Source organism: Acipenser ruthenus, chromosome 5 (genome assembly GCF_902713425.1).
Source record: "Acipenser ruthenus chromosome 5, fAciRut3.2 maternal haplotype, whole genome shotgun sequence".
In the NCBI taxonomy this organism is placed as follows: Eukaryota; Metazoa; Chordata; class Actinopteri; order Acipenseriformes; family Acipenseridae; genus Acipenser; species Acipenser ruthenus.
The window spans coordinates 67,069,723-67,141,811 of record NC_081193.1 but is presented as its reverse complement, the minus strand read 5'-3'; the positions used below and the strand labels follow the sequence as shown (position 1 = coordinate 67,141,811).

The window sequence follows — 72,089 nt, the reverse complement described above, 5'->3', positions numbered from 1 at the left end:
TTAAACATTCTGTGCCAGAATCTGATTCATCCTATTCCTTCAAATCAAACCAGATCATGGCTTTCATCGTCCAGCTAGGGATTTTTTCTTCCCACCATTCTCTCCATACCAGTAGTTTGTCTGACTCTTTCCGGAATCTTCAAAGTCTCTGAATACACAGAATACACAGTTTCTTCAGCTTCAAGCTTCCCTGCAGCGACGAAAATCTCCTAATCAGCCCAGCTCTCCTCCCTCCTTTCTAGAACAGGCCTCCCTCCTCAGCTGTATTCTCCCCATTCATTTCGTATAGGTGCAGCTACCTCCGCTGCAAGAGCCAGCATCAATCACAGTCTGATCAAGACCATGGGCCGCTGGTCCTCTTCCGCAGTAGACTATTACGTCCATTCATCTCCCTTCGTTCTAGCAGCAGCCCATTTTAAAATTGCTAGCATGCCCGGAGTGGGGGCTACCTGTTCGCCGGGGCCACCTGAGGTTTTCCCCTAAATTCGCTTCGAGGGGTTTTTTCCTCTCCACTGAGCGGCAGGTATACACATAGTCAAGTATACACAGTCACATCCCATTAACAAATTTACTAATCCCCCTTTGTTCGTCCTTCTGGTCTTTTGTTTGTTTGTTTATGTTATGCGTTGGCATGTTCTGTCTTGTTTGTCTCACGGTGTGGGAATTTTCGTAGGTGCCGGGGGTCCATCCTTTGGGGGGCAAGTGAGGCTCACTTCCCCGACCTCAGGGCTAGGCAGCCGCCTCCCTTACCTTCAGGGGTTCTCACCGCGTGAGTCAGAGCGGACCCCCGGCCAAACTCTGTCCTGTCGCAGCTCCTGCGCTCATCTCACTCGAGGCTCTCTTCTATTCTGCCTCTCTTCAGGACGTGGTCACTCGTGCCGAGTCCTATACTAACCTCAATGCTCTGTCCTTATTTTCAGGTCCCAGGCAGCGTGATGTCTCGGCCAATCAGGGGTTTTACGAGCGCCCCTTACATAAGCCTCAAATGCTGGGTACCTCTCTCATCTCCTCCCGAGGGGTGGCTTTTCAAGTCTAACCCTCATATGTGTTTTCAGGTTGCCGGGTCTTCCGCCCCTGGGATGTCGACAGCGTCGGCCCCAGTCGACGACCTCTTTTCTATCCCGTTTCCGGTTGCCGGGTCCTCCGCCCCTGGGATGTCGACAGCGTCGGCCCCAGTCGACGACCTCTTTTCTATCCTTTCCGGTTGCCGGGTCCTCCGCCCCTGGGATGTCGACAGCGTCGGCCCCAGTCGGTGACCACATTCTGTCCTACTAACTGCTCCTTGCTGCTTCTTCTGCCTTATCTTTCCCCCCAGCTCACGCCCAGTGAAATAGGAATGTAAATCAAATTTGAAATTGAAGCATTAATGACTGAAACTAAGAAACTAAGACTACCATACCAATTAAAAATGAAAGTGCAAAAGCATCTGCAATATTTCTCCAAATAAAAAGGTATCAATACAGAATCAGGGTCTGCTGAAAAAAATAAATTCTTCAAAATAAGTAGTTTGTGCGCTCATGAAAAATAAACACTGAAGACAATGAGTTTATTTTGTGTTTTACTGTATATGTTTTTTTGTACATATTATACTAACACTCCAATGTGGTAATGCCTGTCAAGCAACATTACCATAATTTACAGCTATTTACATGTGTATTGTTAATAAGACTCATTGTCTTCAGTGTTTATTTTTCATGAGCGCACAAACTACTTATTTTGAAGAATTTATTTTTTTCAGCAGACCCTGATTCTGTATTGATACCTTTTTTTATTTGGAGAAATGTTGCAGATGCTTTTGCACTTTCATTTTTAATTGGTATGGTAGTCTTAGTTTCTGAGCTACTGAATTACTGCCTGATTTGAGTATTTCCAGGGCAGATATATCAAAAGTACACTGGATGTCAGTTCTAACACCCACCTTGTTTAATGTAGTTATATTGAACTAGCTGGGGAGGGGCTGATTCACTGTATTGAAGTGAAATTGTGCCAAAATAAGGTGTGTGTAACATGATATAAAAGTACAGTAGATGTAATTCTGAAGTAATAAACTTCACATTTTACATGTACATGTTTCAGACATTAATGCTTCAATTTCAAATTCGATTTCCATTCCGATTTACTGATATTAGACAATTACATACTATAAAAGTTAAGAGTATGAAATGTCCGTATGATTTACTGATAACACACGTCACTATAAATTGGTAATGTCATTTTTAGACAGGCAGCCTTTTTAAAGTCCTTCTTTTTTTGTGGGTTATGTGAGAAGGTATTTTAAAGTTCTGTTAAACCTGCTCCTAACACCCCACTCCATAGGTCAGGACCTTGACGTGGTGAGGGGGCTTTTTACCAAAGCTGACCTGCAGTATAGTGGTTTTATTTTTCACTAATGCTTACGCATTAAGTACTGGATAGCACGTTACAATGGAAATATGCAATCTGATCATGTACTTGTTTTATTGTGAAGAATACAGAAAATAAAGTTTGCTACATTTTTCAACATGTGCCTTTTTTGTGAATGTCTTTCTGGTTTGGACAACTACACCTGATACACAACTCACTAAAATGATTGAGTGCAGATTTCTGCTCGCCATGCAGTGCTCTGTTAAGGGTTCACCAGCACTAAGACTGGACAACTCGGATCTACATTGACTTCTACTCTAGCATTTACACAAATCTGACATCCTGTATGCTTCATTAGTTAAGAGCCTGAATTATAGAAGCTAAAGTCAGGGACAATATGTAGTGGTTAACAATCATATTGCTTCTAGTTCCAAATTTGTACTTTTGAGTGTTTGAAGTTATGGAAGACACATTCTTATTTTATGGCATATGATATAATTTGGCTACATACATATTTAACAAATGCATATACAGTATTACCGATAACAAAGGAACAACAACCAATCTGCAGACCTGCCAATGATCTGACAAACAGTGTAGGAAGTGGCAACACATACCATGAGGGTGTATTACTTCATTTTTTAATGACAAGTTATGTGGTTAAACTAAGAGAAATGTGTTTGCAGATTTAGTGCAAGACCATGCATGAAGAATGCTAAAGATTAAATCTTTTGACCTGTTCATTCCTTTAATGTTTGACATTCCCTAAATATTTCTCACAATATACACTGAAGCTACTGTATAACCTATATTAATCATACTGCCTTATTGGTGTAAATAACAATATTTGTTGATCACAAACTTATTGGCACATTTTCAATTAAAGTCTGTGTAAGTTAAGGTTAGTCTTAATTGAGCTAGTCACTATTAACACTATTCATCAATCAGAAACCACTACTTATCAATTTAGCAATATTATATATATATATAAAAAAAAAACATTAGCTGTAAAACACGCACAGAAACTGAAGCAAAGTAGTTTGTGCACTTAGCACAGCATGGTCAAAACACAGGACTTGGATCCAGATGTGAGAAAAGCACTTGTTACAGTAACTACTACAGTAGCAGGGGAATCGATAAAGAGCGTTGTGGGGATAAAAATCATAATACAAAAATCCACAATAATCAGGAAGTATTTGAAGACTAATTCAACTGAAAGGATGGAAAGAAATGGACGTCCCAGGAAAGGTACGACTATAGCATAAAGAATTGTTTGAGCTGCTCACAAAAATCCACCATTAACAGCCAAGGATTTAAAGAAACATCTGGTATAGCAGTGTATGAAATAACTATACAAAGTCATCTAAACACAAAAGGCTTATACGCGACCTTAATGGTAACCACATTTGACAACAATTTTTTAAAAAAAGCGTCTTGAATGATCTTTAGTTAAGGGTGTCAATAATTTTGTCTGCAACTGTACGTGTAATCATGACAACTCCCTGATTGTGATAAGTATAGCAAGACTATAAACATCAACATGACTACCCACAAATGTGTAGAAATTATTACCAGACTATACTTCTAACTTATTGTTTGTTATAAACATTTTTTTTTATTTGAAAAGTTACAATTGTAATATAACGTTTGCGTTACAGTTGTAATCATTTAAGCTGTTCAGCTTTATTATTATTATTATTTATTTCTTAGCATATATGTGTGTGTGTGTGTATATATATATATATATATATATATATATATATATATATATATATATATATATATATATATATATATATAATTAAACTATATTTTATGTATTTTATATTTACTGTAAAAGCTCTTATGTAATCACGTGAAGAGCAATCAAATAAAATACAACCATTTATGATACAAAAAACATTGACAAATATAAAAAAATAAACATAAAACGAATAAATGCCAATAAAAAAGCAAACGTAACTTTCAGTAAGTAAAATGCCGAGATGTTTTACCCTATCCTCTCTTTGCATCACGAAACCTAATCGTCACGTGACTCGTACGCTAATATGTCACATGACTCGGGTAGGTGGGGCGGGGGCAATTTGGCATGAGGTCGAAATTTGCCATGACAGGGGCACTGAATTCGTCGTAACAGCGGTCCTATGTTGGTCCTGGTCCGACATCGCAATTTTCCCTTTCCGGTCCAATGTCAGACCATGTCCGACATCTTCAAAAAGACGCAAAAAACAGGTCTCTAGTCGTTTTTTTCTCCGGAAAAAGCCAAGAAAACCATTCAATGGCCGAGTGAGGCCGAAAAAAAAGGGCGTATCTCATGAATACCGATAGCCCCGATACCACATAGATAACACGGACATAAACAAACAAGATAGCTGCTTCCGCATCCAGCGCTCAGAGAATATCACAGACATTTGCAGAGCTTTTTTTTAGATGTTATAGTAATAAAATAATGACTTGGATCACATTATTGAGGAGTTTGGTGATAAAACGAGTGATCAAGAGATTATTTATCTGTATGTACTATTATTAAGAGTTTTTTGAAAAATATAGCGAACAAGGGGTGGGTGGTGCTGGAGATGCAGTACTGAGTGTACTGATGATATGCAGTACCTTTTATCCCTGTTTTACTGTGAAAAAAATACTTTTAAACAGCGCGTCTAAAATAAACTGCACATGTGAAAATAAATTGGACCTGACGCGCCTGAGACGCGCTGAATAAATGGACCGCAAAGTGTTTTTAAGATGTGCAATATAACTGGGCTACTATTGATGTGCAATAATTACTGTTTATGTGCAAACTGTAATGAGTTTATCAAGTGTGCAATATGATGTTTTTGATTCAGCCAGAGATATAATGTTTGTGGGCCAGATGGTTAACTATTCAGTGCTATCATATAAGAGGTAGGAGGCTGTGTGGTCCAGTGGTTAAAGAAAAGGGCTTGTAACCAGAAGGTCCCCAGTTCAAATCCCGGCTCAGCCACTGACTCATTGTGTGACCCTGAGCAAGTCACTTAACCTCCTTGTGCTCCGTCTTTCGGGTGAGACGTAATTGTAAGTGACTCTGCAGCTGATGCATAGTTCACACACCGAGTCTCTGTAAGTCGCCTTGGATAAAGGCGTCTGCTAAATAAACAAATAATAATAATAATAATATAAATGAAATAATTTGTTCTGTATTTGAGCCAACTCTCCAAAAGGTCAATTACCTGCAGAGCACAATAAATGCTCCATTTCTACTGTCTCTCTGGGTTCTGTTCCAGCTTCTTCTCTCCTCTGTCCTGTTTATAATTCCTCGGCATAGGATTCAAGTGGTGTTACTCATGAATCAAGTGGTGTTACTCATGAATCGTGCACATGTTGTTTGCTGACAATTACATATGGTGAATTGTGTATTTGTCAAGCACCCTTGATAGTCAATCGTTACACTATTATCACTTTCTATTGCTTTAATAAAATGCACATTAAATGATAGTGCCATTAAAATATACAAAAACCAATACATGCTGTAGACTTTATTTTACATTGCAAAATTAAGAATAGGGCACAACACGCTCACACACACATGCACACAAACTCAAACAAAGAGCGATCTAGAATTTAGAACAATGTGTGTGAGCGTGTTGTGCTTATATGCAATATTTTCAAAGTCTATATGACTGCATACTATTTAGAATTTTGTGTGCATTCAAATAAAATTTAAATTGCCTACTAACCAATAATTCCAATATGTGTGTGAAAATTGACACAGTTATCACAGTTGTGATAACGCTTCATTTATAATAACCAAGCTGCTTAAATTTCACGATAACTGCTTGGAAGCCGTAAAGTTGCTTGCAACTCTAGTTATTATTATTATTATTTTTCTGCCAAAACATGCTCAAAAACTCACGAAATTCGGTACACTGGTAGATGCCTATGGATGATAGTCGGTGATATTCAGCAAATTTGCACAAGTCACGTGGTTCGGCAGCCATATTGGATTTTGCGGAATCTGTTAAAACGCCTATGTATCGGAAACCGCTTGCTGCAGAGTTCTGAAAATTGCTATACATGTTGAGGGATAGTCCATGATTAACTGTTGTTAATATGAAGCTGATTGGTTCTGTGGTTTGGCAACCACATTGATTAATGTCATAAAATTACCATAAAAATATAAAATCATCAGAATTCAAACATCTTCTTCTCTGAAACCGCTTATCCGATTGAAACAAAAATTGGAATAAAACATCTCAGTATGGTCATCTGTTACGCTTGTTCAAGGGAAGCTGCTACTGTGAAAATCATGGCGTCCACGCTGCATGACATCATCAACATACGCAACTGGCTATAAAACTGCGTATAACTTCTTATCGGCTGCACCAAAATGCACAAAATTTGACATTGATGTAGCAGACTATGGGATGTTGTGTCGTGGTCAATATGGCGGCCTTTGGTCACATGGTGTGGCAGCCATCTTGGATTTAATGAAAAGTTTGGACAATATTCAAAAGTCTTCTTCTCATGAACGGTAAATAGTACAGCTGTGAAACATTTTGTACATAGTGCGCTCATGTCCACGATTGATTCTACTTAAGGAAAAATGGATTGGTCACATGGTGTGGCAGCTATGTTGGATTTTGCGTAAAACACTTAAATAACAACTCCTCATGAGCCCTTTGCTTGATTGACATGAATCTTGGGTATACGTTATCTTTGTACTGTCCTCTAAAAAAAAATTAGTCAGGAAAAGTTCCTACATCAACAAACATGACCGCCATGAGCCAATCAATATGGGTAACATGCCAGTTTTGTCAATTTTTCACCCTGAAATGACACATTTCCACCACTGGGGACAGCTGTTAACATGGACAAGTCTGCAAGGTATAGAAAAAATATAGCAAGGTATAGCAAGGTATAGAAAAAAGTATGTTTGTAATTTATTAGATGTGACTTTTGTTGTTTTACAAAACTGGTGTGTTTATATGAACACTGTAGGTAATGCAAGTAGTGTAATGTGTAATGCATAAATAGTTTTATATGGTATGGTTAAGTTCTGCTAGTTAAATTTAAAGCTGGCTGTAAAACTTCCCATAATTTCTTATTGCCTGCAGATGGTTGTTATATAACATGCAGAGTTCTGATTGAAGCCAAAATGAGCATGAATGATGTAAGTATGATTATCTTTTACGATTGTTCAAGGGAAGTTGATACAGTACAAAACATGGCTGCTGTGGGCCAATGAAATTTCAGCATTGATCATCTAACCAGTGATTCCAATATTTTGGCCAAAATTGACACAGTCAGCTGTGTCCAAAATTATTTGTGATAACGTTTCATCTATAACAACAAATGTGCTTAAATTTCACACTAACTGCTTGGAAGCCGTAAAGTTGCTCGCAACTCTAGTTTTAATTCTCTTTTACCTAAAAGAAAATATAAAATGATCAAGAAACACTTCTGAACAAACTGCTTTTGTGTTCATAGTTTAGCAGTATAAACATTACTTTAACCAGCTGTGTCTTCAAGTCTAACCTCTCCTTCATTTTACAAAATCTAGGAATCTACAGTTCATTACAACAATTTGGCTAAACGCGACTTTATTAACAGCATACAAATACAGAATATATCTACTCCGGAGAGCCATGCCTGCAGTATTAATTTCATTCTTCCTGCTACAACAAAGAGCTCTAAATAAGCCTGTTTTATACCTAACTTGAGTTACATCAGTCTTTAACAAGCTGTTGTTTCACTCAATAGTACACATTGTTCTGCACTAGTCAATACGTTTCATAATACTTTCTTGGCTTTAAAATCTGCTTATCTTTAACTTTCCCCTACACCAGGGGTGAAATTCTGCCGGTACTCAAGGGTACTTCGTACCGGGTCTTATTTATTTTTTGTCTTTTAAAAAGCTTACCCGACTGGCGTCTGGTCGGAGGGGGTTCCCAGCTGCGCTACGGTTTACATTCTCTTCAGTGTTCAATGAGCATAAATACATTTGTTATGTAGTAAAGAAGATTCTGTCTGACATTGTATTCATAGTTGCGGGTTTGTTAATAAAAACACTGCTTTTAACTACACTACTGTCTCTGGTATATCCTTCATTTATTTGAGGGGGATCTGAAGATTTCATTCTCTCTTTCAGCCTCTTAGTGAGGCTCTAAAAAAAACAAAAAAAATGATGTCTACTTTTAAACTGTTTCTGTCTGATATACTTTTTCAGGAATAGATCATGGAAAATTTAATCTATACAGAAACACAGAAGCACACATAATATATTTTAAGTAATCAATAGTAATATTTAAAAAAAACTAATAATAACAGGGATATACAGTGCCTTGCAAAAGTATTCAGACCCCTGACCAATTCTCTCATATTACTGAATTACAAATGGTACATTGAAATTTCGTTCTGTTTGATATTTTATTTTAAAACACTGAAACACAAAATCAATTATTGTAAGGTGACATTGGTTTTATGTTGGGAAATATTTTTAAGAAAAATAAAAAACTGAAATATCTTGCTTGCATAAGTATTCAACCCCTGTGCTGTGGAAGCTCCCAGTTTATACCGATAAAAGAAATTGCCCTAACGAGGACACAATTACCTTACCATTGGCCTCCACCTGTGAACCATTAAAGTTGCTGTCACATTTTTTGGATAAAAACCCCACTGTTGAAGGATCATTGGTCAGGCTGTGAATCTGAAGGAAAATGAAGACCAAAGAGCATTCTACAGAAGTTAGAGATAAGTAATACAAATGCATAGATTAGGGAAAGGGTACAAAATAATATCCAAGTGTTTGGATATCCCAGTGAGCACAGTTGGATCAATAATCAGGAAGTGGAAGCTGCATCACACCACCCAGGCACTGCCAAGAAAAGGCCGTACCTCAAAACTCAGCGCTCAAACAAGAAGGAGACTTGTGAGAGAAGCCACGGAGAGGCCAACAATCACTTTGAAGGAGCTACAGAGTTCAGTGGCTGGGAGTGGAGTAATGGTGCACCAGTCAACCATATCAAGAGCTCTGCATAACACTGGCCTGTATGGGAGGGTGGCAAGAAAGAAGCAGTTACTCAAAAAGTACCATCTGAAAGCACGTCTGGAGTTTGCCAGAAATCATGAGAGTGACCCAGCTGCGATGTGGGAAAAGGTTTTGTAGTCAGATGAGACCAAGATAGAGCTTTTTGGCCAAAACTCAAAGCGCTATGTGTGGTGCATACCTAACACTGCCCATGCCTCAAGACACACCATCCCTACAGTGAAGTATGGTGGTGCCATGTGGCAAAGTTTTAACTACGTGCAGGTGAGTGCAGTGCAGAGCGGAATAATCACACAGAAACGTATGGTACAGGTGCAAGGGTGTTTATTATTGTTTATAATGTCCAGAGCCTTATGGCAACAACCTGTAAATAATAATACTGTTGGAAGTGGTACAGCGGCGTGTATCACTCCGTTTATACAGATCCTACGGGTTTGACCCGCAACCAAAAAGTCCCGTTTTTCCTCACCCACACAAAACACAAACACAGACACAGTTTCTACAGTGCGTGAATTAGGTGCTCGTGGTGAAAAGACCGTCCTGAAGTGAAAGAAGTGAGTGCTGAAGTCCGGGGTAATGCTGGCCGACGGCTACAGCTCCGGATTGTGCTAGTACTCTTAAACGACAAACAACACAAAACAGACAGTGTTACAAGACAGACGAATACAGCGAACACTCACAGTTTCTTAGTTTCAAGTTCACGGGCTCCTTCTAGGTTTATTTGCTTAACCATCTACAAAGGAACAGATCACTCAAGCCATGCCCCCTATTTATACCCTCGCCCATGACCCCGAGGTTAACGAGCGCATCCGCTTCTCCAGAACTCGGATGCCACGCCGCTTACCGTCCGGGTCAATGAGCTTGGGTGCCGTAGCTCTGCCCCCTTCCTAAATGACCGACTTCCACCAACCCTACGGAATAAATTGTCGTGCCATTTAATTAAGGGTACTCTGTTCCTCTTGCACCGTGCCCTCACAGGTCGAGAGGGAGATCTAAAACCAAGAGTCATTCGATCTCTGTCACATGGCAGCATCATGTTGTGGGGATGCTTCTCATCAGCAGGGACTGGGCATCTTGTTAAAATTGAAGGAAGAATGGATGGAGCAAAATACAGGGAAATACTGCAAGAGAACCTGCTTCAGTCCGCTAAAAAACTGAAGCTTGGGAGGAAATTCACCTTTCAGCAGGACAATGATCCCAAGCACAAGGCCAAAGCAACATTGGAGTGGCTCAAGAACAAAAAGGTGAATGTCCTACAGTGGCCCAGTCAAAGTCCTGATCTCAATCCCATTGAGAATCTGTGGCACTATTTGAAAATTGCGGTCCACAAGTGTCGTCCAACCAACCTGAACAACCTGGAGCAAATCTGCCAAGAAGAATGGGCCAAAATCACTCCAACAATGTGTGCAAAGCTGGTACATACTTACCCCAAAAGAGTTAAAGCTGTTATTGCAGCGAAAGGTGGCTCTACTAAATATTAACCCTTTGCGGTCCATTGTCGGACCTGGTCCGACATTGCAATTATTCCTACCAGATCCATTGTCGGACCCTGTCCGACATCATTATAGAAACCCAAAAACGGGTTTTAGTCGTTTTTTTTCCGGAAAAAGCCGAGAAAACCATTCAATGGCCGAGTGGGAACGACAGGAGCCGAGACAAGTCGAGAAAAAAATAGGCGTATCTCATGAATTGTCATACATGGCCCTGGTATCAGATAACAGGGCGGTCATAAGTAAACAAGCTGGCTGCCTGTGAATCAGCGCACAGAGAACACGGACATTTGCAGAGCTTTTTTGAGATGTTATAGTAATAAAATAATGACTCGGATCGCATTATTGAGGAGTTTGGTGATAAAACGAGCGATCAGGAGATGATTGATCGGCATGTACGACTATTATTATTATTATTATTATTTATTTCTTACATAGGTGAAAGCTATAGCGAACGAAAGGGTGGGACGGGGCTGGAGATGCCAAGTGAGTGCTTTGTTATTATGCAGGGCCTTTTAAACCCGTTTGACTGTGAAAAAAAATACTTTTAAACAGCGCGTCTAAAATTAACTGCGTGTGAAAATAAATTAGACCTGGCGTGCCTGACGCGCATTTAATAAATGGACCACAAAGGGTTAATGTGTGGGGGTTGAATACTTATGCAAGCAAGATATTTCAGTTTTTTATTTTTCTTAAAAATATTTCCCAACATAAAACCAATGTCACCTTACAATAATTGATTTTGAGTTTCAGTGTTTTAAAATAAAATATCAAACAGAACAAAATTTCAATGTACCATTTGTAATTCAGTAATATGAGAGAATTGGTCAGGGGTCTGAATACTTTTGCAAGGCACTGTATGTTCTAATCCAAGGCTTTCAATGTAGCATGGCCAGGTCCTGTTGTAGGTGAGCACCCAGGGTCTGGAAAGTATGGGGATGATTTTAGAGAATACAATGGAGATTGAAATGGCCAAGTCATTTTTTAAGAGTAGAACCTGGTAAATTAAAAAATAGAGGGGCATTTCAGCCCGTATTGTGCATTGTTTGATCTAGACCTTTTTGTATCGTTTGTTCATAGCAAAGTTGTTTTCTTTATACACATTTTGTATAACATCCCCCCTTTTTTAGGATATCTTGAAACAAAACTCCCTCTCTACAGCAGTTACTGCATAGTAACATTTCTTAATGCCTGTCATTTTAGGTTTAACTCAAGTGTTATATTATTATTATTTGTTTATTTAGCAGACGCCTTTATCCAAGGCGACTTACAGAGACTAGGGTGTGTGAACTATGCATCAGCTGCAGAGTCACTTACAATTACGTCTCACCCGAAAGACGGAGCACAAGGAGGTTAAGTGACTTGCTCAGGGTCACACAATGAGTCAGTGGCTGAGGTGGGATTTGAACCGGGGACCTCCTGGTTACAAGCCCTTTTCTTTAACCACTGGACCACACAGCCTCCTTTATGTCCCGTGTTTATTTTCAATAGTACATGACTGAGTGGTACATGCAGAAAGGTACAAAGCTGTGAAACGTTTTTATTTTATTTTTGTTCTTAAAAATAAATGGCGCCACAGCACCTTTTGCACCCAACCTAGCTGTGTGTATCAGTTCCAGCTTCTGGCCTGACGTCACCACCTCAGCCACCCCTTTCACAGTCCCTTACATTTTAATCGCTGGTATCACTGCCAAAAAGTAGCGCTTAAATATATATAGGGCTCTTTGTTTTAGTTTTTTATTTTTGGTCACGTGATGTGAAAGTTATATTTAGCTGACGCCGTTTCTTAATTCAACTCTTGGAAAGGTGTTCATTGTGAAACAAGAGCACTTTTGTTTTTTTTACTCCCTTAACTTCAATGAGACTATGATTCTGTTTCATTAATAATGTAAACAAAAAAAAGGCAGCTCCTTATTTTTAATTCAAACCGAACACAAAAAACGAGTTTGGTTAAATTGCTTTTTCCTGGATTTAAAATCTTAAATAAAATAAACAGTGTTGTTGTAGATTAACCACAGGTCTAGTTCATTGTGCTGCGTACTATAGTACTATGTTTATGCACCACTCACTTATGGTAACACCAAGCACGACATAACTATGGGAGGTGAAAGTAACAATTAAATAAATGACAATTCATTAAATGTTAAATTTAAGCAAGTATCGAATATTGAATTTTAGCATTGAATAATACATACTAGCATTAAATATTAATGTATCAAATGTTAAAGTTTAACATCACATAATACATTCAACATTGAATTTTAAATGCAAGTATTGAATGTTAAATGCAACAGTCAAAGGTTAAAAATAACCTCCTGGTTACAAGCCCTTTTCTTTAACCACTGGACCTCACAGCCTCCTGATAAAAACCATATCGAATGACAAAGTGCACACAGAATGGATAAAAGGCACATTGAATGGATAAAGCACACAGAATGGGTAAAAGGCACATTGAATGTAAAAAGTTCATATTTAATGTTTGATGCTAGTTTTTAACATTCAATACTTGCATTTAATATCCAATGTTGAATTTATTATTTGATGTTAAAATTTAACATTTGATGTTAAACTTTAACATTTGATACATGAATTTGATATTTAATGCTAGTATTTATTATTTGATGCTAAAATTCAATATTCGATACTTGCTTAAATTTAACATTTAATGAACTGTCATTCAATATTTAATTTTTGTTACTTTCACCTCCCATACAACATCAGGCAATATGTAACCCAGCAACCACAGCATTGCAAACACAACAGTCAAAACGTTATGCACAATACCAACTAATAGAACATAACATACGCATATGGAGATTACTCACACCTGTTTTTTATCCCAATTTGTGAACTGTGGTACTGCTTGGCATGTTGTAAAATACAGGGGTCAGCATTTCCGATCTGTGGTACTGTTTGTTAGAAACGCTGAAATTGTAAAAGTGAATCTTTGAATTCCTCAGGAAGCTACGATGCTTCTTTGAAAATGGCTGCCTGTATGTCATGGATGATTCGAGATCAGGCAGTAACGTTTTGGTTCGTCTTTTCTTAGCAGTAAGTCATGTTGCTGCTTGGTATTCGGGCAGACGTTTTTGTTGACGATTTTTAATACATGCATCACCAGTGTCTAGTGTGGCATCCACATGTCTGATGTGCCGTCAGTTTTTTGGGTGGGAGTGGAGAGCTGCATGCAGGGAAACATGACAGGAATGGATATGTATGGCATGGTGAGACACAGCTGCATGACACTTTAAAAACAGGACACTCATGTGACCTGCATTTCCAGTTATGCTTTCCCACCAGAGCTTTTCAGTGGGTTATTTTAACTCAGGGATCAAACATTACCGCAGTCTCATACTGGCAGCACATTGTGTGGACAGCTGCACCATATTACCTTTAAAAGTAGTTGGCAGTTGTATTATAACACTGAAAGCACACCAGTAAGAGATTACTTGAGCATACTTGTTAACTTTCTTTCTTGTAATCTTGTACTTCCTTAGACATTTTCCATGGAAAACAAAATAGTCCCCCATCCCATCAACATCTTCTTCCTGTAATTAACCAACTGGCTGATTTACCTATTGAGCAAGGAAGTCAAACCTGAAAGGCAAACAAACTGAGTCTTTAACCATATATAATATCAGATTAAGATTTTTAAAATGAAGATATCAAATATGATTTTCTTTATATAATTGTATTTTTTTTAATATATTTTCTTTGTGAGTCCGGTGTAGTTTTGCTGACATGAGAGACAAAAGACTTGTTGAGAGAATGGTGATAATCTTTAAACCCAACAAAAATTGGGTTTTATTCAACACACTGTGAATTTCACAATATTGAAAATTACTAAATGAAAGGTATATTTTAGTGTATGGATAATGTTACAGACCCAAGTAGGGCTGATATTCTTCTTTAAACATGATACTGTACAATACCGTAAAAATACAATCCCTCATAAGGTCTAGAAACAACAAACAGTTTTAGAAAACAAACAAACAAACAAAACAAAAAAGACTGCTACATGGAAAACATCCCATAACATGATTCCTATGACTATAAGGCAACTTTGCATGCTAGAACAGAGCCCTGTCAGGGACCACTTGGCAGGGTTCCCCAGAAATCTGGCAAAAATATCTCAAGTGATTTGGCAGTGTGACTTCTAACATTTTCAGTCTTTTGAAAGCTACAGGGAGGATAAAAAAATATATAATTTTTTTTTTTCCACTGAAAAATGGGCACTAAAGCATTATTATCTTGGTACCAAATCTAGTGGTTTAGCCTGTAGTGTTACTTAATATTTCTGAATTCACATTGAAATAACAAGGGCACATTGTTGAAAACATCTGTAAGTACTTTGTTCTGACTGCTTTAAATGCTGCCAGTAATTGACATTACAGAAAAGATTTGAAAGCATTGGTTAGCGCTCTCTTAATACCTTATTGAGAGTGTCGTGTAGTGAGCAAAAAAAATGAAGATAAGATGTGCAATGTGCAAGGAAAGACATATCTTTACTCACAAATTGATTTTTGTTTTGTTACCCACAAAGAACTATTGTGTTTTCTGTATATGATTAACTATTTAATTACTAATGAACTAGATTTAATTAAGTACTGCTGTGGGAGGCATGGCGAAGCTGCTATTGTGACATTACTGTTACAAGCTGGTCATTGACATGTGAAAAATAAATATTCTTTTGGACATCCTCATGCATTGTATAAACATTATTCACCTGACCGCTAACAGCCTGCCGATGAGTACAGGATGTGAAGATTGTTCACATTGCTTCGATAGGCACTAGTGGCAATCCTGCATATTTGTTCTTGTTTATTTCTCACTGCATGTATTCAGTGTCATTGTGCAAAGTGTTTGTTAATTTCCTGACTGCAGTTGCAATTTATGATACAGATGCTCCCAGGCATTATATATATATAATCCAGTCCATCAAGTGACATTTTGAGATGTTTTTAAATATCTTAACAGTGGCAGATCCAAATAGCCCTTTATAATTAATACATAATAATACAACAAAGAATTTTAAAAAATGTGGTTGAACTAGGTTACTGACTGGAATCTTGTGTTGTATCAGTTTTATGCCACTCGTGACATTGTATAACTTTTCCACAAGGATTCTTTATAAAAATGTGTTGTAATTGCTCTTATTATTCCATTTAGGACTTTCATCTATGCTCTGTTGACCAGAGGCCGGCCCTCTCCCCTTCAAATCGTGATATTTGCAATGATCTTTTGCACGATCAATGGCTTCTTTCAGGGAAACTACATGGTCTACTGTGCCGAGTATGATGACGCCTGGCTCACTGACATCAGGTTAATCCTAGGTAAGGTGGAGGGGGTGGCCTTGGGTTTTAATAATATTACATCCATAAACCTTAAATATGAACATTCAAAATACATTTAACTAATTGTATGGTATAAAAATTCCTAAAACATTTCTTCTTTTTCAGTCTGAGGCTCAAGATATTTCAAAGGAACTCTCAATCCCCTCTGTGATGGGGTGCCAGCTCGCCCCTATAATTTGTGTTATTATTATCATTTTTACTGTTGTTTTCATTATACATGTGAGAATGAGGCTGCCACAGAACATAAAAGCCAGGTGAAATACTAATGTCTGGTGGAGTGGTTTGGTTTGGTTTGGCTTGGTTTGGTTTGGAGAGACAGTAAGTGTTACCTGTAGAAGTGTGTGTATATAGATATAAATACTTGTTTAATTTGATGTATTTTGTTCCATGTTTTGTTGGGGACCTTTGTTTAGTGCTTATACCTTTTGTTTGGCCCTTGTGCCTTTTTATTTTGTGTTTTTTGTCAATTAAAGTATTTTGTTTCACTGCATTCTCTGACTCTGAGTCTTCCCTCTGCGGCTATCCTGCCACAAGTGGTAGTGGAAAGTGCCCCCTGGAGACTCAGAGCGGGAGTGTAGTTTTTTTGTTTTGTTTTTGGGAATAAAAATGGGCAAGAAGAGCAGGCAGCAGCAGAAGCTGCAACAGCAACAACTGGAGGACCCAGCCAGCTTGTTCCCATGGTGCTTCTGGTGTGGGAAGGAGGACCACCACTGGCGGGCATGTCCAGAGGGGCCACCGGCTGACTGGTGTGGTCGCTGCGAGGAGGATGGGTACAACTAGGCGGGATGCCCCTATGCACCGGCCCAGGCATCAGCAGCAACACCGGTAGCTCCAGTGCCACCGGGTTTACCCTCGTCCCGAGAAATCTGGGATTGGCTGATGGACGTGGTGGGGACCTCTGCAGCAACCTCCCGCTGGCTATCAATGCACTGTGGTGTCGAGAGGGGGAGCAATGGGAGGCCTGGGAGAGACAGCACCACCCAGTGTCTCTTCATGAGACTACAGCCATGGTGCTCCGTTACCTCGCTCATGACATGGCAGAGATACCAGCATTCCAGGTACCGGAGTGGGTGGAGCTGCCATCCTGCGGGCGAGAGGGGGTGGAGTTGCTGTCTACAGAGCCGGAAGGGGAGGAGCCGACGCTGCAGTCTCCAGAGCTGGAAGAGGAGGAGCCGCCATCTCCAGATCTGGAAGGGGAGGAGTTACAGGCTCAACCCCCTGTCGAAGGAACTGGCAGCCTTTCCCCTGCTGTCGGAGGAACCGGCAGCCTTTCCCCTGTTGTCGGAGGAACCGGCAGCCTTTCCTCTGTTGTTGGAGGAACCGGTAGCCTTTCTTCTGCTGTTGGCAGCACTACCCACACCCGGGGATTCCTGTATTGGATCATCTGGGGAAGCTGGTGCACCATCACTTGGGGGTCATTTGTTGTTGACCTCTGGGGAGTTGTTGGGGCTGGAGGAGCCAACCTTGAAGTTGCCAGCCTTTTCACCGCTGCCGGAGGAACTGGCAGCAACACTAGGCCCACCAGCACTGCCGGAGAAGCCGGCAGCACCACCGTCCAAGGATGCCTGCCTTGCACCGCCCAAGGATGCCATGGCCGCTCCGCTCAGGGGTCGCCGAGGGTCCCGCTTCGCCTGGGGTTTCCGAGGGTCCCGCGTCACCTGGGGTCGCCGAGGGTCCCGCTACGCCTGGGGTCGCCGAGGTTCCCGCTTCGCCTGGGGTCTCCGAGGGTCCCGCTTTGCCTGGGGTCTCTGAGGGTCCCGCTTTGCCTGGGATCGCCAAGGGTCCTGCTTCGCCTGGGGTTGCCTGCTGCTCCACATCGCCTGGAGAGCCATTGGTTAAAAAGTATGAGGGAGAAGTGGAACTCCCTCTGCCGTCTTCATGGCCAGGGGCTCTCCTCCCGCCATTGCCTCCCGAGGGTCCGCTGCCGCCGTCGCCTCCCGAGGGTCCGCTGCCGCCGTTGCCTGGGCTCGCTGAGAGCTCTGCTTTGCCTGGGGTCATTGCCGGCTCTGCTTTGCCTGGGGTTGCTGCCAGCTCTGCTTCGCCTGGGGTCGCTGCCAGCTCTGCTTTGCCTGGGGTTGCTGCCAGCTCTGCTTCGCCTGGGGTCGCTGCCAGCTCTGCTTTGCCTGGGGTCGCTGCCAGCTCTGCTTCGCCTGGGGTCGCTGCCAGCTCTGCTTCGCCTGGGGTCGCTGCCTGCTCTGCTTCGCCTAGGGTCGCTGCTGGCTCTGCTTCGCCTGGGGTCGCTGCCGGCTCTGCTTCGCCTGGGGTCGCTGCCGGCTCTGCTTCGCCTGGGGTCGCTGTCGGTCTTGCATGGCATTAGGAAGTACGGTGGCCGGAGCCCCACAAAGGGCAGCTGCCGGCCATGAAGAAGGGGGGGAAGGTCAGGAGACCAGCTCCCCTCGCAGCAATTTTGCTGCAGGAGAACGGGTGGCCGGAGCCCCACGGAGGGGAGCTGCTAGCCACGGAGAAGGGGGAGGAGGTCTGGAAACCAGCTCCCCCAGCCTGTATATTGATTTGGTTATTTATTTTTAGAACTGGGTCTCCCCCTCCGCCCCTGTGTCTTATTTGTGTGTTATAATTTATTTATGTATAAATTTGACGGCGTAGCTGTGTGTTTTGTTATTGTTTATTTAAAACGTGTTCTGGCAGAGGCAAGGTTAGTGCTCGTCCTCTGCCAGGAGTAATTAATAAACTCATGCAGATTGTGGCAGAGGGGTAATACAATAATTACTAGCCAGTTAAACCCCTCGGCCATGATATATAAACTTGCAGCTCTCTGCACTCCAGGTGGTGGCTGTTCTAGAGGAGAGAATGGGAGAGCAGTTGGAAAATGAAAACGAAACTGAAATGAAAGAGTAAGGAACAGTGAAGGCAACTGCCCAGCCTGACCTTAGGTCTGTTTTGGTTTGTGTTTGTGATTATTTTGTTTAAATTTTCTGGGATACTGCCGGCACCTTGCAAAGGAGCATACGGACAGCTGGAAATACATAATCAAAATGCATGGCTGAAGTCGTGGTGCACACAGGAAGGCTTCACCTTCCTTGAACATTGGAGCACATTCTACAACAAGGACTATCTATATAGGCGGGATGGACTGCACTTAAAAAAAAAGGGAACCAATCTACTCAGAGAAAGGATCCTTGAATAGGTTCAGAAGCATTTAAACTAGAAAGGAAGGGGGGAGAGAACAAAAAAAACAGAAGGGAGACCACATCAAAACAAGGGCAACAACTCAGGTAAGACAGCCATTAAATGTATTTATCTAAATGTTAGAAGTCTCAGAAACAAAATGTTAGAACTTGAAGCTACTGCACTAACAAGTAACTACGATGTGATAGGTGTTACAGAAACTTGGTTGTCTGAGAGTGATGGAGACGAATATAATATTAGTGGGTATACACTGTATAGGAAAGACAGGCAGGACAGAAGAGACGGAGGGCTAGTGCTATACATAAGAAATAGTCTTGAAGCCCAGGCGTTAAATCTGGACGAAGAAAACAATGCTGAATCAATATGGGTTAGAATAGTGGACAAAAATTCAAAGGGCATAATAGCGCCAAATTCAGACGCCGAGCAAAATAATCTGTTATACAATGACATTAGAAATGCGTGTAGCAAAGGAGAAGCCATACTAATGAGGGATTTCATCTTCCCCCATATAAAATGGGAAAATCTGGTGGGGAGCACAACGGACGAAATTGAAATGGTGGAAATGACAAATGACTGCTTCCTAACGCAATTTGTCAAGGCACTGACTAGATTGGAGGCATGCCTTGATTTAGTCTTTTCAAATAACCAAGACAGAATAACTAAAACAGAGGTCAGAGAACCATTGGCAAAGTCAGACCACAACATGGTCTCATTTGAAGTGATTTTTAAAAACCAAAAAGTAATGACTAAAGCTAAGGTTTATAATTTTAGAAAAGCAAACTATGAAGGTATGAAACAGAGACTAACAGAAGTAAAAAAGAGAAAACATCCACAGAAAAAGGATGGCTGTTTTTTAAAAATGTAGTACTAGAGGCACAAAACAATTACATCCCAAAGGTAGACAAATCTAAATCTAAAATAAAATGGCCAAAATGGTTCAATAGATCAATTAAAATAAATATTCAGCGAAAAAAGGCACTTTACAGAGCGTTTAAAATGGACCAAAAACAAAGTACACAGAAAGAGTACTTGGAACCGCAAACGCAAGTCAAAAAGGAAGTTAGAAAGGCCAAGAGAGAGATATAAATGAACATTGCTAAGGGGGCTAAAACCAATTCCAAAATGTTTTTCCACTATTATAACGACAAGAGAACATTCAAACAGGAGGTTAAATGTCTAAGAGATACAAATGGCAAAATCATAGACAAAGAAAAAAAATAGCGAATATATTAAATGATTACTTTTCACAAGTTTTTACAAAGGAGGACATGGACAACATGCCCCACATGTTGACCTGTTCCTATCCAGTTTTAAATAACTTTAGCAAAACAGAGGCAGAAGTGTTAAAGGGACTAGGAGCTCTTAAAACAAACAAATCCCCAGGGCTGGATGAGATCCTCCCAATAGTACTCAAAGAAATGAAAGAAGTTATTTACAAACCGCTAACCAAGATCACAGTCTCTTGACATGGGGTTGTACCGACAGACTGGAGAATTGCAAACGTAATACTGATCCACAAAAAAGGAGACAAAACCGAACCAGGTAACTACAGACCAATAAGCCTGACTTCTATTATATGTAAACTTATGGAAACTATAATATGATACAAAATGGAAAATTACCTATATGGTAACAGTATCCTGGGAGATAGTCAGCATGGTTTTAGGGAAGGGAGATTGTGTCTAACTACCCTGCTTGATTTTTTTGAGGATGCAACATCGACAATGGATAATTGCAAAGCATATGACATGGTTTATTTAGATTTCCAGAAAGCTTTTGACAAAGTCCCGCATAAAAGATTAATTCTCAAACTGAACGCAGTAGGGATTCAAGGAAATGCATGCACATGGATTAGGGAGTGGTTAACATGTAGAAAACCGAAAGTAGTGATTAGAGGAGAAACCTCAAAATGGAGCAAGGTAACCGGTGGTTTATCACAGGGATCAGTGTTAGGTCCTCTGCTATTCCTAATCTACATTAATGATTTAGATTCTGGTATAGTAAGCAAACTTGTTAAATTTGCAGACATCACAAAAATAGGAGTGGCAAACACTGTTGCAGCAGCAAAGGTCATTCAAAATAATCTAGACAGCATTCAGAACTGGGCAGACACATGGCAAATGACATTTAATAGAGAAAAGTATAAGGTACTGCACGCAGGCAATAAAAATGTGCGTTATAAATATCATATGGGAGATACTGAAATTGAAGAAGGAATCTATGAAAAAGACCTAGGAGTTTATGTTGACTCAGAAATGTCTTCATCTAGACAATGTGGGGAAGCTATAAAAAAAAGGCCAACAAGATGCTTGGATATATTGTGAGAAGTGTTGAATTTAAATCAAGGGAAGTAATGTTAAAACTTTACAATGCATTAGTAAGACCTCATCTAGAATATTGTGTTCACTTCTGGTCACCTCATTACAAAAAGGATATTGCTGCTTTAGAAAGAGTGCAAAGAAGAGTAACCAGAATTATCCCGGGTTTAAAAGGCATGTCGTATGCAGACTGGGGGCTAAATCAATGACACTACACACTAAAGGTCAAAGCCTAAAGATGAGTGAATTAGCCACTGTGACACCTTAGAACATAATTATTAGGATTAATATCTGAGCAATATGCGGTTACAGAAAAAAAGATCTGTTAACATTGTACGAACAAAGTACAATGTTTGGTCAGCTGTTATGAAATACCTTATTGTGACAACTGCAAACTAATTTGACCAAGATTAGACTTAATGGTTTCAGGGTTACAAGTTTTCAGTTTGCTTCTTCGCTGATTAAAGTACCTATCTCTGATTGCTTATTTGTTAATTAGTAAAATATGTCTCAATTCTGGCTCTGAATTAATCACAGTCCCTCTGAATGTCCTGATGTTATTTTGCTGTTAGCTGTAGACGCAAGTAAACAATGCACGTATCAATGCCCCGGAAGCAGCTTGTTACAGACGCTTCCATCCAAGTTTCTCTGGATTGAACCGTTGGCCCAAATGTTGATTAGAGCAAATGGTTCTTCATCCCTGGTGCAATCTGGCTCACGGTGTGTTTCAAGCAACAAAAATATGGCTAAACAGAATAAGCAAAAGTGTTCCTTGCGGAAGTGAAACCTTCACGCAGGCGTGGCTGTTTGTTATTTCGTCGGCCATCATGTATTTTGTCTTGCTCAACTCAGGTCAAAGCATGTCAACCCACATCCTGAGGTGGGTCGCTGGGACCTGGGTTAACCTAGGTACAAACCAGGTACGTGGTTTCACCCTACGCGGGATTGTGACCCGTGTAGCCAGAACTCGGGTAGAAGTGCCAGTGTGAAAGGGGCTTTGATTAAACGCACTGAGCCATACATCAAAACACCCAGACTTGTTTCCTTCAGACCTAAGCTAGATTCCAAACCAGGCTCCCAGACATAGTGTAGTGGTTCTCACATTCAATCAACTGCAGTCCTTGTTTCAACCATGTCCTTTTTTAATTAACAGCCCAGAGCTTTGATCCAGCCAGGTCTTCTGTTATTTTACTGAACATATGTGCTCAATAAAATAATTAAGGACCTGGTTGAAAGAAGTTCCTGGTTTAGAATGGGCTGAGCCACAACAGTGTAACAGTGGGCTAGGGCATTAGCTTATGTCACAAGTGACAGTCCGCGGTGGGTTTGGGCTGCGAGGGAAGCGGACATCAGAGAGAGGGGTCTCTTGGGACCCCCCGGAGCTATCGGAGACTGATTCCTTCTTTTTGGCTTATCCGTCATTTTGGACAGTAACCTTTCCTTTTTTTCTTAGATAACTACCAACAGGAGGGGACTGCCTGGTGGGTTTTTATTTTGTAAGTGACACTTATGTGGCACCTTCCAAGCTTGCCCTAACTTCAGGTAAGGTGTTACTAAACTAGATATTAAACTCTATTAGTAATTTAATGAAGACCGGAGAAAAAAGTCAGTAGACAAAATATACATATTATATATAAGAACATAAGAAAGTTTACAAACGAGAGGAGGCCATTCAGCCCATCTTGCTCGTTTGGTTGTTAGTAGCTTATTGATCCCAGAATCTCATCAAGCAGCTTTCTGAAGGATCCCAGGGTGTCGGCTTCAACAACATTACTGGGGAGTTGGTTCCAGACCCTCGCAATTCTCTGTGTAAAAAACTGCCTCCTATTTTCTGTTCTGAATGCCCCTTTATCTAATCTCCATTTGTGATCCCTGGTCCTTGTTTCTTTTCAGGTAAAAAAAGTCCCCTGGGTCGACATTGTCAATACCTTTTAGGATTTTGAATGCGTGAATCAGATCACCGCTTAATCTTCTTTGTTCAAGACTGAATAGATTCAATTCTTTTAGCCTGTCTGCATACAACATGCCTTTTAAACCCGGGATAATTCTGGTTGCTCTTCTTTGCACTCTTTCTAGAGCAGCAATATCCTTTTTGTAATGAGGTGACCAGAACTGAACACAATATTCTAGGTGAGGTCTTACTAATGCATTGTAAAGTTTTAACATTACAACTGTAGTGAAGAAATTAAGCTGACAAATGTTTTTTGATTCAAAAACACTTTTATGTACAAGAAAAGTATACCTCCAATACAATCATATAAGCACAAGATTTAAACTGACTTTGGACAAGGCCTCGGTACAGCTCAGTGCATATGTTTGTATTAGAAAGCACGGATATCCATGGAGTCAATTCGAAAGAGATGAAAAGACTGATGAAACTTTACAATGTTAGGCATTTATACCTTTGTAAACACTTGTTGACTCCACTCCCATTTGTTTTACTTCTGTCCAATGATAGGGGTTACCACTCTATCATTGCACATTCCTGCTGCGGGGGAAAAGGGGGGGTTGAATACCACATTGTACCTAGCATGGCGTATCCATCTTGTCTTTCAGTTCCCTTCCCCCATCTCACACTATCTCTGTTAATATCCTGCCTTTGGCATTTAGCTCCAACACTTATCTGTGACTTCCAGTCATGTTAGGCTGTGCCAAACTGCACGTAGCTGGTTTCGCCGACTGGAAATGAAAGAACTCGAAACTTACACAATACTGCATATTAAAACAAGAAACAAAACACATACACACTCAATTTAAACATAATGATTAAAAACAACTCAACTATAAAAGAAAAACACACACCTAATGTAAAACTTATAATTAATAACATAATTAATACCTCATGCAGAAAGCCATCACTACACTTCCCTTGATTTAAATTCAACACTTCTCACAATATATCCGAGCATCTTGTTGGCTTTTTTATAGCTTCCCCACATTGTCTAGATGAAGACATTTCTGAGTCAACATAAACTCCTAGGTCTTTTTCATAGATTCCTTCTTCAATTTCAGTATCTCCCATATGATATTTATAATGCACATTTTTATTGCCTGCATGCAGTACTTTACACTTTTCTCTATTAAATGTCATTTGCCATGTGTCTGCCCAGTTCTGAATGCTGTCTAGATCATTTTGAATGACCTTTGCTGCTGCAACAGTGTTTGCCACTCCTCCTATTTTTGTGTCGTCTGCAAATTATGTTTAAAACATGTTTAACTACAAGTAATCTGAAAAAGTATATTTAAAAAAAAATCAAGCGCAAATTCATGTAATAAACACATAAGAATCATAATTACAGAAAATGCCTTTGGAAAGTTATAACTAATATATAATTAGAACTATCAGCAACACGAATAAAGGAGAGAACCATGACTTATATCCATCATGTGCACATTTAAAAGTTTTTCATACAAACAGACAGACACCTTCATATATACCTGTGTTCTGGTAGCTTGACCAGGCCAACTTTCATCACAACTGAAGCAGATATTAGTATAAATGTAAGTGAGACAGACAGGTATCAAGAGACCAAAAGTGTGTTTTTACCCCAATTTTCTGGCAATATATATATACCCTGTGCTAAAGAATGTCCTTAGCAGGTTTCATCACAATAGGAAAAGTGTTTTCCTAAACATATACAAAAACTCTATAAGTGTGACAAATATTTCCATACAAAATGGCAGAAAATATGAAGTTAATTATATTATTCCTATCAGTAGTTATATTAATCTATCATCACATTGCGTAAAAGAACAATTTATTACCTGTGCAGCCTTTGAAAAGTTTTTCAGTTATATTGTTGTGTCTGTTTACTATGTACAAAAAACATTTTGTTTTCTATTTTACAAAGTAATTAATGATTATTTAACAGTTACAAAACAAACTGAAAACAAACAAAAAAAACATGCAAGACTAGAAGGAAGCCTAACTTTGTTTGTTTGCCACACACCTCCCCCATATTTTGGTCCTAAATCCCCAAATAAGGCATAAAAACAGAGGACTTTCTTTACTGAAGTTATACCAAATACCATGCTGTGGCAGGATGGCTGGGTGGATAGAGCCAGTAACTGCAGGTTTTAAGCGCTGGGGCGCATGTTTATTAAACAAAAAGAAAACAGAAACACAAAACAAATAGGCACAGGGCCAAACAAAAGGTTTATCCAAAAATACAAATCAAAGATAAAGTGTCAGGCTGAGCAATGCCTTCACTAAAAGGAAAGTTTTCAAAGACTATTTCCATTTTCCTATTTAGACAGTGAGAAACAGCCACTAAAGGAATAGACACACTTTGTAGGTACGTCCTTCTTGAAGTCTTACTGAAGTTCAGTGTATCAAGCTGTACTTTGCAGAATAATCCTTGTCAGTATTGCATGGCTATGGATAAGGACTATCTTAATGGAAATGTTTTAGTGATCTGTATTTCTAAGCATGCAGTATGCTGGATTGCAGCATTTTAACCGACATTCTGATTTTCTACTCCACTTTAAAGTGTTATTAATGACTTTGCAGTTGTTCAATTGGTCATTTACACATTGCTTCTTGTGTGAAGTTGCTTGGGTGAAGTAGAAACAATCACAGTAGAATGAAGGCACCAAACCCTATTGGACAAATACCAGAGAATCACAATCAACTAAAAAATATTTGTTATTACACCTTGACCTTGTAAATGCCATGCAAATAGAATGCTGGTGCTCCTGCTTTTCAGTACAGCTATGGATACAAGTTTAGCATTACCTTAGGATTGAGACAAAACTATATAAACATAATTTAGATCTTTTATTTAACATCATGTAATCACAGAAACTACAAAATGATATTGCAAAAGTCTACCAGATCCCACAATAGTAGTAGAGTATCTCATGTTAGATTTTGAATTCAAAATGTCACATTATTTCAATTGTTGTCAGTTTTTTGTTAACTATATGGAAAACTACAAAGTGGTTGTAATAAAATATGTTAACGTAACATTATTCAGCAGGTTCCATTGACTTTATGAAGCAAAGCTGGTTAATTATATTAGGGCAGCAGTGTGGTCATGGGTTCAATCCCAGGTGGGGGGCACTGCTGCTGTACCCTTGAGCAAGGTACTTTACCTAGATTGCTACAGTAAAAACCCAACTGTATAAATGGGTAATTGTATGTAAAAATAATGTGATATCTTGAAAGAATTGTAAGTCGCCCTGGATAAGGGTGTCTGCTCAGAAATAAATAATAATAATAATAATAATAATAATAATAATAATAATAATAATAATAATAATAATAATAATATAGGGTGATGTTAAAGTTCTGGTCATAGCTGTACTAACATATTTTCAATATTGACTGCACCCCATCATGTGAGATCTATGAAATGATGGTAAGACATATTAGATAAGTGTTACAGGAATTGTTGTTAGCTCTATGTACTTTAGGGTCAAAAGAGAGCATACCAGTATTGACAGCGATTACTGACACAGCCAAGTTTTCCACAACATCACTGACAAAATGAAAGTTGTCATACTTTATTTCTATTCGTCATATACATCTCAAATATGCAGTTTTGATAGATACACATTATAGTAAACATATGTTGATTTTAAAACATTATTTATGATACTACACTTAAAGAAATCTTTGCTTGTGAGCCATGCTTTCAGTTAGTGTTTTACTTCCTTGGTCAAGTCATCCTCTTCCTTACTTTACACTGAGCTAGGTCGTTTCTTTGCAGTGCCCTTCAAGGCAGTAAGTGTAAGGAAGTACATTTTCTTTTTCCTTTTTTAAAACACAAACGGTATCAGAGCTTTTCTTGATTTTGGATAATCTTCAAATTTCTCCAGATAGTACCTGCAAAAGAAAAACCGAGAGACGCTGTTATTGCCAGACCCAGCAGAAAACTTTGTTGATTCCTACTGCATATGTTTCTCAAAACAATACAAAGAAAAATGTGAGTAACAAGTTTATTTGTGCAAACATTCCATTGCATGTTTCCACTGGTTTTAGGACTAAAGTGTTGCTAACATGTCTCAGCAACATCATAATGTTTTCATAGAATGAGAACAAGGCCATATTAATTTGTAATAAACATTTACAAAGAAAGACCAATGTAACAATTTACTTTAAGGGCCAATAATTACACAGCAGTAAAGTTATGAATCAGAACTGTAAACTGTGGCTAATATTATTTTAAACAGTGATGGTGAGTCTCCCTCCATTTTTTTAAGTGTTTGTTCAGCTAATTGATTGCCATTATCTCATCTGTTTTTTTAAGTTAGTTAGGATACCATAATAATATAATAAATCAGTATTATGAATAAACTCATGTAAAACCATTTGCAGGTCACAGCATTACCAGAAATGGAAACATTGGATTTGTAACAATTATTGCACAATGGGCACAGCTGTGGATTACCTTCTACAATTGTGATTTAAAATGCTAAACTGTTACAAGTACATTTCCCTTGAAGATCCTTTGTAAAGGCAGTTACCTGTGATGGTGGTAGGCTCGTGGTCCAATTGAGCACAGGGTGAAGAAGGCAAAAGAAAGTGCCGGCAAAGACCAAGTGGCCAGTGCATAGCCAAACCACTCTATGATCTCCCCAAGGAAATTGGCACCAGAGACATACTCAAACATTCCTCCTATAAAACCAAAGGGATTTTAGTTAATGCAGTACTGCTGACCCATTGTCCTTCTTAAAATGTTTAGAATTTCACTCCCTTAATTTGTGAAAAAAAAACACCCATGTGTATTAGTTATGTTTTCTGAAATACCTTAACTATCTCAATTTGAATTATTGGTGTTTTCAATATTAAACCATTGTTATTGGTTTTTTTTTGTTTGTTTGTTTTTTACATTAAAATATTGCTTGTCTAATTTATATATAAAATAAATATCGACCTCTATTTGAAGTGACACGTTCAAAGTTTGGTTGTAGTTATTCATACTGGAGTAGGGAAACACCAGGTCAGCAGGAAACACACAGGCACATTATTAGTTATTGGAGAGAGACCCTTGCTTTCTACTTTTAGGTTCTTTATTGAGTTGGTTTGCTTTCACATTTGAACGTCTTTATGGGCAGTAGATTAAACCAGCCATCTCCTGATTGACCCTCAACACTGGGATGTTAGCCCCGTATTTGTCTTTTTGAACAAATTCGTGGAACCAACATTTTTTTTTCTCATGTTTTCGTATTTAAAAAAAAAATCTAGATCAAGCCTAGTGTTGTCGGTATCCTGCAGCAATAATACAGCTATGCTAATTGCATGCTTTGCAAAAGGCTTTGTTATTTATTTATTTATTTATTTATGTATTGCAAAGGGCTGCATTTTCTATGTGTAGTGGCTTAAGGATTTTTTTTTATAACCTTGCTTATAACATATTATAATTTTATGAGTCAAATGGCAATCATTTGAAAAGTTGAATAAATGGTGTCTCTAAACCCCTGTTACAGTATACTTACATAGTAGAAAGTTGCGCGAGGTTACATCACAAACAGGATTTTCACTGCTGAAGTCTCAGAAGCATATGCCAGACATGTTTTCATGCAAAAAACTGTTTTTACTGTTTTTCCCCTTATTACTATTATTTTCAGATACTTTCTGCTGCATTATTGGGCTGTGCCCAAACCATACAGAACTAATAAATAAGAAAACATCATTTTGGTGAATATTCAATAAAAATAATGTTGAATCAGTTAGGAAAAATAAAATCCATGACATGAAGCTCTCATGGTAGCTGCTGTAGGGGTGTGCAGATTATAAAGTATAAAACAAGTATAAAAGAGTATCTGCAACAAAGCATTTGAAGTAATACTACATGTGTACAAAGCTTATTACTCACTCATTTTGGTTCACACATTAGGTCCTCAAAATGGTTAAAATCACTGTAAAAAAATATTATACACTGCCTGATCATTTTCTGAGAGTCAGAATCTGTCAAGTCTGGATTCTGAAATGCTGGTACAAGTTATGGCAAAAGAGTACCTCTGGGTATTTTGTAATTTATCTCGCCTGGTTTTCTCAAGTTCCGTAGTATATCGTCGCTATGGATATTGATAGCCATTCCAAGCAAAAACATAATCCCACCTAAAAAAAGAAAAAGAGGGTATTGAGAGTTTCTTTGAAATATCTTGAGCCTCAGACTGAAAAAGAAGAAATGTATTGAATTTTGATACCATACAATTAGTTAAATGTATTTTGAATGTTCATATTTAAGGTTTATGGATGTAATATTATTAAAACCCAAGGCCACCCCCTCCACCTTACCTAGGATTAACCTGATGTCAGTGAGCCAGGCGTCATCATACTCGGCACAGTAGACCATGTAGTATCCCTGAAAGAAGCCATTGATCGTGCAAAAGATCATTGCAAATATCACGATTTGAAGGGGAGAGGGCCGGCCTCTGGTCAACAGAGCATAGATGAAAGTCCTAAATGGAATAATAAGAGCAATTACAACACATTTTTATAAAGAATCCTTGTGGAAAAGTTATACAACGTCACGAGTGGCATAAAACTGATACAACACAAGATTCCAGTCAGTAACCTAGTTCAACCACATTTTTTAAAATTCTTTGTTGTATTATTATGTATTAATTATAAAGGGCTATTTGGATCTGCCACTGTTAAGATATTTAAAAACATCTCAAAATGTCACTTGATGGACTGGATTATATATATATATGCCTGGGAGCATCTGTATCATAAATTGCAACTGAAGTCAGGAAATTAACAAACTCTTTGCACAATGACACTGAATACATGCAGTGAGAAATAAACAAGAACAAATATGCAGGATTGCCACTAGTGCCTATCGAAGCAATGTGAACAATCATAAGAACATAAGAACATAAGAAAGTTTACAAACGAGAGGAGGCCATTCAGCCCATCTTGCTCGTTTGGTTGTTAGTAGCTTATTGATCCCAGAATCTCATCAAGCAGCTTCTTGAAGGATCCCAGGGTGTCAGCTTCAACAACATTACTGGGGAGTTGGTTCCAAACCCTCACAATTCTCTGTGTAAAAAAGTGCCTCCTATTTTCTGTTCTGAATGCCCCTTTATCTAATCTCCATTTGTGACCCCTGGTCCTTGTTTCTTTTTTCAGGTCAAAGAAGTCCCCTGGCTCGACATTGTCTATACCTTTTAGGATTTTGAATGTTTGAATCAGATCGCCACGTGGTCTTCTTTGTTCAAGACTGAATAGATTCAATTCTTTTAGCCTGTCTGCATACGACATTCCTTTTAAACCCGGGATAATTCTTGTTGCTCTTCTTTGCAGTCTTTCTAGAGCAGCAGTATCTTCACATCCTGTACTCATCCTGTACACTCGACCGCTGTTAGCGGACAAGTGAATAATGTTTATACAATGCATGAGGATGTCCAAAAGAATATTTATTTTTCATGTCAATGGCCAGCTTGTAACAGTAATGTCACAATAACAGCTTCACCATGCCTCCCACAGCAACGGCAATGTTTATTCCATAAAACAAACAACACAAATAAAGTACTTAATTAAATCTAGTTCATTAGTAATTAAATAGTTAATTACACCGTGTAACAATTTTTTTTGTTGTTGTTCCTGGGTAGTAAGTTATTTCCTAATTGCTTATGCCTCAAAAGTATAGAAAATGGCTATTATTCCCCACAAACTTTGCTTTTGTGACCAGGACAGTGATATTTTGAAATGTACTTATTTTCCAGAACATTCCAGATAGATTCAGTGCTGAGTAAACTTGGAGTAACTTCTAGAACTTTCCAGTAATATAAATAGTAGTATAAATACAGGGGCCTTAAGCCCACCAGTTCAGTTTAGTTCCAGCTGCCTAAGTGGATACATATCTGCATTTTTCTGAGATGGCATCAAGAGGCTGCAAGCATCCGGCAGACTCATTTTGCTATGTCTGCGGCCAATTTATCAAGACAAGAGCGAAAAAGTACTCTGTGGAAGCATCTGCTAAGATGTGTGAGGCCTACAAGGCATATTTCGGCATGCCTGTCGGGGATCAAGACAAACCCTGGGCACCTCATTTCACCTGCGAGCACTGCAAAAAAACTCTGGAAGGTAAGATGGACAATTGTTGCTCGGAATTTTATGTTATAAAATTTGTTAAAATTTTTTAAATTGTAAAAGTTTTTAATTTTAAAATGTTTTACAATTTTCAATGTTATTGAAAAAATATATCATATATGAAAAATGTTGCGAGAATCTCTTACACATTAGTCATGGGTGAAATAAATGTATTTTTGTAGGATGGTACAGAGGGGAAAAGAGAGCCATGAAGTTCGCTATCCCAAGAATTTGGCGGGAACCCACTGACCACTCAAGCAACTGCTACTTCTGCATGGTGGACCCTTCCAAACGTCGGACTGGCAAGAATGCACCTGCTATCACGTATCCGGACCTTCCTTCATCCATCGCCCCGGTGCCACACTGCCATGAGCTCCCCGTACCCACTCCTCCGGAGAGAGAGCAGCCGTCTTTAGAAGAGAGCAGCAAGTCAGAGAGCGAGGAAGACGTTGTAGATCCAGATGACAATTTCAGAGGTGGAGCTGAGGAGAGAAACCCATACTACCCCAACCAAAAAGACCTCAACAACTTGATTAGAGATCTTGGTCTCACCAAGTCCAATGCCGAGCTTTTGACGTCTAGGCTCAAGCAGTGGAACTTGTTGGATGAAAGTGTGCAAGTCGCAGATCAGAGGAAGCGTCACCAACCTTTTTCCAGCTTCTTCACCCGTCAAGATGGGCTCTGCTTCTGCCACAATGTGACCAGTCTGTCGAGGCAATCGGAATCGCCTGTAACCAGAATGAGTGGTGCCTCTTCATTGACAGCTCATCCAGGAGCCTCAAAGCCATGCTGCTCCATAATGGTAACAAGTACCCGTCTCTTCCCCTGGCTCACTAGGTGCACCTCAAAGAGGATTACAACAGCATCAAGACCTTGCTGGACGCCTTAAAGTATGATGAGTACGGCTGGGAGGTCATAGGAGACTTCAAAATGGTGGCATTCCTGATGGGTCTCTGTCACAAAGACGGCCGGAGTGGGTGGCGTCAGACCAGAAGCAGGAAGTAAACAGACAGAGACTTGGGGTTTTGGTAAAGCTGAGCGAATGTTTTCGCTCAGCATTTAATAACAGAACAGAAAATAAAAGGTTTGAAACACAAAAACACTGGACACGGCACTTGCGCCAAAATAAATAGACAAACAAAACGGACTAGACAGTGCACAACAGACAGACGAACAAACACGGTGAGTGAAAACACTTTAACTATTCGCTTTTACTATTATTATTATTATTATTTTACTTCACCTCCGTCTCCAATCCCGTTCTCCACTCACCGAACACCTAACCTCGAGTGAATGAAAATGTGTCTATATATACTGTTGTGCTGGGATTCAATTACTAATTAATTATTCACTTGAATCCCAGCACGTGAATTAATTCTGTGCAACCCCGTGCTTACATATTACATTTAACCAGCACGTGAAGTGATTTGTGCTCTCCTCGTGCCTAAATACAAATCTACACTTTTTAAATACACGTGAAACACAGACCCGTTTATATCCCGTGTACCAATCTATACACCAACATTTAACACACGCACGCAACACACAACACACAACACACAAATGCACACAGGGGCGGGCGCATTGCCACATATACCCCCCCTTGTGCGCAGCACACATGGCCTCAACGGCCACCTCCCCCCTTAAAAATCCAGCAGTCCAGGCCAAAGTCTCAGGCTGGGAAGGGAGGCTTCAGTGGGCCCATGGCTGGCCATGCTGTCAGCACCCCTGCCGGTAGTGGCACGGCTGACAGCATGCTGGTCCATTCCTGCAGCGAAACTGCTGCTGGGGAAAGTGGTCTCCTGACCTCTCCCCCTGTCTTTGTAGCCGGGAGCTCCCTTTGGTGGGGCTCCGACCACAGTACTTCCAGCAGCAAAGAAGCTGCAGTGGGAGCAGGTCTCCTGACCTCCCCCACGATCTCCGGCAGCGAAACTGCTGCAGTGGAAGCAGGTCTCCGGACCTCCCCCACGATCTCCGGCAGCGAAACTGCTGCTGGGGTTGGTGGTCTCCAGACCTCCTCCCCCTTCTTCGTGGCCGACAGCTCCCCTTTCTGGGGCTCCGGCCACCGTACTCTCTGTGGTGGAGGTACAGGAAGCAGAGACAGCTCCTGCTGTTCTGCTTCTGGCAGTGGCGGAGGCAGAGGCAGCTCCTGCTCCTCTGCTCCTTGCGGTGGTGGAGGCAGAGGCAGCTCCTGCTCCTCTGCTCCTGGCGGTGGTGGAGGCAGAGGCAGCTCCTGTTCCTCTGCTCCTGGCGGTGGTGGAGGCAGAGGCAGCTCCTGCTCCTCTGCTCCTGGCGGTGGTGGAGGCAGAGGCAGCTCCTGCTCCTCTGCTCCTGGAGGTGGCAGAGGCAGCTCCTGCTCCTCTGCTCCTGGCGGTGGCGAAGGCAGAGGCAGCTCCGGCTGCTCTGCTCCTGCCGGTGAAGGTGGCAGCGTGTAGTCTCCCCCTTTTTCAGGGGACTGGTGCTGCTCTGCCTCTCTTGCAGCGGACTGGTGCGGCTCTGCATCTCTTGCAGGGGACTGGTGCGGCTCTGCCTCTGAAGGGGAAACCAGCAGGCATTCTTCCTCTGCTGGTTGTGCTGGGGAAACCAGCAGGCATTCTTCCTCTGCTGGTTGTGCTGGGGAAACCAACAGGCATTCTTCCTCTGCTGGTTGTGCTGGGGAAACCAGCAGGCATTCTTCCTCTGCTGGTTGTGCTGGGGAAACCAGCAGGCATTCTTCCTCTGCTGGTTGTGATGGGGAAACCAGCAGGCATTCTTGCTCTGCTGGTGAAGGTGGGAACAGCTGCCTCTCAGGCTTCGGATTCCCGCGGTCCCCCCGTCTGGGCGCTGGACGCTCGCGGTCCCCCCGTCTGGGCGCTGGACGCTCGCGGTCCCCCCGTCTGGGCGCTGGACGCTCGCGGTCCCCCCGTCTGGGCGCTGGACGCTCGCGGTCCCCCCGTCTGGGCGCTAGTTCCTCCTCTTCATACTGGGTGGGGCATATGGCTAACGTGTGCCCATAAGCCCCACAGCCAGGGCATAACTCTGCCGCGAGGTTCTTTAAAAAAACCTCCCAGCCATCATCCCCGACCTCCTCCTTTTTGGGCTGTGGACGCACCGACTCCTCCCTTTTGGGCTGTGGACGCTCGGGCTCCTCCCGCTTGGGCTGTGGACGCTCAGGCTCCTCCCGCTTGGGCTGTGGACGCTCAGGCTCCTCCCGCTTGGGCTGTGGACGCTCAGGCTCCTCCCGCTTGGGCTGTGGACGCTCAGGCTCCTCCCGCTTGGGCTGTGGACGCTCAGGCTCCTCCCGCTTGGGCTGTGGACGCTCAGGCTCCTCCCGCTTGGGCTGTGGACGCTCAGGCTCCTCCCACTCAGGTACTGGAGAGGGCAGCGACTGCTCCTCTCCCTCTTGCTCACTGGAAGGCATCCCTCCCATGTCTGCAGCTAGGTACCCCAGCACCACCATGGTGAGGTCACGAACGGATGCCGGGTTGTGTTGTTGCTCCCAGTCCTCCCATCGTTTCCCATCTCGCATCTGCAGCGCGTGAATAACCCAGGGGAGGTCACTGGCGAAGTTCCCCTCGGGGTGCACCAGCCAGTCCCATATTTCCCGGGACGGTGGGGAACCCGGTGGCAGTGGGGGTAGAGGGGTGGCTACTGCCCCGTTGTGGCTGTCCTCCTCCCAGCCCGGCATGCAGGATGAGGGCTGCAGCTGTTGTTGTTGCTGCTGCTGCTTCTGCTGCTGCTTCCTGCAGCTCTTTCTTCCCATCCTCGCTTTACTATTTTTTTTTTTTTTTTTTTTTCACAAAACCCCCTCTCCTGGTCTGACGCTTGGAGGCGCGGCTATCCCACGATGACACCACGTGTCACAAAGACGGCCGGAGTGGGTGGCGTCAGACCAGAAGCAGGAAGTAAACAGACAGAGACTTGGGGTTTTGGTAAAGCTGAGCGAATGTTTTCGCTCAGCATTTAATAACAGAACAGAAAATAAAAGGTTTGAAACACAAAAACACTGGACACGGCACTTGCGCCAAAATAAATAGACAAACAAAACGGACTAGACAGTGCACAACAGACAGACGAACAAACACGGTGAGTGAAAACACTTTAACTATTCGCTTTTACTATTATTATTATTATTATTTTACTTCACCTCCGTCTCCAATCCCGTTCTCCACTCACCGAACACCTAACCTCGAGTGAATGAAAATGTGTCTATATATACTGTTGTGCTGGGATTCAATTACTAATTAATTATTCACTTGAATCCCAGCACGTGAATTAATTCTGTGCAACCCCGTGCTTACATATTACATTTAACCAGCACGTGAAGTGATTTGTGCTCTCCTCGTGCCTAAATACAAATCTACACTTTTTAAATACACGTGAAACACAGACCCGTTTATATCCCGTGTACCAATCTATACACCAACATTTAACACACGCACGCAACACACAACACACAACACACAAATGCACACAGGGGCGGGCGCATTGCCACATATACCCCCCCTTGTGCGCAGCACACATGGCCTCAACGGCCACCTCCCCCCTTAAAAATCCAGCAGTCCAGGCCAAAGTCTCAGGCTGGGAAGGGAGGCTTCAGTGGGCCCATGGCTGGCCATGCTGTCAGCACCCCTGCCGGTAGTGGCACGGCTGACAGCATGCTGGTCCATTCCTGCAGCGAAACTGCTGCTGGGGAAAGTGGTCTCCTGACCTCTCCCCCTGTCTTTGTAGCCGGGAGCTCCCTTTGGTGGGGCTCCGACCACAGTACTTCCAGCAGCAAAGAAGCTGCAGTGGGAGCAGGTCTCCTGACCTCCCCCACGATCTCCGGCAGCGAAACTGCTGCAGTGGAAGCAGGTCTCCGGACCTCCCCCACGATCTCCGGCAGCGAAACTGCTGCTGGGGTTGGTGGTCTCCAGACCTCCTCCCCCTTCTTCGTGGCCGACAGCTCCCCTTTCTGGGGCTCCGGCCACCGTACTCTCTGTGGTGGAGGTACAGGAAGCAGAGACAGCTCCTGCTGTTCTGCTTCTGGCAGTGGCGGAGGCAGAGGCAGCTCCTGCTCCTCTGCTCCTTGCGGTGGTGGAGGCAGAGGCAGCTCCTGCTCCTCTGCTCCTGGCGGTGGTGGAGGCAGAGGCAGCTCCTGTTCCTCTGCTCCTGGCGGTGGTGGAGGCAGAGGCAGCTCCTGCTCCTCTGCTCCTGGCGGTGGTGGAGGCAGAGGCAGCTCCTGCTCCTCTGCTCCTGGAGGTGGCAGAGGCAGCTCCTGCTCCTCTGCTCCTGGCGGTGGCGAAGGCAGAGGCAGCTCCGGCTGCTCTGCTCCTGCCGGTGAAGGTGGCAGCGTGTAGTCTCCCCCTTTTTCAGGGGACTGGTGCTGCTCTGCCTCTCTTGCAGCGGACTGGTGCGGCTCTGCATCTCTTGCAGGGGACTGGTGCGGCTCTGCCTCTGAAGGGGAAACCAGCAGGCATTCTTCCTCTGCTGGTTGTGCTGGGGAAACCAGCAGGCATTCTTCCTCTGCTGGTTGTGCTGGGGAAACCAACAGGCATTCTTCCTCTGCTGGTTGTGCTGGGGAAACCAGCAGGCATTCTTCCTCTGCTGGTTGTGCTGGGGAAACCAGCAGGCATTCTTCCTCTGCTGGTTGTGATGGGGAAACCAGCAGGCATTCTTGCTCTGCTGGTGAAGGTGGGAACAGCTGCCTCTCAGGCTTCGGATTCCCGCGGTCCCCCCGTCTGGGCGCTGGACGCTCGCGGTCCCCCCGTCTGGGCGCTGGACGCTCGCGGTCCCCCCGTCTGGGCGCTGGACGCTCGCGGTCCCCCCGTCTGGGCGCTGGACGCTCGCGGTCCCCCCGTCTGGGCGCTAGTTCCTCCTCTTCATACTGGGTGGGGCATATGGCTAACGTGTGCCCATAAGCCCCACAGCCAGGGCATAACTCTGCCGCGAGGTTCTTTAAAAAAACCTCCCAGCCATCATCCCCGACCTCCTCCTTTTTGGGCTGTGGACGCACCGACTCCTCCCTTTTGGGCTGTGGACGCTCGGGCTCCTCCCGCTTGGGCTGTGGACGCTCAGGCTCCTCCCGCTTGGGCTGTGGACGCTCAGGCTCCTCCCGCTTGGGCTGTGGACGCTCAGGCTCCTCCCGCTTGGGCTGTGGACGCTCAGGCTCCTCCCGCTTGGGCTGTGGACGCTCAGGCTCCTCCCGCTTGGGCTGTGGACGCTCAGGCTCCTCCCGCTTGGGCTGTGGACGCTCAGGCTCCTCCCACTCAGGTACTGGAGAGGGCAGCGACTGCTCCTCTCCCTCTTGCTCACTGGAAGGCATCCCTCCCATGTCTGCAGCTAGGTACCCCAGCACCACCATGGTGAGGTCACGAACGGATGCCGGGTTGTGTTGTTGCTCCCAGTCCTCCCATCGTTTCCCATCTCGCATCTGCAGCGCGTGAATAACCCAGGGGAGGTCACTGGCGAAGTTCCCCTCGGGGTGCACCAGCCAGTCCCATATTTCCCGGGACGGTGGGGAACCCGGTGGCAGTGGGGGTAGAGGGGTGGCTACTGCCCCGTTGTGGCTGTCCTCCTCCCAGCCCGGCATGCAGGATGAGGGCTGCAGCTGTTGTTGTTGCTGCTGCTGCTTCTGCTGCTGCTTCCTGCAGCTCTTTCTTCCCATCCTCGCTTTACTATTTTTTTTTTTTTTTTTTTTTCACAAAACCCCCTCTCCTGGTCTGACGCTTGGAGGCGCGGCTATCCCACGATGACACCACGTGTCACAAAGACGGCCGGAGTGGGTGGCGTCAGACCAGAAGCAGGAAGTAAACAGACAGAGACTTGGGGTTTTGGTAAAGCTGAGTGAATGTTTTCGCTCAGCATTTAATAACAGAACAGAAAATAAAAGGTTTGAAACACAAAAACACTGGACACGGCACTTGCGCCAAAATAAATAGACAAACAAAACGGACTAGACAGTGCACAACAGACAGACGAACAAACACGGTGAGTGAAAACACTTTAACTATTCGCTTTTACTATTATTATTATTATTATTTTACTTCACCTCCGTCTCCAATCCCGTTCTCCACTCACCGAACACCTAACCTCGAGTGAATGAAAATGTGTCTATATATACTGTTGTGCTGGGATTCAATTACTAATTAATTATTCACTTGAATCCCAGCACGTGAATTAATTCTGTGCAACCCCGTGCTTACATATTACATTTAACCAGCACGTGAAGTGATTTGTGCTCTCCTCGTGCCTAAATACAAATCTACACTTTTTAAATACACGTGAAACACAGACCCGTTTATATCCCGTGTACCAATCTATACACCAACATTTAACACACGCACGCAACACACAACACACAACACACAAATGCACACAGGAGCGGGCGCATTGCCACAGTCTCCAAGGCGGTTTTACCAAGTTTCCCTGCTATCTTTGCCTTTGGGACAGCAGGGACACCAAGGCGCACTACCACAGGTGGGACTGGCCACAGCGGACCGAGTTCTCTGTGGGGAGGAACAACATCAAGTGGGAGCCACTGGTGGACCCCCGGAAGGTGCTGATGCCACCACTGCACATCAAATTGGGCCTTATGAAACAATTTGTCAGAGCTCTAGATAAGGAGTCGGCAGCCTTCAAGTACCTTCAAGACTTCTTCCCTAAGCTGTCTGAGGCAAAGGTCAAAGCCGGTGTCTTCGTCGGACCACAGATAAAGAAGATCCTGGAGTGCAATGAATTCCCCAAGAAGCTCACTAGTAAGGAGAAAGCAGCTTGGAACAGCTTTGTCGCAGTGGTTCGGGGCTTCCTGGGCAATCACAAGGCCGAAAACTATGTGGAGCTGGTTGAGACTCTGGTGAAGAACTACGGCACAATGGGCTGTTGGATGTCCCTTAAACTCCATATCCTTGATGCTCATCTTGATAAATTCAAGGAGAACATGGGAGCGTACTCGGAGGAGAAAGGCGAGCGCTTCCACCAGGATATACTAGACTTTGAACGCTGCTACCAAGGACAGTATAACGAGAACATGATGGGAGACTACATTTGGGGGCTGATTCATGAAAGTGATTTACAGTATAATCGTAAATCTCGAAAAACTACTCACTTCTAAATCTTTTGTAGTCATTTTTGTATTACTTTACTATAAATACATGTTAATTTGGATTCATATGTTGTTTTTTTCTGACTTTATGTGAACGAAAAGACACAAATTCACCCGTTTTCTCATTGGAAATAGGTTAATGTCAAAATATCACTGTCCTGGTCACAAAAGCAAAGTTTGTGGGAAATAATAGCCATTTTCTATACTTTTGAGGCATAAGCAATTAGGAAATAAAACTTACTACCCAGGAACAAAAAATGTGTTACATAGTGTTATATACAGAAAACACAATAGTTCTTTGTGAGTAAAGATATGTCTTTCCTTGCACATTGTACATCTTATCTTCATTTTTGAAGTGTCATGCAGCTGTGTCTCACCATGCCATACATATCCACTCCCCAACCATTTTCAAAGAACCATCATTAGCTTCTTGGGGAATTCAAAGATTTCAGCATTTCTGACAAACAGTACCACAGATCGGAAATGCTGATCCCTCTATTTTACAACATGCCAAGCAATACCACAGTTCACAAATTGGGAGAAAAACAGGTGCGAGTAATCTCCATATGCGTATGTTATGTTCTGTTAGTTGGTATTGTGCATAACATTCTGACTGTTGTGTTTGCAATGCGATCAATACTGCTGTGGTTGCTGAGTTACATATTGCCTGATGTTGTGGAGTGTTATGTCGTGCTTGTTGTTACCATAAGTGAGTGCATGTACTACAGAGATGCCATCTTAAGTACTATAGTATGCAGCACAATAAACGAGAAACGTGGTTAATCTACAACAGCACTGTTTCATGTCAGTTTTACACGATACAACAGCGTGATTGAGGTTGTATCTTTGTAAATGCATATTTGTTTGATGTTTTATTTTTTCCTCAAATTGAGGGTGGTACATTTGGGCTGCGTCTTAAATTCCAGGGCGTCTTAAATTCAAAGGAATACGGTAAACTGATTTAATTAAATCGTAATTAGGAGGAAACTATTATTTGTAAAACACGTTATAACATTTTTGCAATGAGTCATTTAAGATTTTAAATCCAGGAAAAAGCAATTTAACCAAACTCGATTTTTGTGTTTGGTTTGAAATAAAAATAAGGAGCTGCCTTTTTTTTGTTTACATTATTAATGAAACAAAATCATAGGCTCATTGAAGTTAAGGGAGAAAAAAAAACAAAAGTGCTCTTGATTCACAATCAACGCTTTTGCAAGAGTTGAATTAAGAAACGGCGGCAGCTCAATATAACTTTCACATCACGTGACCAAAAATAAAAAAACTATATACTGTATATTTAAGTCTTAAATGTAAGTGCTGGGTTCCAGAGTGGCGCATCCAATAAAGGCGCTCCACGTGGAGTGCAGGATGCGCTCTATAGTATGGAGGTCGTGAGTTCGAGTCCAAGCTATTCCACAGCCGACAGTGGACGGGAGCTCCCAGGAGGCTGTGCACAATTGGCCGAGCGTCGCCCGGGGGTAGGGAGGGTTAGGTCGGTCAGGGTGTCCTCGGCTCACCGCACACCAGGAACCCCTGTAGTCTGGCCGGGCGTCTGTGGGCCTGCCTGTAAGCTGCCCAAGAGCTGCGTTGTCCTCCGACGCTGTAGCTCTTGGGAGGCTGCATGGTGAGTCCGCAGTGTGAAAAAAAGCGGTCGGTTGACGGCACACACTTCGGAGGACAGTGTGTGTTCGTCTTCGCCCTCCCGAGTCAGCGCAGGGGTGGTAGCGGTGAGCTGAGCTTAAAAAATAATTGGCCATTCTAAATTGAGAGAAAATCCTAAAAATAATAGGCAACGACTAAAAAAAGAAAATAAAAAAGAAGAAAAAAATAATGTAAGCGCTACTTTTTGGCCATGATACCACATTTTTCTTATATTATGATTCTTAAAATATGTACGTCTAGTAATATGGACAAATTCTCTCTCTATTAGTGATGCGTGGACCAAGTAGAAGCGCATGGGAACCCAGGAGCAAGCTGATGTTCTCTAACCCCTATATTCTCATCATTCAGTCTACAACAACATCCAGTGTACCACAAACTTACCAACACAACCTGGAATGGTTGTCAATGCGAAACACATTCAGCAGTTTACAGAAGTCATGACATTTTGGAGAAATGAGTACAGAGTTCTCATCATACTGCATGGACTATTAAACTGAGTATTATAAAGTACAAATACAGAATCTTACTCGTGGTTTCAAACAGCACCAGGTAAACGGTTCCACATGACATAGAACCGTTTTTGCTAAATTTTGTTTTCCTGAGAGTATAACACATAGCTGAAATTTGCTTCTAGTGTTTAATCAATAAAAACAATATCTGGTCAATAACATGATATTCTCTGTCGTCACTGAATTTGTAGGTAAATGTAGTGTTCTGATCCAGTACAGTATTAAAGTACTAATCAGTGGCTCTTTGCAGGTGTTTCTATCAAGGCTGAAAAGTGTAGTTTGTATAGACAGTAAAAATCAACGAACATCCACATTTTTTGTAAAAATCTATTTCATCTTTGGGTTTTCTGTGACAAAGTTGTGTCTTTTTACGAACTGTGCCTAAACATATCTTTCATTGAAAGAGCGAAATAAAAATATTAAGTATACAAAAGTAGATCACAGACCCTGATTATCACTAATCCTGGACTACTAAATAATCCCAGCTGGGGGACACTGCTGCTGTACCCTTGAGCAAGGTACTTTACCTAGATTGATCCAGTAAAAACCCAACTGTATAAAAGGGTAATTGTATGTAAAAATAATGTGATATCTTGTAACAATTGTAAGTCGCCCTGGATAAGGGCGTCTGCTAAGAAATAAATAATGATAATAATAATATTTATTATTATTTATTTATTAGCAGACACCCTTATCCAGGGCGACTTACAAAAACAAAAATACATTTCAAGAAACACAGTACAAGTATTAATACAATTAAGAGCAAGATAAAATACAATGACTTCAGTTCTAGTAAGTACAAGTTTATGACAAAATACGATTCAATATCGGAGCAGATAAAGTTACATCAGGATACGATTAAATGCAAAATACTGCAGATTGAATAACACAAATGTTACTACTATCAGAGAAAGTCATTTAAAGCAAGTGTTTTACTGTATTTGAATTTCCATACCTTTGAAAATAGTGTCCACAGAACATCACAAGAAGCAGGATTCTGCTTTTGGTTGTCCTTCTATCTGTGGTGTACCATAGTAAAACAGGCACGAGGAAAGAAGGTAGTTCTTGTAAAAACCAAGCAAGTTTAGCAGGTACTGACACTTGTTTTCCAAGAGACTTTACATATCTCCCGTAAGGGGTTTTGTCCAGGTTTTGTTTGTATAAATATCCGATGCCTCCTAAAGTTAAAAAGCAGTTAAACACAAAATACAAGTTCTCACAGCATGCCATATCAATTGCGTGGACTGTGGTAGCAGAGTCGTCGCAACCCACTTCCAACCCCATCTGTGTGAAGTGAGCAACAGTTGCTGGCAACATTATGCAACTTCAAGTAAGTCAGTCAGAGAGGGTCGAAAGCGTATTTCAAAATAAAAGTCCCAAATAATCTGCTAAAAGAATGCCTTACTGTATTTATCTTTATTTTTATTTATATTGCTTATTGTATTTCTATTTGTTTATGTTGCTTATTTTATTATATTTGTTTATATTTCTATTCTATTATATATTTTGTATGTAAAAATCTATCTGTCATGTGTATATTTCATACATTCCTGTAACTTTTTTCAGGAATGGCTGAAATACGGGACAGACTAAAACGAATGACAAAACGGAATGCCCATTGACTACAATGGGGGAGTGGAATGCCCATTGACTACAATGGCGAAAACAGAAGGACGGTCAATATCTCCAAATCCCAGACAGGAATCCTAAAATCCCGAATACACTTTCTTTAAAATGAACTAGTACATAAAATAAAAGTGGAATGACAGGGAATGACAGCTGCTTTCTATGGAATGACAGGCCTGGAATACCGAAAACACACTAAAAACATAGCACAAATAGGAATGACAGTCTGTATCTCGAAATCTCTAACAGGAATCTTAAAATCCCGAATACCGTTTCTTCAAAATAAAGTAATACACAAAAAAAAGCACTGAGGGTGTTTTTCACTTAATCAGCTGAACAATAAAGGGCTGGTACCCCCTAGGTGTAAACAGTTATATCTCAGAAACTATTCGGAGTTGAATGCTGATATTTCAATTTTCCATCACTTCAATCACTTTTACTAACTTTGTGTCAATTTTCACAAAACAGAAATATTTTGATTTACAAGCAGGTCTCACAAGTGAAATACTTTGGAAGTTTTTTGGTGTTTGTTGAAAGGCAGTTGAAAAGTTGCCAGAATACGAGCTCTCTGCACAGGTAGACAATCTGCTGTTGTCATGGTTTGTAAGTGTAGATAAGTGGTGTATTAGTGGTTTTTCTGTTAGAGGCATGCACATATCTTTTGCTACAAGGGTTTTGTGCAGTTTTGAATAGGAACGTGGAGCTATCCTATCCTGCCTTCTGCACTTGCAGTGTTTGTGATCTGAAATAATCACTGCAACCCATTTACGTACAGATGTACTCTGAATATATCCATACGTTTTACCTGTGATTATTGTAAATGCATTTAAAATTGTGTACAACCCACAGTCATCTGAATTGTTTTGCTGCACAGCATCAGAACACAGGATCACATTCCACTCATCTTTATTGAAAGTTGCATCGGCTATCTGGTAGCAGGCAGCAACAATACGCAACAACACTTCACCACGTGCTTTGGATCTTGATTTGTTTTTCATAGAATGAAGAATGACTAGTTCATGTGTAGAAAAGATTACCACACCAAAACACCTGTGAAATCCAGTCCCCCAGACATCAGTGTTGAATGGAATTAACAAAATGTCTTTGTTGAGAGCTACAGTGCTTTCCAGAAAAGGATAGAAAACGTCAGGTGTATCAGCTTTCACACACTGATATATGTATGTTGGGCATGCTAAAACGTTGCTGTTTTGCTTTGTATTGCAAACAAGAGCAGAAATTACATCTTCAATCACTGAAGAATTGAGACAATTTCCAGGCTGTAATGCTTGCATGTCATTAGTTTGCCGAATTCCCTGATATTTAATTTCGATTTCAGGCATGTCCCATGGAAAGCTATTCACTTTGTTGCTTGGCTTTGGTGTGGAATGTTTAACTGGATTTTCATCTTCATCACTGAAGTCAAAGTGCCCAGTTTCTTCTCCAAATAAGCTTGTATGTGATGCACATTCAGCTATTTCACTGAAATTTAGTGTTTCACATTGTACTTGCTTAATTTCCTGTGTGGGAGTTAGGCAGGCAGAATGTAGTGCATTTCCTATGCTGTGCTTTGACTCAGTTCTATTCTGCTTGGGTTTAGGATTATGCATTGTGTCTTCACATTGTTTTCTCTTCATTGCACCCTTTGAAGAGTCTGGCGCTGGTTCCACATCATAATCATAGTCATCTTTCCTGGGCTTTTTTTTCCCAGACTGGTTTGCTCTTCCACGTTTTCTTTTGCACAGCACTGAGAGTGAATATGTGCGCTTATCTTCAGCTTCTTTGTAACCAATTGCCATCTGAGCAGCAAAAATGTGGTAGCATTTACCAGTACTTGGACAAGAGCAAGTAGAAGGCTCAGGTAGGAGCTTTACTGCATGAAAATGTGTTCCATCTATGCTTTTTACTACAAAAGTGCTACTTTGTGCACAGAGTGAAACATTTCCAGAATCTACACAGTATCTGGCCATAGATGTTTGTGACATCCGGTACTGTTGTCTTTTCTCCACACATGCCACTTGTGTTGCAGTACTACCTTTAATCTGTTCAATGATTGTTTCCAGAGGATAAAACACTGGAAGTGACATGTGAATAGGACTCTCGGCCAGGTGTTGAAAATTCTTCTTGAGTTCGTAGTTTCCAAGCCCAATGTGTGCATGTCTGAACTCATGGATGTAATGCATCTGCATGTAGAACATTGCCAGTACCATGCTGTCGACAGACATGGTTTTCCAATCAGTTTGCTGCTTTATCACTTTATGTATGCTTTCACTGATATTGTTTGTCGCAGTCATGTTATTCTGGAAGACAGCAAACCTCTGTAACAAATTTTGCAGCATGCTGTGCAATAGGATCCTTGATTTGTTGGTCAAAATACTCTTGAAATGGAATGCTCCATTCCAGACAAAAATGGTCATACAGCTCTTGAAAAGAATCCAATGAAGAGCTATTGATGAGTTGTTTTACATGGTCTTTTAAACCTCCATGCTGTTTGATCCAATTGTCTACATCTGAAATGATGTGATTAGAACAGAAGATGTGTGGGAGGTTTGGGTAACCTTGCTGAATGGAATCCACAATTCCTCTTTCTCTGTCACTCACAAAAGGAATGGCATGTATTTTGTCACCATTCAGCAGGTTCAAAATATACCTCAGAAAGTTTTGATGATAGGTTTTAAACTTCCTTTTATGTAACAGGAAGACAACTGGAAACACTGGATCCCCAATCAAAGATACATTGCGAATTACATTTTATGATTAAATGTTGTATCACATGACGTCAGCTGAGGAAGAGCCAGATGTCAATGAGGACCTGAGCATCGTTTATGAGAGTAGGGTGCCCAAATGAAACCAAAAGATCTGGGTAGAGTGTTATGTTCCACACATAATCTTTCAGATGCACTGCAAGTTCAAACAAGCTGAATATTTCGTCATTGGAAATTCGCTGTTTTTTTGTTTCTTGGTAAATAACATTTTTTCACTTGCTTCAAGTTACGTGGGCGATCCACAGCTATGTGCTTGTCAGAGCCTGTGTTGGACTGTGTACTGAGAACTTTTTGATATATTTTAAGAGGCTCCCCCTGTGACTTTGCTGCCTCCTTAATATGCGTCAGAGTAGACTTCATGGTAGAGATGAATGGTTTTTCAGAATGTTTTTGTAAACCATGTGGTGATGGTTTGTACAAAGCTTCATTTCCCAAGTAATGTATGACATACATTTGTCTGTTTTGTGACTCTCGTAAACAGTAAATATGACAGCGAAAACCAAAAATTGAATCTTTTTCTTTTCCTTTGCTGTCTTTTAAATAATAGTACCGTTTCAACACAGCTGGAGCATTCCATCATGTAGGATGATAGTTTGATCCTTTGGATACCCATCTATACTGGTCAAAACGGATATCAAATGCAAGGCCACAGGTCAAAGGGACATTTAAAAAAAAAAATAATGACCATCATTTCTGAACTCAGCATATCAGAAAACCTCCAGGGGAATCTGAATATAATTTTTTAAAAATAGTTGACACTTGATATTGATGAAGTGCAGTTTATTCATCACCAGTTCAAAGAAAATAAAATTAGCTGGACAAAAACTGTTGCAAGAGGATATAGAATTTAAAATAAATATTTTGTATTATTTAAATCAACTCTACAGCTCAGAGACTTACTCAGCTCTAGTGTTCATTCTTTGGAATGGTGGTGTAGCTGATGTGTTATTTGGTCCAGATTTAACGTGAACAGTATGTATCTGTGGTCTACACAGCAAGTTTCTCCACAATAGCCTGCCAAATAAACATTTTCTGATCTTTTTTTTTTTTTTAAAGTCTTTATTTTGTAGAACTTTTATTATTATTATTTTCCTCAATATTAGCTCCCCCCCTTGATTAAATAATTTTGTCAAAACTTAAATTCTTATGTACACCTGATTGAGTTGCAGCATTTCATACCCTATGTCCTGTGTTAATGCATGATCATTTATTAATTTTCACATCACTGTGATATTTGCAGTTTCTCCAGTTTTTTAAGATTTCATTGACTTGCTATTTTACTTCAAACATTCAAAATGGCCATTCCTGCTAACTTTCAATCTAAATGGAAGACTGACTGGAGCAAATGTTGCCTTTGTCAACTGGACAAAACAGAAGAGCTGAAGTCACCACCAAGTTCCTACAGTGCAGAACAAAATGGTTATAGAAACATTGCAATAAATGTTCCTTTGTTTCACCTTTGTTTCATGCTGTCAATGCTTTACCCATCATCCTGGATCCAGCCAGATTAGATGAAGGTGCTGGTATAGAAGACACATTAATAAGGAACAAAGCAAAATATCATCAAACCTGTAGACTGATGTTCAACAACATCAAGTTACAGCGAGCTCAAAAAAGAGCATCTATTGTTGAAAAAGACACAGTTCCTAGCCGCAGCAAAATATTGAGAACTAGTACTTCTCAATTGTCCTAATACATTTTATGTGAGAAAGAGGCTCCATAATCTGCACTGAGACAAGCAATGACCATGAAACTCAATGATAGACTAAATTAATGTGCAAGGACTCTGAATGATGGAAAACTCTTGGCAAAACTCAGTGGTGGAGATGCTGTGGCACAGGAGCTGAAGCACCATCCTGCTTGCTTGGCAGGATTTGTATAACGAGAGACAGCCCATCTTAATTATGAGAAGAGTGGTCAAGATTTACCTGGCAGGGAAGTCTATCCACTGGCATTTTCTGAACTAGTCACCTATATAACTGAGCTGAAATCTTGTTGTGAAGATACCACTCCCACCATATTCAGACTTGCAGGTCTAGTAAAACTATACAAGCAGCGACTGGAACAACTGGGGGTAGAGTCACCAGATGTCAACTGAACCAGGCTAAAAGACCAGTTATTGTTGCATATGCCAGAATCGCACCAGAAATATTCTTGTTAGATTTTGAGATATAGGCTGTGATTCCTATTTGTGCTATGTTTTTAGTGTGTTTTCAGTATTCCAGGCCTGTCATTCCATAGAAAACAGCTGTCATTCCCTGTCATTCTACTTTTATTTTGTGTATTAGTTTACTTTGAAGAAACGGTATTCAGGATTTTTAGATTCCTGTTAAGAGATTTCGAGATATAGACTGTCATTCCTATTTGTGCTATGTTTTTAGTGTGTTTTTGGTATTCCTGGCCTGTCATTCCATAGAAAGCAGCCGTCATTCCCTGTCATTCCAGTTTTATTTTGTGTACTAGTTCATTTTAAAGAAAGTGTATTCGGGATTTTAGGATTCCTGTCTGGGATTTGGAGATATTGACCGTCCTTCTGTTTTCCCCATTGTAGTCAATGGGCATTCCACTCCCAGTTGTAGTCAATGGGCATTCCACTCCCAATTGTAGTCAATGGGCATTCCACTCCCAATTGTAGTCAATGGGCATTCCGTTTTGTCATTCGTTTTAGTCTGTCCCCTGAAATACACAACCTACCAGCCAAAATGTCATATTTTCAGCGCCCGGACACTACTAAAACCCCAGCAACAATAGCAGTGACGTAAATCTGGCACAACCAACCCGATTTTCTATTCCCCCAGCAAAAATTGCAGTTGTTACATTACATTACCACCTATGCTGTTGTCACGGGTGACCACGAACCAACTGTTATATGTAATAAGACATTGGATCCCTTCGCATGGAGGGTCTCAGTGGCTAGAGTTCACGGTTCCACGATTGAGTCAGATTCAGTTGTATTAAGTTTGTCCACTGATGATGCGGAGGAAAACAAATGCTGGGTGCCTGCTGACATGAACAACAGTGAGTTCTGGCCCCCTACTGTGTTCTGGATGGATGGCATACCCCCTAAGGTATCTCTGTGCGAGCAGAAAGAGATGTGTGATAAAAACATGTACAGGTCCAGAATGCTTGTGAGAGGCACAGAGTTAGCCTTGGTTCATGAAATGAGAAGTGATTCTCTTGTTGTGTGTGACTGTGACAGATGCAGAGGTGAATCACCCCGGACTGGGCCCAAGCCATGTCCAGCCTGCAGTCATTTAGTGAAACATTGCCGAATCTTGTTTGAATGTGATGATTCCGAGGGGCTTTCTTTCTCTCATTTGAATGTAAATCCCAGAGATGTAAAAAGAGTTGAGTGTATGGATTGTGAGAGCGGCCACCTGGTAAAATGGGCACATCTAGGTAAATTAGAATGTGAGGAAGGTGTCCCTATTAAGCGTGTACAAGTGTCTTGTAGGTATAAAGTCAAGACCATGGCGACCCACACTTGTGATGCCAAACGCTGGATAAAAGGACCGGTTGTGGTTTTTGCTGAGCCAACTCGGGATGAACCCAGAACAGAAATGGAGTCCTGCTGGGAACGAGCTGAAACATTGGACATGGACTGGATGATTTAAAAATGAAATGTATTAATGAGATGATATGTGTTGTAACCATTTGTAATGTTTGAATAATCTTTAGTCTGTAACGAATACTGTAAAGTGCTCTCTCTCTGTAAGACCGTATAACAGAATCTGGTACAACTTGATACACTGGCCGGCCTTGAGCAGTCTCTTATCAAGATAGGCACAGCTCCAGAATTGAGGGCTGGAATTTTTAATACTTTTTCAGCTTAAATACAGAATAATGCTATACTAATAAATACATGTTAAAATGTTTGCTTTAAATAGTATAGATTGTTGTGGTAACATATAATCATAGGTAGTGATAATTATTGTTAGTATGAAATACTATGAACAATTTTTATGTATAAGATCATATGATTCACTTTGCTTAATATGATAGCATACCTGAAGCTGTTTTCTATCAAGATGAGCATAGTTGAAAACTGAGTCCTAATTTAATGAAAAGGATTACTGTGTGCTTGCATTCAAGAATTATAACTTCTGAGTATAAAGGGAAAAGGAGTATTGTTAAGGAAAAAGAAAAACAGGAAAGGATTAAAAGATCTCGCTTTAAATAGGTTTCTGTTTGTAATTCAGTTTTAAAATAAGTAGGTGAGTAAGAACAACCTAGAGTAAAAGCAGACTTTAACTTAAGAAAATAAGCATTGTCAGAAGATACACCACAAATAGAGAGTAGGGAAATTGAATAAGAACCTATTGTAAAATTGCTGATATACTGCTGCTAGCAGAAAGAAATAAGGTTAGCAGCCATACGCTATAAGAAGTAACATACTAGTTTGACTCTGAAGTTAAAAGATGCAGCATAAAGAAAAGTTGTGGTGAATATACAAAATAAAAGGATTGAATAAATAATGAAGAATAAAAAGCAGGAGATAGGTTTTAGAAGAATAAACTATGTGACCTGTCTTCTTGAACTCTCTATCAGCCTGCCCTTGGAGAAATTAATATTAGCTGCTGGAAGGCCTCTTTGGTGGGAGGAAGCCGGAATTTTCTTATCGGAAGGTTTATAGTACCGGGGGACTGGCTGCACCTGTAGGGAGTTAGACTGGATGGTATCAACACCTAAAATAACTAGTCGAAGGGCAAAGGAGGCATACGAGATATAGAAACATCCACCACTACCAAACTTGGCAAGGAAAGAGATGTCTTTAACAAACTGGATTTAGCCAGTATGAATATAGCTGAAACATACAGGGTCATCTGAGTGTCAATTGAGTTCAGGCAATTGGGGCCCATAGGAGAGAGAGGCATTACAACTTCATAGCTCAATAAAATAGTTGGGTTTTTTCATAAGGAGAAAACTCTATACTAGAAGAGATATAGAATAAAGGTTCCCTATAATACTGGCTAAACATACACCAGTAAGGAAGGAAACTAATTTGAGTGAGATGACATGAAGGAATATATTTTTGAAAGCCAAGTTCATGTAATCAATTATAACCATTATAAACTATAAACTGCTATATTATGATATAAACTGTTGGTGTTGCATATATTCAAAAAACACCACTTTTCTTATATTGGTGTTGCATATATTTAAAACACCACTCCTTTTTATAATGCACCCATATTAAGTAGTGAATCAAGGTTGCAGGGATTTTGTGAACTCTGCTTCACCTAACTTTTCAGATGAAGGAGGGGGGCCAAGAATGAGTGGATGAGAACATGGGCTAGTGTTGATTTGTTGGCATATGATTTTAATTGAGTCTGAGGAGTTGGTTGAATTCTTTAGAGATTACTGTTTGCCAAAAGATAAGGACTGTCCATATAGATTAATGATTGGATCTAATTGGGGTTTCCCATTGCTTTCAATGGGACGAAAATTGTATAAAAACCCTGGGCCGATCACACTGAGAGCACCACAATCAAGACTCAGCTTGGCAGAGCCACGTGGTCCATCCTTTGCAGATCTCCACAGAACAGTCCTTCTCTTTTGTTCACGCTACTCTTCCTTATAATAGGAGGTAAGCATATTAATGGTAATATTGTATCTTGCATTTATTGGTTATATTGCTATGAGGTTTTGAAACTATGCTTTAGTATTAAGAGTGTTATATTGAATGTGCTAAAACATAGCAGTGGGTGCTTGTAGGCTTTGTGCTTAACCAGCCTGAGGGCTGCACTGAATACATATAATTGTATTATGTTATTGAAGTACTAAATGCTGAAGCTTGTAATAAACTTAGGATTGCTAATTATTGTTACATGTTTTCGGGATTTAGTAGTATGCGCAAACTACTAAACCAATATTAAAGGCATTTTAATAAAACGAAGGAGCACTGATGTTGCTCTGATTCGTAAAACTTTGAATAAATGAGTCTGAGTGATTTTCTTGATTAAATAAAAAGGTTTTAAGGACACACCGCTCGTCCAGTGCTCAAACATAAACCACTAGGAGTTTTAAACATCTCTGTCCTCCTTAACGTCTCCCCTGAGTTAAGAGTGTGTGCAGAGCAAATAATATAATAAAAGAGAACGTGAAAAGTGAAAACGTGACACTGTGCAGAGTGGATAAGGGTAGCAAATTCCTTGCCAGCTTGCTCGATAGTGTTGCTCTTGGTGAGGTTATTACCAGGGGCTAAAATAACCACTAAATCTGGTTCTTCAGGTAAGGTTTCTCTCACAATGTCCTTCCTAAATATTGCTGCACAGGCACCAGAAGTGGAACTAAAACCAAATCTCAGGTTGCCGAGTGGCGTTGTCACAAAACCATCGGCCAGGCTTCTGTGATGTGAGTTGCAAAATACCATCACGAACTAAAGAGAGATATATACAAAGAGATAATAAATTATTGCAATGCATTTCTGAAGGTATGTAAGTCACATAGATTATTTTTGTGTTTTCATTTGAACACCTATACTGTATGTTTGTACTTATTCACAACATACCTTAGTAGGTGTTAACAGAATCCTATAAGACACAACTTATTTCCATTAGTATGGGGGTATACACCAGCAGTCATTAAAGGTACAAACTTGAATGAGATGGTTTAAAAAAACATCAGTACTAAAAATAATTACCTTTTTATTTGCTCCAGCATCACCAGCAAATAATGGTTTTGTGGTGGTACCCAGTGAGTGATGTGGACCACTTTCTTGGTCTGTGGCGTGAACCACTGCAGTATAATGCAGAATCCGTTGCTTACAATACAATAAGTTTCTACATTATTTTCTTTTTAATGAGATTATTTAAGTGAATACACTTTTAATAACAAATGACCCATATTGTTATGTTTAAATCTTGTTTAAAAACATTTTTATTATATTGTTTTTTTATTTAATAATAGTACTTTTTTCTATTTCTGTATTTTATTCTGTATTCTGCTTACAAAGTGCTTTGGGCTGCTTTTAATAATTGTACTTTTTTTGTTTTTGTATTTTACTGTGCTGTATTCTGCTTGTAAAGCACTTTGAGCTGTATTACACATTGGTTGCACTATACAAATAAAGATTATTATTACATTGTTTAAGGCAGTGATTCCCAAATTATTCTTATAAATTACCTGGTGTTGAAGTGAAAGTCTTGGACTCTGTTAATATATATTAAGCCTAATAAATGGTCATTTATCGTCTTGTTTTTGCATTTATAGGTTACAGTAATTTATACAGTATATGCAAAAACAATAATATATTAATAATACTGGAGAATGTTTTTAAAATAATTACCTGGTATAAAGCACCTATACCTTGGTGATTAATAATATTATTAATAATTAAATTAATAATGAATGACAAGCAATTTATTAATGTAGCAGCTTGCTGCTACTTTTGCTGTCTCTTCCAACCGTTATATGAGTGACAGGATGGAGGTACTTTTATTTATTTATTTTTTTAAAAAAGCCGGTTCCGACGTTGAGATGCGGAAGTAGCATTCACCGGAAGTTATGCCGGAACTGAAATTGTTGCTAGCTTCACAGAGATGCCGACCCCCCTCCTTTTTTTAAGTGGCAGCTACCTGTAAGCCACAGATACCTTTCATAATTTGAATTCCGAAAGTGCCGAGTATATCCTTTCTCTTCCTGTGTCAGCTCGGGGGGATCTGTGGTGTATATCACGAGGCTGAAGTTTTTAACTTATTCGCTCAGCTGCTTATTCGCAGGCTTTTCGTGCGTAAATGTATTTGTCTACGTTGAAGAAGTAGCCTTGAATTTAACTGGTTAAATCGCGTTGGGCCACCGATTTCTCTGCAGGTACCTAGTGAGGGGTATCCTGTCTGCAAGCTACACCTGTATTTAGCCCGGCCCAACGTGGTTTACTGGGGCAGAACAGTGGGCAAACATGCCGCATATGCCAATCGCTCAGCTTCTGATTCGCTATTTATGTATCTACGTTGAATAAGTAGCTTTGCATTTAACGGGTTAAATCATGTTGGATTGCTGATTTCTCTGCAGGTACCCAATGAGGGGCACCCCCTCTGCAAGCTACACCTGTATTTAGCCCGGCTCAACGTGGTTTACTGGGGCAGAACAGCGGGTACAATTGCCATATATGCCAGGCTTCCTATTCGCTCTTTATGTATCTATGTTGAATAAGTAGCCTTGCATTTAACGGGTTATACCACGTTGAGCCGGGCTAAATACAGGTGTAGCTTACAGAGGGGTTACCACTCACCAGGTACCTGCAGAGAAATCGGCGGCCCAATGTGATTTAACCCGTTAAATGCAAGGCTACTTATTCAACATAGATACATAAAGAGCAAATAAGAAGCTGAGCGATTGGCATATGTAGCAAGTGTACCCGCTGTTCTGCCCCAGTAAACCACGTTAGGTCGGGCTAAATACAGGTGAAGCTTGCAGAGGGGGTGTCCCTTGCTGGGTACCTGCAGAGAAATCAGTGGCCTGACGTGATTTAACCCGTTAAATGCAAGGCAACTTATTCAATGTAGATACATAAAGAGCGAGTAAGAAGCTGAGCAATTGGCATATGTGGCATATTTACCCGCTGTTCTTCCCCAGTAAACCACGTTAGGCCAGGTTAAATACAAGTGGGGCTTGCAGGAGGGTTGCCCCTCTTCAGGTACCTGCAGAGAAATCGGCGTCCCAAAGTGATTTAACCCTTTAAATGCAAGGCTTTTTCCAGCGAAGAAGCTGTGCAACTGGCATATGTGGCATGTTTGCCCTCTGTTCTGCCCCAGTAAACCACGTTGGGCCAGTTTAAATACAAGTGGGACTTGCAGGAGGGTTGCCCCTTTTCAGGTACCTGCAGAGAAATTGATGGCCCAACGTGATTTAACCAATTAAATTCAAGGCTACTTCTTCAACGTAGACAAATACATTTATGCACTTAAAAGCTTGCGAATAAGAAGCTGGGCGAATAAGAAGCCAACTTCAGCCTCGTGTGTATATCTCCCTTTTTTAACAATCTCCAATTTCTCAGAGAAAGTTCTCCATGAAAAAGGATTCGTAACCAAATCGACTATGATGTCTCCGTTTTCTCACATTTTTTTTATTTTAGTGTAAAATAAAACTCGAAATATAATTAGATGTTCTAAAGGTATTTGTATTTATCAATGTATATTTATAAGCAATATTGTGCGAAAACCAGCTATCCTCCTAACTGCAGTGCTAACCAAGGAATATTCATGTTTTCGGGTTGCTCACTAATGATTGGTCTGCTGTCAGAGCTTTGACTTTCCCATTTGGTTGCTAAAGCAGGGCCTTCAAGTGAGGCAGAGAACACCCTGGGAGATTTATGGCCCACCTCTGCTCACTCCTGATTGGTCGCCTGTCTAAAAAAAAAAAAAGACATTCTTCGACTCGCCTATTGGTTAAACTCACTCAAGACTTTCAACTGAAACGGAGAATACCCTCAACTGTTTTTTTTTTTTTTTTCTAGCGTTTGGTCGTTGTTTTAGACTTAAGCGGGGGAAATGCAGACCTCTTAGTGGCTGATCATATCCCCTTCAGGAAACCCCTAGACTCTTAAAAAACCTCTAGTAAACCCTGTAAGTCATCTTGGATAAAGGCGTCAGACAAATGAACAAATAATAATTAGAGTAGTATGTTTCATAGTATAAGCAAGCACACTGTATGCAAGTGAGTGAGGCAACGTAATGTCATTTGACTGACGGTTTACTTGGCACTGTCTGGTCAGCAGAGAATACCTTGAAGTTCCTGACGGCACGCCACTGGTCAACTGCAATATTGAGACATGTCCTAACAGAATTGTGGTTGAAAATGTTGTGATTTCACTTCTATTTATATAAACGGTGCTGGTGGCAGATAAAGTTGTGCAAACTCCCTTCATATAGTGAGGAAGTAGTTTAAACAACAAAAAAAAAAAACATTTTTGAAAACCACAATATGTGATTAGCTTTCTTACTAATTGTTATATATATATATATATATATATATATATATATATATATATATATATATATATATATATATATGTGTGTGTGTGATTTGGTATAGATTCCTTGAAAACAGTTTTCCAGGGGAGTGAGAGAAGGATGGGGGGGTGAGGTTATGATAAAACTTAAATTTTTACAAATACAAATTGCCATTATGAATATAAATAAATAGAAGTCAAATATCATTTAAATTAGGTGTATTTTTATATTAAATTGTCACATTTGTTAGCCCAGTGAGTGCAGACACAGAAATGGGCAACCATTTAATGAATGGCCTTGTGTAAAATTTGAACTCACATAACCGTTTGTATTTTTGCTTGGCAGGTGTGTATCCATGGGAAAGTTGCAGGAACTCATATAATTATATATAATTATAAACAAAAACAAGGAGTAGAATGTACGGGTATAAACTGAATAAAATGTGAATTGGAGAATGTACTGATTTTTAGGGAGTTCAGGGACCTGCAAGTCCACAACATCTAATGTTGGTGTAAACCAGGGGTGAAATTCTCAACAAAAAAGTGCAGGTACTCATATGCGCAGCCGGTACTCAACACATTTATGAATACAAAATAAGCCTCAAATAAACTGAGAAAATAGAATCAATTCATCATAAACAAAGAAGCGGAAAATATTGAAAGCTTTGAACCGTTCTGCATGTACCACTCAGTCATGTACTGTAATATAACACTTAAGTTAAACCTAAAATTGGCCATTTCAATCTCCATTGTATTCTCTGAAATCCTCCCCATACTTTCCAGGCCCTGGGTGCTCACCTACAACAGGACCTGGCCATGTGACATTGAAAGCCTTGGATTAGAAAATATATCCCTGTTATTATTATTATTTTTATATATTACTATTGATTAGTTATAATATATTATGTGTGCTTCTGTGCTGTGTTTCTGTATAGATTAAATTTTCCATGATCTATTACAGAAAAAGAGTGTATTTCAGACAGAAACAGTTTAAAGTAGACATCAGGTTTTTTTGTAGCATCACTAAGAGGCGAAAGAGAGAATGAAATAAAAATAAATGAAGGCTATACCAGAGACAGTAGTGCAGTTAAAAGCAGCATTTTTATTAACAAACCGAACAACCATGAATACAATGTCAGACAGAATCTTCTTTACTAGATAACAAGTGTATTTATGCTCATTGAACACTGAAGAGAATGTAAACCGTAGCGCAGCTGGGAACCCCCTCCGACCAGACGCCAATCGGGTGAGCTTTTTAAAAGACAAAAAATAAATAAGACCCGGTACGAAGTACCCGTGAGTACCGGCAGAATTTCACCCCTGGTGTAGGGGAAAGTTAAAGATAAGCAGATTTTAAAGCAAAGAAAGTATTATGAAATGTATTGACTAGTGCAGAACAGTGTGGACTATTGAGTGAAACAACGGCTTGTTAAAGACTGATGTAACTCAAGTTAGGTATAAAACAGGCTTATTTAGAGCTCTTTGTTGTAGCAGGAAGAATGAAATTAATACTGCAGGCATGGCTCTCCGGAGTAGATATATATTGCCATATTCTGTTAATAAAGTCGCGTTTAGCCAAATTGTTGTAATGAACAGATTTATTGGGTTCAATCCACAAAATAACACTCTACATAAGTGAGTCAGGTACACATTTAAACAATGTAATGTCAGCTGTATATTTACCTAAAATGTAAAATGGAACAGTGTGACACGGATGGCTTGTGGGCGACATCAGACCAGGAAGAGAATGGACACAGACAGTACTACGGGGTATGAAGAGCTGATGCGCACACTTATTAATAAATACAAGATTTATACAAAACAAAACACATATGCATAAAACAACGGCACGATGGCCAAACGAAACAGACAGAACATAAATCATGGAACAATACTGTGGCGATTGTTTTCTATATGATTTTTTTTTTATTTATTTTTTTATCTCACGACTCATGTTTTTCATTCCGCCACTGAACACACTAATCTCGTTCAGGCAGTAGAACATTTATGCCCCAAGGGCAGTGGCGGATTAACTCACCCGTGCCCAGGGGCCCCCTCCAATTTGGGGCCCCGGGAAAAATCTCTTTGCGGTGAAAATGTTCTAAACCAGATCCATGCACTCCATAGTCAAGCAAAACAGAACAACGGGTAAGTGTAAATTCCACTGATCAAGCCTGCATTTGCTGCTGTAACTCGCGTTCCAATATGCAAATGACGTTGCGTGGCTTGTCATATATGCACAGTTTCCGTTAGAATTCACCGACTTAGTAAAATACACATTATCATGGATAGGCGATACTTAAGCGGGAGCGCTAAGAGAAAGCTGAAGCAAGCAAAGGAGGTTAAAGGAGTTGCTTTATTTACACAATATACCAACAATTGACCAATTCTTCAAGGAGAGAGAGAAACGAGAAACAGCAGACAAAGGACGCGGCTTCGAGTTAGGCAGACACGGCTGCTGGAAATATAGGCCCTGGCCTGCTTCAAGGAGAGGAAGCTACAGATCGAGACCTGCGGGAAGCATGTGAGCCGGAGCCGGTACGAATGATGCTGGTGGTGATGAGGTAAACGCAGTATAAGCAGACAAATTTAGCAGCGATCCTGCATTGTGGGATAACATTAATGAAAGTTTCAGGAGTTTTTGGATTGCTAAGGGTTCAGCTGCTTGTCAAAGTAAAACCCTTAAATTCCCTGCTTCTGCTCGGGTGATTGGAGGGAGGACGCGTATGCTGTCTGAAGATGTGTTCTCTTGTCTGCTGCACAACGGTGAATCTGTTATGCGGGACTGGCTTATTTACTCACCATCCTCTGGAAATGTTTATTGCTTTGCATGCCTACCTCTTTCATCTAAAACACATGCCTTTATCGAAGGATTCAATGATTGGAAACACCCTGAACGCATTTCTGAACACGAGAAAAGCTTGGAACACCGAAATTGTATGCTCGCATGGATACGGCGTGCAAAGACAACAGGTACAGTTGATGCAGCTTTATCTCGGCAGTTTCAGGCAGAGTGTCAGTACTGGAGAGATGTCCTTAAGCGTGTTGTAGCAGTTATTAAGTTCTTAAGTGAGCGTGGACTGGCTTTCTGTGGCCACAATGAGCTGCTGCTAGGTTCACCACATAATGGCAACTATTTGGGGATTTTGGAGATGATTGCTCAGTTTGATCCCTTTTTGGCAGATCACATAGCAAAATTTGGACAGAAGGGTAAAGGCAATACTTCTTATCTGTCATCAACTACTTGTGAATAATTCATTGATTTGGAAGATACAATGGTCTGCAGGCCCATCTAAATCAACTAAACCCACTGATTCACTATGTTCCTTGTGCTGCCCATTATTTAAATTTAGTGGGAGTTAACACTATTAATAAGAGCTGTCCAAGCAATACATTTTTTTCTGGTTTGTGCAGTCGCTCTATGCTTTCTGCTCAGCGTCTACTTATCGCTGGAAACAGGTTTTGCATAATGATGGAAGCTCATTGACACTCAAAAGTCTCTCAGACACATGATGGAGCAGCCGCGCAGATTCTACAAGAGCTGTGTGTCAGAACTATGGCACAATTTGGCAAGCCCTGGAAAACCAGTCAAAAGATACACACCAATTACATGACACACAATTGGAAGCTGCTTCCCTCAAGAGCAAAATGGAACATTTGGAAACAGCCTTTATGGCACAATTTTGGGACACTGTTCTTCAGCGGTTTAAAATGACCAGCTTGCAATTACAGAAAAGTGACATCAATCTGAAGACTGCAGTTCAGTTATTGCAATCACTTGAATCATTTGTGGCTTCCCTACGAGATCAATTAAAAAATGTTCAACATGCTGCTAAAAACACATGCACGAGTGTTTCAGAAAAATATCAAAGTGATCTGACTCATACAAGAAAGCAGTTTGCCGATGAATAAGGATAACCTGAGATTTTACTTGAGGGAAGTCAAAAATTTCAGATTGAGACTTTCTATGTTGTAATTGACCAGTTATTAACTTGTCTTCGTCACCAACTGGATGCCTATAGGTTGCTGAACGATCGGTTTGGAGTACTATTTGAAAAAAACTTGTTGGACATCACTGACATTCGCAAGCATGCCACTGAACTTGCGGCAGTTTACCCAAATGAAAAAAAAACTTTCCTGATGAACTTGTACAGTTCAAATTCTTTGTCCAGGATGAGCCTGACAAATCTCCTGCCCAACTGCTGCAAGTTGTCAGGCAAAGCGGCCCCCAATCCACATTCCCTAATGTGTAAGTTGCTCTGAGAATATTCCTGACTCTACCAATTACAAATTGTGAAGGAGAACGTTCATTTTCAAAGATGGCAAGGAATAAAAATTAACTGAGATCAACAATGCGTCAAAGGTGTCTGAATGCCTTATCTGATGGCAGTGGAGTCAGAACTGGTACAACAAACAGACTTTGACGAGATTATACAGGAAGAAACTGATCATTTAAAAAGGTAAGACGTCGTTGAAATTATATTTTATATGTTTGTATTTTTGGTTACATTATGTGATGGTACAGTATTATTAAAATGTAGGGGTAATGGGTAGTTGCATAAAAAATTACTATGCAATTGCTTTATTATTAATGCATTGTAAACGTTAAGTCTATGTATTCATGCGTTTTGATATATTCGTGTTTTTTGGGGGGTGCCCAGGGCCCCAATATATCTTAATCCGCCTCTGCCCAAGGGAACCATAAATCACAAGCTGATTTGTGGGAGAAGGTATGGTATTGTCTGTTACATTTAGGGAGACAGATGTTAGATTTATAGGTGCTGAATCACCTATGCTAGTTCCACCTTGTGTTAAACACACATATTCTTAGAGAAAGATTTCATTATAATTCATTCAACCCCTTCACAATGCTGTCAACGGCATGGATGGCAGCGGAAAGGCTGACAGCAGTGTGGCACCCTCCAGGCGTGACGGTGGCACTGGCAGCGATAATGCTGCCCTCAGCACTGGACACTGGCAGTAGCAGCGGCGCGGTGTACTCTGGCAGTGATGGTGGCACTTGAAGCGGTAATGCTGTCCTCAGCGCTGGACACTTTGGCAGTGACAGTGGCCTTGGGCAATCCTCTTCTGGGAGGGGGCAGTTGAGAGGAAAATGTCCCCGCTCCTTGCAGATGGGGCACCGCAGGTGACCTCTACCACATTGAGAAAGGCGTCCCAGCTGCTCTCCCTTTTTGCTGCTGCAGCTGGTACAGGCTGCTTATGGGGATGGCTGCTACTGCCCTTCTTTCTCCTCAGGGATGGCAGTCGTTCCTCATCCTGGTGCGTAACTCCCACCCCGACCAGCAAAAGCTACAGGTTTTTATGCATGTGACCATCTCCAGATTAGTAATAAATTAATCAATCTGGAGACAGTCACATGCTGCACGTTTAGTCTTTCTCAAATGAAGAAGAATGAAAATTATGGTAAAAAATAAGAATTTATTGGCATGAATAACCATCATAAAAAGAAGTATGAAACAGAACATTTAATTCCTTTATTTAACCAGAAATGTATTTTAAGGTAACATGTACAGTACGCCCTCACAAAGGATACACATTATTTGATATGTGACCCTAAACACCTTTCAGCTGTTGCATGAACTACATAAATAATATGATCAATAACCTAATGTTATGATGTCCATTGCAAGTTTGATCACATACAGTGCAAGGAGCTCTTACAAGAGGTGGACTGTAGTTTCGGCATTTGACATTAATTTAGCTGTAAGCAAAAGCATTCTAAGAACTGTTCTAAGTAAACACAATCTAAGAAAAACACAGGAAACATGAAAGCTTCAACTAATGTCAACTAAAACTGGCAAGAAACATTTTGTTTTTCATTCACCTCTTTATTTTTTCTATCAATTGTGAATGAAAGCCTGCTGTAAATCCAAACAGAAACTCTAAACCTGAGCAGTGTTCCGTAGAAAATTAATCCTGGTGATGAAAAAACAAAACACAGAGAACAGCTTAATGCTTCTATTTACATTGTAGCTTTTATTAGAAAAATGCTTGGGCGCATCCTCCACACCCATAGTTTACTTTCTCAGCTGAAGTGAAATAAAAATAAAAGCCTACAGAAAGTCCATGTTTCCTTGGAGACCGTGCAATCTGTAAAGAATAACTGCCCTAAAGCAAATGCAGCAAAACAAAACAAAACAAAAACCTTTGATCTTAGGGTGGTTGGTGAGATCAGGAATGGGCAAAATAGTTAAGGAAACTATTTAAGAAGAAAATAGAAAATAGTGGTCCACAAATTTATTTAAAATACATATGGAAAATAAGAAATAAGTTATCAGTAATGTATTTTAGAAAATAGCAAATACAATTATATATATATGGTGGAGTATATATATATATATATATATATATATATATATATATATATATATATATATATATATATATATATATATATATATATATACACATACAGACGTGCTAAAATTTGTTGGTACCCCTCCACAAAAAACGAAGAATGCACAATTTTCTCTGAAATAACTTGAAACTGACAAAAGTAATTGGCATCCACCATTGTTTATTCCATATTTAATAGAAATCAGACTTTGCTTTTGATTTTTTATTCAACATAATATTGTAAATAATAAAACAAATGAAAATGGCATGGACAAAAATGATGGGACCGCTAACCTAATATTTTGTTGCACAACCTTTAGAGGCAATCACTGCAATCAAACGTTTTCTGTAGCTCTCAATGAGACTTCTGCACCTGTTAACAGGTAGTTTGGCCCACTCTTCCTGAGCAAACTGCTCCAGCTGTCTCAGGTTTGATGGGTGCCTTCTCCAGACTGCAAATTTCAGCTCTTTCCATAGATGTTCGATAGGATTCAGATCAGGACTCATAGAAGGCCACTTCAGAATAGTCCAATGTTTTGTTCTTATCCATTCTTGGGTGCTTTTAGCTGTGTGTTTTGGGTCATTATCCTGTTGGAGGACCCATGACCTGCGACTGAGACAGAGCTTTCTGACACTGGGCAGTACGTTTCGCTCCAGAATGCCTTGATAGTCTTGAGATTTCATTGTGCCCTGCACAGATTCAAGGCACCCTGTGCCAGGCGCAGCAATGCAGCCCCAAAACATAACCGAGCCTCCTCCATGTTTCACTGTAGGTATGGTGTTCTTTTCTTTGAAAGCTTCATTTTTTCGTCTGTGAACATAGAGCTGATGTGACTTGCCAAAAAGCTCTAGTTTTGACTCATCTGTCCAAAGGACATTCTCCCAGAAGGATTGTGGCTTGTCAGTATGCATTTTAGCAAATTCCAGTCTGGCTTTTTTATGTTTTTCTGTCAAAAGTGGAGTCCTCCTGGGTCTTCTTCCATGGAGCCCACTTTTGCTCAAAAAGCGATGGATGGTGCGATCAGAAACTGGCGTACCTTCACCTTGGAGTTCAGCTTGTATCTCTTTGGCAGTTATCCTTGGTTCTTTTTCTACCATTCGCACTATCCTTCTGTTCACTCTGGGGTCGATTTTCCTCTTGCGGCCGCGCCCAGGGAGGTTGGCTACAGTTCCATGGACCTTAAACTTCTTAATAATATTTGCAACTGTTGTCACAGGAACATCAAGCTGCTTGGAGATGGTCTTGTAGCCTTTACCTTTACCATGCTTGTCTATTATTTTCTTTCTGATCTCCTCAGACAACTCTCTCCTTTGCTTTCTCTGGTCCATGTTCAGTGTGGTGCACACAATGATACCAAACAGCACAGTGACTACTTTTCTCCATTTAAATAGGCTGAATGACTGATTACAAGATTGGAGACATGTGTGATACTAATTAAAGAAACTAAATAGTTTGAAATATCACTATAATCCAATTATTTATTATCTTTTCTAAGGGGTACCAACAAATGTGTCCAGGCCATTTTAGAATATCTTTGTAGAATAAGCAATAATTCATCTCTTTTCACAGCTTCTTTGCTTTGTTCTATGACATACCAAAGGCATGCAAGTATACATGATAAAGTAGCTTTTAATTTCATCACTTTTCAGGAGGAATGAAGCATTATTTCAATGAGCTGTAAGGGTACCAACAAATTTGAGCACGTCTATATATATATATATATATATATATATATATATATATATATATATATATACAGACGTGCTCAAATTTGTTGGTACCCCTCCACAAAAAACGAAGAATGCACAATTTTCTCTGAAATAACTTGAAACTGATAAAAGTAATTGGCATCCACCATTGTTTATTCCATATTTAATAGAAATCAGACTTTGCTTTTGGATTTTTTATTCAACATAATATTGTAAATAAGAAAACAAATGAAAATGGCATATATATATATATATATATACACACACATACTACCGGTCAAAAGTTTTAGAACACCTCAATTTTTCCAGTTTTTATTGAAATTTACGCAGTTTAATGTCTCAATGTACTCTGAAATTAAAGCATAGAACAAATAAACAATTGGAGATAAAAAAGAAATCATGGAATCATTTTGTTTAACAAAATTTAATCTAAATTTTTGACTCAAAGTAGCCACCTTTTGCAGATATAACAGCCGAACACACTCGTGGCATTCTTTCTACAATGGAAATCAAATATTGTTCGGAAAGTTCTTCCCAACACTGTTGCAGAAGTTCCCACAAAATGTGTTGCACTTGTAGGTTGCTTTGCTTTCACCCTTCTGTCCAGTTCATCCCAAACCAGCTCGATGGGGTTTAAGTCTGGAGACTGTGCTGGCCATTCCATGATTTGAAGCCTACCGTCTTGTTCTTTTTTATTCTAAGATAGTTCTGACATAGCCTGGAGGTATGTTTTGGGTCATTATCTTGCTGTAGGATGAAACCCTGACCAACTAGGTGTATACCAGAGGGTATTGCATGGCGCTGCAAAATGCTGTGGTAGCAGTTTTGGTTCAGGGTGCCACTCACTCTGTGCAAGTCGCCGACTCTGGATCCAGCAAAAGAGCCCCAGACCATCACGCTTCCTCCTCCATGTTTGACAGGAACCATCCTTTCACCTACTCGACGGCGTACAAAAACCCTGCGTGATGAACTGAAGATTTCAAATTTTGATTCATCGGTCCATAAGACCTTCTTCTAGTCTTCAGTAGTCCACTGGCGGTGCTTCATGGCCCAGGCAAGCCTCTTTTTCTTATTTTGCCATCTTAGCAATGGCTTTCTCACTGCCACTCGACCTGTCAAACCTGCAGCTCGAAGTCTTCTCTTCACAGTTGAAACTGAGACTTGCTTACTTCAACCAGTGTTAAGCTGTGCTTGAAGCTGTTGTCCTGTGAGCCGCTTATCATGCAAGCTGTTGACTCTCAGAAACTTGTCTTCTGATTCTGTTGTCGCTTTGGGTCTGCCAGACCTCTTCCTCCAGTTTCCAAGTGCCTTTTGATGGTGTAGGAAACTGTACTCACTGACACCTTGGCTTTCTTTGCAATTTCTCTAAAGGAAAGACATACACTTATAATGGTCTGTCTGTCTTCCTTTGTTAATTGCCTTTTTCTCACCATTATGAGAGCAATATACTACTTCCTGCAGTACAATACTGTCCAAATAATGCTTAAGAGGGTGTAGTAATACAGTCTGTTCCAACACTGCTTTTATACAGACAGAGGGTTTGTAAGTAAATCAACAAAAGTTGGGACACCTGTAGGAATCGTTAGCATCAAATTTCAAGGCTTGATTTACTTCCATTGCTGCAGAACAGCTGTAAGTTGTTAACCCATTACTTGTTCCCTGAAAAAGGCCTTTTTGTATAACTCTGAAATGTACATTATTTTTCAGTTTTTGGTGACCTAATTTTTTTTTTTTAACCTCTGGCAGTTTACCGCTTACCTTTGTACCATGTCAGGTTATTCACTGGACTTGAACTGCTTAAATTTCAATAAAAACTGGAAAAAATGGGGGTGTTCTAAAACTTTTGACCGGTAGTGTGTTATATACATACATATATATATATATATATATATACATATATATATATATATATATATATATATATATATATATATATATATATATATATATATATATATATATATATAATTTTTTATTTGTTTTAATAGTTGACACCGTCTACTGGCTGTGTAAACACCGTTTATTTTTCCTTTCATAATAATGAACTGAAAATGTCAGTACTTCCTCAATTAGTATTTCAGTAATGTGCATCCCCTGCCACGGCTGTAAATTCCAAACTAGAGCTAGCACTATGATGAAAATGTTGATGGCCATTACATATATCAACAGTATGTACAGAACTCTATCAAATAAGCTATTCTCCAGATATATTGAAAAAGGTTATTGTGACATACAGACAGATGGACACCACATATACTGTACCCTCCCAGTATCTGATGCTCTCAATACCTTACGCTAAATAACGTTAATGCGGTAGCGAGTTTCATAAGAATTGAAAAAGTGATTCTTCAGATTTATACACAGATGTCAGCAGTGATTTCATAACCCCGGAACAGCAGAACGCAATAGAGATCATTTCTGCACTCTGGTTGGCTGAGAGGGTATACATAATGGTGAACTAAATAAATGATTGTCATCATACAAACCCTTTATATACTCAGCATCAGACATCATGGCATCAGACATAACCTCATCATCAATCACGATATGGTTAATCCGAAAGGTATATCCTTCATTTAAAGTGTGTGTTTGTGTATATATAATTAACTTATGTCTTTTTAAGGCTATTAATGCTGCTCAAAGCCAAAGGGAAATAAGAACACAGTCTCCTTTAACATATTATTATTATTATTATTATTAATAAATAGGTATATCATAAAATGTCAGTATCTGCTTATCTTATGTTTCTAAAGTTACATACTGATTCATTTAAATATGCATAACAAATCTAAAGAATGTGTAACAAGTTAGCTCACCTATAACACGTGAAATGTCAGAGCATAGTTTTTGCTGAAATACAGAATTGTCGTATTGCTTGTAGGACAGTTATGAGATGAATTGTTTAGAATGCTGCGTGGTGCTGGATACCAATAAAGCCTTTAGAAGATGGAATCTAGAACATTACTATGATACTAATCCTTGTATTGTTTTTTGTTATTTTGCTTAAACCTTTTGTTCTGGCCTTGCACCGGTTATTTTGTTCTTGTTTATTGTGTGCAAGATTTGTTTTTGTTTGACCTTTTATTTTTACTCGGTGAGCAGTAGTGTTTTGTTCAACTTCTTTGATTTATTTTTGTTTATTAAACTGCGCAGCAGCGCTTAAACTACAGCTTCCTTGCCTCTAAGTCTCTTTGCCTGCCAATACCACCTGGGCCCGCAATGCTACCCTTTCACAAACACCCTTTTAAATAAATCCCACACAATACATTTAAAGCACAATACACCACACAATCCCCCTGTGTTTTTAACTAAACACACAAATACAAATCCCTGTTCTTAAATAATCCCAAAATAATACATTCAATAATAATACAAAACCATTACTTTTAAATAAATAAACACTATATATATATATATATATATATATATATATATATATATATATATATATATATATATATATAGTGTTTACATATATACATATATTGACATTTATTTATTCCTTTATAATTTTCACATTTATTGATTTATTTACTTATTTGTGCTTGACTCACATTTAGACGTACTTCTTCAATGTTGTTTTAAGAATACTGGTGGAAGTTCTGTTGAAAGCCCCTTTAGCCAGATGCACTTTGCTCCAATTTCCATAGGTTTGCAATTCATTAAACATGTGTGTAACTCAAACCAGGTCTAAAGTTAAACACCTGTATTTGTGCTGTGGAAAAAATGTTACGCTTTCATAATTTTATTTTATTTGGATTTTTTTTTGCAATGGAATTTTATTTTGTACTTTCTACATAGTTTCATAGTTTCTTTAAATATTTGTTCTGTTCTAAAAATATTTACGTATCGTTCTGGAATATGTTTGGCTCCGCTAGAAATATATTTTCTGCCATGATTATATGTTTTTGCCAGTGACAGCTGGGGACTTGACAGACATACTAGGCAGATTTTTAGCGCGCATGAGGTTTTGTGGGATGGGGATTATTGTATGCACATCATTTTGACTGTTTCATTTTAACAAATGTCTTTATACTGCAGTTTTAGAGGTTCTATATTCTTAAACCCTGTGCAGAAATGGTAAAGAAAAAATAAGTTGTTCTGCACCTTTAAAACATTGGGAAAGAATCAGTATGGTACCAAAATAGTTACTATACTCATGTATTCCCTTATGAATTACCAAACCCATCTCAACACCTTAATATCGTAAAGTAAATAAAAGTATAACACCATAAGCTTTATCCACAATATATAGAATAGCATGTCATAACAAATGCACAGTTTCATCAGAACGTAATGGATTCCAAGATGTAACCCTCCATAGGTGAGCCTGCTAGTCAGGTGTTGACATATGAATATGCTGCCTTAAAAAAAGAAGTCAAGTAACCTTGCAATCATTGTAATAAACACTTTACAACAATTGAATGACCATACCTTTGAAAATAGTGTGCGCAGAACATCATCAGGAGCACCGTCTTGACTATGCTGAGTTGCCCATCTGCCTTATACCATAATAAGAAAGGCACAAGGAATGAAGGAAGCTCCTGTGAAAGCCAGGCTAGCTTAGCCAGGACCATCACTGGTCTCTTGAATAAATCGACATAGCGTCCATAAGGGGTCTGGACTGAAGTCTGTCTGTAGAAATACAGAGCTCCTCCAAAGGCTAGTAAACAGCTGAAGAACTGAACCAGGATTTCGTAGCACTGCATGTTTTGTCTAAACTGCCAGAGACTCACCCTGTCAAAAAATAAAGAAGTGCATACACATTATGCACACTCCTTAAGAGGCAAAACCAAAAGCACTAGAAACAGCTTTGTAATATGAGTAGAGTGTACTATAGTTAGAGAAGAATGTGCTGCTGAATAAAAAAAAGGAAGAGGGGGGGGAGAGAAAAGGAGGTGTGATTTGGAGAGGTTGAGTTTAAGTAAGATGATGCAAGAGTGCATCCAGGAGGAGATGGCCGAGAGACAGGTAGAGATACGGGAGGAGATGTGGGAGTCAGAGGTGGGAAAGGAGGCATATCTGGGCACCATCAGCACAGCAATGATACGAGAAGCCATTGGAGGAGATGAGGGGACCCAGGGAGTGAGTGTAGAGAGAAAACGGGAGTCATCCCAGGACTGAGCCTTGGGGGGCCCTGTAGAAAGACAGCAAGAGGCAGAGGGTGAGCCACGCAAGGGCACCAGGTGATCGGCAAGGTAAGAGTAGAACCAGGCAAAAGCAGTGCCGGAGAGTCCCAGGTCATTGAGGGAGGACAGGAGAATAGAATGGTTGACTGTGTCAAAGGCTGCAGAGAAGTCGAGGAGAATTAGAACGGAGGGGGGGGAGGCGGCATGGGTAGAGAGTACAGAGTTAGTGACAGAGAGAAGAGCAGTTTCAGTGGAGTGTGCCGGGCAAAAACCAGATTGGAGGGGGTCGAGCAGAGAATGTGTTGACAAGAAAGCAGAGAGCTGGCGATTTGGCAGAGGTGAATGTAGAAGAAAAGGAAGAGAGGAGCAAGCAATAAAGATCTAAAGCAGCAGGGAGTTTGGTTATCTTCCATTTCTTTTCAGCAGAGCGCAGTTTGGTACGAGCCGAGCGGAGCACAGAGGAGAGATGTCAGTGGACGATGGGAGGAGAAGAGGGTGAAGGTAGCCAAATTTACAGAGTTGGGAGAAGGAGTTGATAGAGGGAAGGTGCGAGAGAGCAGCAGAGCAAAAGACAGAGGGGGAGAGAGAACAGAGGTTTATGACAGAAGGTGACAGAGGGGGTCTGTGGAGTAGTAAGGGATGGGAGCGACAGAGAGAAGGAGATAAAAGTAGTGATCAGAGATATCAAGAGGGTGGGGGGAAGCAGTCCCTGGTGAAGACGGGGTCCAGTTGATGGCTAGTTGTGTAAGCTGGGGGGGGGGGGGGGGGAGACAGAAAGCGAAGGAGTGGAGAACAAATCCAGCAGAGTGGATGGGGTTGGAGAGGAGGGTGTTTAAGTCACCTAAACACCGAGGATGGAAGGTGCCCACTTGAAGACCCCAGAGATGTACCCTACTTAGCTCAATCCAGGCGGTTGTCATGCTGATGCGCTGGGGAGACCGCACTGTGGTTGATCCCCGGAGCCAGCATCGTAGCCATTGTGTGTGCTGATGCGCTAGGGAGGCAAAATAAGCTCATCCTTGGAGCTAGCATTACAATTCAGCCATCAACACCAGGCAGAAGGATATCTACATCATCATATGGAAGGAAACGCAAATGGATGGTGACACAGATGGATCACATTAGTTTACTGTAAAGCTATGTCTTAGTTGGTGATTATCTTGGCGAAAGTCGAATTCAAATCAGCATGAAGTTTTAACATCTACTCTCATGTAATGGAAATCATAGAACAGCGGTGGAGGGAGAGGGGAGGGAGGATAGGAGGAAGTCAAGCTCATCAAGAAAGTGAGTCAGGGGTCCAGAAGGGCGGTAGAGAACAATGATGCTGAGGCGAGAAGGTGAGGTGATTTAGATGGTGAGAGCAGAGGTTCTGTTCCCCCACCCCATCCAGAGGGGACAGGACATAGAGGAAAGGGCGGCCAGAGTGGTAGAGTGGTGAGGTAGATCAAGGTACAAGTGCAGTCTAAACAGGTGGGTCTTGAGGAGGAGGCGGAAGGCAGTGAGAGACAGAGCAGTCCTGAGGTTCCAGAGAGCAGGAGGGAGGAGTAGTGGACGGGGAAGGGGTAGAGAGATCAGGTTGGAAGAGTTAGAGTAGTGCTGGTGAGATATTTTGCGAGCACGAGAGGAGTGGAGGACTAGGATAGGACAGAAAGTCATAGTGAAACCGACAGTTAGGAAGCAGCAGTGGCAGGGAGCAGTATAGATAGTGCACAAAGGCAGAGAGTATAGGTAGGAAAGAGCCTGCATTACTGAATGTCTATAAATAGGGAGCTTGATCACATTTGCAATCAACAGGCCTCAGGTGCACATGGGGCAGCATAAGTCATCTACAGTAATGTCATCTACAATATGTTATTAAGGTTTTTTAAAGGACTTGTTAGTGTTTTTATGTTTAATTGCTTTTACATTACATGTCATAAAAGGTCTATATAAATTAAATATTTAAGCTTTTTTTCTAGTGGCATCTGTTGAAATTTTGTGGTGCTTCCAAACAGGATTATACTACACGCTACCCACTGGGGGCTGTGACAGAAATACAATGATTCTTGGTTGTAAATCTCCCTCCTGACCTGTGAGGGTGCTAAGCAGCGAGAACACAGTTCCCTCGACAGGCTGGCCTGACAGTTCTTTCCGAGGGTTCAAGGGAAGTCAGCCAGTTAGGAAGGGGGCTAGACATTGTTGCAATAACGCATTAACCCGGAAGGGATACGACGTGGTAGCCGCAGATTGGAGAGGCAGTTGCACTAGTTTACCAAGGGGTCATGTGTGACAGCATAAAAAGGGACGGAGAATCGTAATCTGTTCCATCGCATTGGTTAGTATTGCTAGAACCAAGAAGGACTGTGAGAGACCCGTATTACAAATACGGGAGAAAATAATAAAAAAAAATAAATGGCAACGACTAAATTTATATTAAAAAAAAAAGTGTATTGTGAGTGTTGTGTTTTGTTTGTTTGTAATTGTCTTGTCTTGTCTTGTACGTTACTAGACAGCTAACACAGTTCTGGAGCTGTCACCAAGGGCCAGCACTAAACCAGAACAGCACTTCACCATTGTCACAAATATAAACTTGTATCACCCACCACAAGCACTACTTCACGCA

General features: G+C 40.7%; 1 protein-coding gene across 2 annotated transcripts; it reads right to left on the bottom strand.

Moving 5' to 3' along the window:
• Window positions 1-25,742: 25,742 nt before the first annotated feature.
• srd5a2a (steroid-5-alpha-reductase, alpha polypeptide 2a) lies at window positions 25,743-69,202 on the bottom strand. 2 transcript variants are annotated; one of them, XM_034003603.2, is made up of 5 exons: window positions 68,793-69,202; window positions 29,919-30,082; window positions 29,637-29,738; window positions 28,142-28,292; window positions 25,743-27,500 (listed from the first exon to the last, which is right to left on the bottom strand). In XM_034003603.2, the coding sequence occupies exons 1-5, from the start codon at window positions 69,065-69,067 to the stop codon at window positions 27,434-27,436; spliced, it is 759 nt and encodes a 252-aa protein (XP_033859494.1). In that variant the 5' UTR covers window positions 69,068-69,202; the 3' UTR covers window positions 25,743-27,433. The 2 variants fall into 2 exon arrangements, with proteins under 2 accessions (XP_033859494.1, XP_033859493.3); XM_034003602.3 differs by lacking the exon at window positions 68,793-69,202 and adding an exon at window positions 42,907-43,283.
• Window positions 69,203-72,089: the final 2,887 nt, after the last annotated feature.

Coding starts and splice junctions, on each gene's coding strand:
- srd5a2a (XM_034003602.3), bottom strand. CDS start 43,268: ATGTTGCCAGCAACTGTTGCTCACTTCACACAGATGGGGTTGGAAGTG. Junction 29,739..29,918: donor TGACATCAGGTTAATCCTAG/GTAAGGTGGAGG, acceptor TTCTTTTTTTAG/GTGGGATTATGTTTTTGCTT. Junction 27,501..28,141: donor CGAGCCTACCACCATCACAG/GTAACTGCCTTT, acceptor TTTCTTTTGCAG/GTACTATCTGGAGAAATTTG.